This window comes from Colias croceus, chromosome 25 (genome assembly GCF_905220415.1).
Source record: "Colias croceus chromosome 25, ilColCroc2.1".
Classification (NCBI taxonomy): Eukaryota; Metazoa; Arthropoda; class Insecta; order Lepidoptera; family Pieridae; genus Colias; species Colias croceus.
In genome coordinates, this window is record NC_059561.1 from 4934394 (window position 1) to 5006482 (window position 72089).

The following is a 72089-nucleotide window of genomic DNA, read 5'->3' on the forward strand; positions in this document are numbered from 1 at the left end:
TTATTTCAAGTTCAAGGTACCTAAATAATTAAAAGACATTTTGTAATAAATCTTTAATCATTAAAATATATTTAACAAAATATTACTAACACATTACAAAAAAATCCATTTATCATTGGACAACTAGCAAAATGTATTTCTTATACATATTTTCATTGCACACAACGCTATTTTGAATACAAGATGGTACGTTAAAAAATTCTATATAAAATATTTAGGACAAAAAAGAAAACTTTTTTATTACAAAATTATTACCTAAATAATTATCACAACCACCATTTTACATAATATTATTACTACATTATTCTTAGGACTTTAAATTCTTGAATTATGTAGTTTCATAGTGATTGTTGTCTGTATATGGCAGTTCAATTTTATTTTATTCTCCCTCGAAGTGCCCTTTTTTATTACATAAATAAGTGTATTTTTTTATAACAAGCATTTTTGTTTTATATAAAATTTGCCGTTCCGTCAGGGCAGAAATACGAAAAATATATTATTATTTAGTTTAAACCCAGGAATAATTCACCTTTCAACTATTAATAAATGAAAGAATACTGAAATTTTTCCGACAAACAATGAAATAGTTCCTTTTTATAGCATAACTGTAAATAAATAAATCGCCATACTAGTGGCTTCATTTAAAATCTTCCTTGTAGATGACTCAGCGCGATATTATTCCGTTGGTCTTTGTCTGAAACTTTCTTTTTCGTTGCGTTTACAATGAGTGTGGGATTTCGAATACTCACAATTTTCCTGTATACTCGGCTTAATTACATTTACCATGTAAATACATAATATAAATAGCAAAGTTTATTTATATGAGCATATAAAACACTATAAATTACCTCATTGGGTGTAAACACACTTTATCCTATTAAATTATACCCCTTAATTATAATATTATCATATTACAGAATTAACTTCAATAATAAATGTCCTGCGAAGTACACAGTAAGTAAGTGAAATCTAATTTTTTTGTGAGAATGAAGTACTTTTAAAACATTTATTGTTTGTACAAATTTCCTATCATTCCCTCAATTTAGTATAACAAATATTATTGTTATATTTGCTCTCTTTAATACGATTTACATTGTAAAATCCTTATATTTTTTATCTCAATCAGAAAATCAAATTAAAATGTAGGCATCTAACAATAGACGCTGTTATTGTCAAGAAATAACTTGTGTAATGCGAGTCGTAATAAGAGGCCTTATAAAAACAGGTAAATAACAAGGAAATATAATATAAATATACTTCCAAAGTATTGTAACCTACCCTACGGAGCGACATTTTACAAAATGTTTAGTTGTTCTTTGTAGTAACTGAATAATTAATGATAAAACAATATTCGTAAGAAAAATATGTATAAAATATTCAATCTAACTATATAAAACACTAACCAATTATTTTTCGCAAACTTAGTACACAAAAATATAATATTTTTAATAAAAATAAATGTTCTTAATTAAATATGGGCTCAATTTACAATTTATATTTGCAATAACTTCTAAACTCTTCTAAGATCGGATTCATCGTAGTAAAGCCATATAACTTGACTCATATTAAATTACAATATTTAATGAATTTACAGAAACCTGACTACTTTGAACTAATTGATGTCTATTATTTTATGTATATTTATGCGATATCCATTCTTCTTTAATCATATCACAAGCCTTTTCAGCAATCATAATTGTCGGTGCATTGGTATTACCTCTAACTATTTTAGGCATAATAGAAGAATCTATAACTCTCAATTTCTTTATTCCATACACTCGTAATCTTGGATCAACAACAGCATCTCTATCCCACGCTGGACCCATCTTACAAGTTCCTACTGGATGATAAATTGTAGTCGTATAATGAGTCAATAAACACACAAAATATTCATACGTTCCCCACAAGTACTGAGAACAACCTTCTACTGGTATTTTTACGAACGAAGCGCCGCTTAGTTTAAATGCTTCTGTTTCTTCGAGACTAACAGCGAACTTCATTCCTTCAACTAAAGCGTCTACATCTTCTTGTACTTGAAAGAATCCTGGATAAATTAAAGGTGATCCAAATATAGGGTCAGTTTGATTAAGCAAAATAACTCCTCTGCTTTTTGGTGTTAGGAGTAAAGGTCTTGCTGCTATACCGTCATAGAATGATAAAGGAAATACATTTGATGCTAGGTATGAAGTTGGATCTGAATAAAACTGAGCAACATTACGCCCGTCAAAATGAAATTGAATGTCTGGTGCGTTCTCTCTAGAAACACTCGTTTTTATAAATCCGATGCTATTCAATATAGCAGTAGTAGCTAAAGGACCGCTTTTCTTTGGATGTTGATCATGATATTTATAAAGTTCATTCAACATTTTCTCACTATTAACTAAAGTAGATGTCTTATTTGTTAATGAGAGAATTAAAGCATCAGTTGTGACATGATCTTGTAGATTATATCCAACCTTTAAATCTGATAATACTGGGATGTGAAGACTTTCTAGTTCGTGTTTAGGACCTATACCTGATAGTTTAAGAATCTTTGGTGAGTTAATAGAACCAGCACTCATTATTACTTCTTTTTTAGCGAATACTTTGTAGAAATTACCGTCTTTATAATATTCGACTCCTTGAGCAGTTTTAGTTACTGGATCTATGATAACCTTAGTAGTAAATGCATGTGTGATTATATGTAAATTTGGTCTTTTTTGACGTATGGGTCGTATAAATGCTACATTGGTTGATTGTCTTTGTCCATCTTTGGAAGTTGAAACATTAATATCTGTTCCAAAATTGCTTTCTCTGTTGAGATCTGTGACAGGCAGGCCTTTTTCTTTGAAAGCTTCGAGGAGCATTAGTGTTGGAACGTCTACATATGGGAATCTTTCTACGTTCAGAGGTCCGCCAACACCGTGGTAGTATCTGTCGTGAGCTTCTATATCTCTGTTGTTTTCTGACTTCTTGAAATATGGGAGTACCTGTAAAGATTTACAATTATAACAATGTTGTATTCGATATAGTTCTGTGGTTGTATTCCACGATGGTCATATTTTCTTTATTTTTAATTTAAAAGAAATTTCTAAATGCAATAAATAGCACAGATCATTTTATAAAGACTGAAAAATAACTTCTTTCAACTTGCCCAAATAAGTAAAAAAAATAATTAAATAAAACTTGCCTCCTTCCCTATTAATTGCTATTTTTTAAAAAGATAATATTTTCATACAAAAGAAGCCATTTATACCTCAGGATAGCTCCATCCATGATTGCCATCTGCAGCCCATTCGTCATAATCCAATCGATTGCCCCTAATGTACACCATGTAGTTAGTTGCGCTTGAACCACCCATTGTTTTGCCTCTGAAAGAATAGTTAAGTATGTTAATATTGTACATTTTGAATGGAACTTTATTGAAATTATTAAAATTTATGACCATCGTGACCCATGCCATTAAAAATTCAAGTGAGACCTGACTAGTGACTGCCAATATATTATTATTTTTAAGTAGCCTATTATATTACTACCACAGTCATTCTTATGATTAGGGCACCTCATTAAACTATGGGTCTGTACAATTTATTCTGTTACATGATATTATAAATGTCATAAATAGGGCGTAACAAAGAAATAGACATACATACACTCGAAAAACATAACTTTCCTTTTTTGTAATAGAGTAAAAAATGTATTGATATTTTATTGTGATGTTATGATAAATGTAGTGATTTATACAAAATTTAATTTGAAAGTGTAAAATTTTCAATATGGCAGTATGTAAATGATTCTGAGATTTAAAATATCGTTCTTCATCCCAATCTATAAACTATAGTAACTAAAACTTTTCAATTAGAATTTTGCATAATAAATGTTACTTAATTTAATATGAAGACATTTAGCGGAAAACAGAAGTGAAAAATCAATGTTATTTCAACCAAAACTTCTGGAGTTAAAAATTATTTGCTATTTCATAATATTATGTGAGCGTAAAATTTTTATTTACGGTCATTAAAATATAAGTGAAAACTTAACTTCACGCCTGCGATTTATTACTCCACATTTAAGTGTTGACTTATATATTAAGAAAGCTATATAGTATATACATATATTATATATTTGAGTATATTTTTTCAATATGTTATGCAGTTAATAAATATTTTGTTGTCTTAATAAATAATTAAAAATTTGACGTGCGATATCTATTTCTAAACTTTTCTAAACATTTTGAAATCTATTTCAATAAAAGCACTGAATTAACTTAGAACATGAGTTTAATTTTAAAAAATAGAAAAAATCGATTACGAGGCTAGATTCCAACCGCGTCTTCCGCTACGATTGAATTGATTTCTCATATCACAGTCTGCGCTTCGCGGTCATAGCGTAATGATACTAGGTAGCCTTATAGCCTATAGCCTTTCTCGATAGATGGGCTATCTAACACCGAAAGAATTTGTCAAATCGGACCAGTAGTTGCTGAGATTAGCGCGTTCAAAAAAATAAACAAACTCTTCAGCTTTATAATATACAGCTGTTCTCCGCGATTTCAGCCGCATTACTCCGCTCCTGTTGGTCAGAGCGTAATTATATATTATAGCCTATAGTCTTCCTCGATAAATTTTGCAAATCAGAACAGTAGTTGCTGAGATTAGCGCGTTCCAACAAACTCTTCAGCTGTATAATTTTAGTACCTACCTATAGATTTAAATCCTGTAAAATTTAACATTACTAACACTAGAACCAACCTACTCGTAATATTAAACTATAACCACTGATTAAGTCCACAAGCAAATATTTTCATACGACTCTCTCATTCATTACCTCTTAAGGAGTTGAAACTAGTATCAAATAGTTTATGGCCTCAGATCCGCCCATAAGGCCCGTTGAAATGTATAAACGTTGGTGTAATTTATTTGGCCCTTTGCGTTAGCAGGGTCTTGTAGGGAATGTCAACAGTATTGTATTGTTTACAAAGTTTTGGCTAGTTGATTCTTGTTATATAGTGTTAGAGGAAATTATATTATGTGAGTGGTATCTAAATAAATTAAGATTAATAAGTATTATTAAAAATGAAAAAAAAAATTATATACTATGATAAAATTTATTCGGCATAGTATGTTATTTGATTGGCTTGTAGTTGAGATATGAGATGGGGCTATTACCGAGAATTATTTCTAATCCTCGTATCCTATATAATATTATACTAGCTGCTCCGCGTGGTTTCACCTCCGTGGCTCCACCCCTGTTGGTTGTAGCGTGATAATATATAGCCTATAACCTTCCTCGATAAATGGGCTATCTAACACCGAAATAATTTTTCAAATCGGACCAGTACTTTCCGAGATTAGCGCGTTCAAACAAACAAACATACAAACTCTTCAGCTTTATAATATTAGTATAGATTAACAGTTTATGTATACAGTTTCAAGTTTGCTTGATCATTATATTAATTAATGTTTGAATACTTACATCCATCCATGTAATTACGTGTACATCCATCGCTCTATATTTATTTTAAGTTTATACCTATCTAATTTCCTAAACTATTCCTGTATTATTAAGCTATTGCATAGCTTCTATCGCGGGCCTTGAGCGCGGGGACCGAATCTAGATATTCCGTAACGAAAAAAACCTCACGCTCCCCACTCCGACGGGCGGAGGTGTGGCTTGAAGGCATAACATGCAATAGCTTTACCGCGGCAGTCCCCGAGTGCCACACGTCGTTTTTACTCTATTCAATTCTTTCGGAAATACGTGGTATTAAAATCAAAATCCTCAACTTTCAGCACTTCTAGTGTTAAATATTAAATTCCCAAACACTACTTTCTCGTTCCACAATTCAAATGATGAAATACGTCATATTAAAATCACAATCCACACTCAAACCACAACACGAAACTAGCGCAAACCAAAACTTCCCTACCATTTATATCTTGGCAAACTTCAATACTGAAAACTCACTAAATTTATCCATTTTCAACTGACATGCACAAATATTTGAGAATTCGCCGCGATATATTCGGCTTATTACCTGAACCAGGAGCAAGTTTGGCCTCTCTGTGCGAGACAGGTCAATTTTTCTGGCTGGGTTCTATACATCCAATCTATGTTAGAATTGCCCAAGGTGGGTGCTAGGGACGGTACGCTGGTAACATCTGGTTCTTCTGGACCGGCTTCGAGGAGTAGAATCTGGAAGTAAAAGAGACTTTAGATTTTTTTGATTGGGTTTGACGACGTAATAATAGTGTATCGAAAAGTGGTGATCATTGTACTGTATTTTGAAGAATGACTAAATAAGTGGAACTAAAGAGTGTAGTTTTATTTAACAGTTTAATATCATTTTCTTTATATAATGTAGTTCCATCTAGAATTGACAAACATGCATACATAACATAAATTTTTAGATGGTGGTAATTATGAGAGTCTGTTAATAATAAATACAACAAAAAACCGCATAAACGACCATGTATATGAGATTGAGGTTTAGAGCACTTAAAATAATTATATTCGTATAAATATTTTAAACCACGTTCATTGTTAACATTGCCTGTTGTAATAATTTTATTTTTATCATTGAAAAATACGAAATTTAGGAAAGTAAATTTATATTTTTTCACGATCTGACTAAAATTGTATGATTATTTAACCCTGCATAAAACCCGATTCTATTATTTTGCAGAAACACAACATACAAAAGCAGTTATATCACCCAAAAGTTTATATACCGGCAAGTTTCAGGTGTAGCAAGTTTGTAAACTACGGCCAGAGCAATTAATATGAAAAATGATAGTCGACCTTCCCGCTCTCAAGTTTGATTGGGTTTTAACTGCCAAATGAATCACCGGTGACCCAGGCTCTTTATTGATTACTATGTGCTGCTCGTGACTTTGTCCGTGTCAGATATTATACGTGGATGTCTATACTAATATTATAAAGAGGAAAGGTTTGTATGTATGGAAATCCCATGGGAATAGGAACTATGCGGGTTTTACTTTGAAAATGCAGGCGAAGACGCGGGCGAAAAGCTAGTATGTACATATTATATTAGTAACATTTCACCCGCGACTTCGTGTGGTCAAAATAAATTGCCATATTTGATATTTCACAGTCTAGTAAACTATTTCTTGACAAACAATCATATAATAAAATTGCCCCTTTGCGACTTGAAAGAAAGACTAACAAACAAACATAGGTACCTTAGGATTAAAAAATAGTTTCACATGCAGCGAAATGTTCAATATGCGACTTAAAATAATTAAAACAAGACACGGCTTTAATTATATTTTTATCTAGATTACGATTTACCTACCATCGAATGTAGTAAAGTTGAAAAAAAAATACCAACTAAACTAAACATTTACTTTTAAAATAAAGATTAAAACAAAAGCAAACTTATTTACAGCCAGTCATAATTCCGATCATTTTTAAATTCTTTTTAACCTGTGCTCTATGAGAGGCGCGCGACCGGCGTCAATAAAAAATTCATGTTTTCGGCGACGCGCACAATATTTCAATTCATTCTTTTTTAAAAGTTCAAAGCGCCGCGGCCGGTGACAATGCCAGTGTGTAGTGGCCAGTTTGAATATTTAAGTTTCTTTTAGTTGCTGTCAAAAATTTTAAAAAAGTTTTTTTGAAAATAGAATAAGTAGATTTGAAAGTGACATTTAGCGAAAATAATACGTCAAAAGCGAGATACAAAATGCTTTTTGCAAGTTTTTATTCAGTTAAAGAGTATCGGTTGTTCCGATCGGTTGTTACTTTGTAGGTCATAGTTATATTTCAAATTGTTATTCTACTGACATTATATATATATATATATATATATATTACCTGTGTAATACAGTACATAATCGGTACTCTTTGATAATTTCACGCAACTCATATAATTACTCTTTTTCATAATCCAAACCCAATTGATGCGCAACCTTCTTTGTTTATTTCGAGTTGAATCAAACAATATTATCCAGTAAACATTTTCGTACAAAAAACTAAAAAACAAGAACAAATGAATACATTTCATCTGTTAGCTCGTTGCTGCCACGATTCCCAGCACTTTACGATAACGGGGTAAACAAGCGATATTCCATTTTTATACCATTTTACACATTTTTACATGCACTTGGGGCATAACGTTCAACATCGCGATATAAAATGGAAACAATGCTGAGCGAACTGAGTTGCGTTTTTGAGTAAGTACGAAAAGTTTGAAGAGGGTTTGTTTGGAATAATGTAATTTATCTTCTACTAATTGCGCTCCGCGGTTTCACCCGCGTGGCTCCGCTCCTGTTGGTCTTAGCATGATGATATAATATAGCCTATAGCCTTCCTCAATAAATGCGCTATCAGCTTACACCGGAAGAATTTTACAATCGGACCAGTATTTCCCGAGATTAGCGCGTTCAAACAAACAAATTCTTCAGCTTTATAATATTAAGTATAGAATTACTGAATTACAGAATACTTATCAGTACTAAGGTAACTAAAATTCTGTATTATTGCTTCATAATATACGACTTTTCCTATACTTAACAAATAACCTAAAATGAAACTCGGGTCGCTCTATTGTAGTTGCATACTACATAGTATAGAAACAATGTATAATGGGAAATGTACATGACATCGTAACGATTACATAATACTAATTGTAATTATCACGTGGGAACATCGGCTCATTACAATTATTACATGCCTTGTTTACATTACAATATCATGCCCTTTCATTTGATATGTCACTTGAGTATATTTGACAAAATTCATTTTTTTATTACCACTTTTATACCTATATCAAATAAATGGATGAACCGATTTTGATTAAATTTGACTTAATGTTACTGATAGGTCATTCACTTTCATTTCACTTTTACCCCTATATACCTAGATGTAATAAATGGATGAACCGATTTTGATACACTTTATCTAAGAATCAGCGTCGGAAAATATGCTGCCTAACATAAAAACCGCATCTAATTCGGATTACCTGTTAGCGAGCTACGGTGGCACAAACAGACACACACACACACACACAGACAAACATAGCGATCAAAAACTTATCACCCAACTTTTTGCGTCGGGAGTTAAAAATATAATACGACATAATTTAAAGGACATTTTATGTATACAATTTACCTAGAAAAAAACATAATTCTAATTTGACCCCTTCCCCCCTACTACTTCAGCTGACCCCACTCCCCTTCCCACCCTTGGGGACTTTCGATATGATCACCTGGACATTTATAGGAATAACTGTAACAGATAACTTAAATCGTACACTGTAGGTACAGTGTACAATAAATAGAATGCCTTAGCAAATGTTCGCCGTGAATACTTAAATGGTCATAACTTTTTTGTTTACGAACCGATTGACATGAAATAAACACTAAATGTTAAATGAAGATTACTCCAATATATTAGTGAAAACCGCATCTAAATCGGATAAGCCGTTTCTGAGATTAGCGTGCACGAACATACAGACAAACAGACAAACAGACAAAAATTTTTTTAACTACAGTTTTGGGTTTGGGATCGATTTAATAATAACACCTGCTAATTTTTTTTTTCATATTTCCATTGTACAGACACCGCTTTTCTAGAATTTTATTATATGTATTGATGATGTATTGATGATGTAACACTCATTCATCAATCAGGTATCATTTATATATAATAGATAGATATAACGCTTCTTGGATATAACGTATAGCGAATACACGTTACAAATACACTAAAATTTATTTTATTCTGCCAGAATTACTTTTTGTTTATGACCATTGTTTTGATAACGGGTACCTAGTAAATGTTATTTTCATATCATCATATGCATTCAATAAAATTTATATTGACATTACACTTTAATATATTTGTATTGTTAATTACTCTTATTTGTTAACACTGCATTACTATGATGATAAATAGAGGATGTATATAATTGTAACAAATTATGTTCAGTGGTGAATGAAATTTCAATTGGCTGTATTACATAAGTAGTAAATAAACAGCAATGTGTAACATTCTGCGTAAACATTGTTTTACAAACTATCATTATGTGCATTTTTATGAATTTAAATTAGGTTAGAATTTATAGCGATTTTAGCTGGTTTCCTAATAGATATTAATTAAGAATAAAGTATCAAATGCATTTTTTTCTAATCACATAAAGTACGTAGTATTATTTTGTTATGGCCGTGTGATAAGAATGTTGTATAAAAATTATTTGCGGATTTTTCTCAGTTCATTTATTTGTTACCCGACTTCAAAAAAAAGGAGGAGGTTATCAATTCGGCCGGTATGTTTTTTTTATGTATGTACACCGATTACTCCGAGGTTTCTGAACCGATTTACGTGATTCTTTGTTCGATGCGGAATGGTGTCGAATTGGTCCCATAAAAATTTTATTCGGATAGGCCCAGTAGTTTTTATTTTATGAGCATTTTTGTCTGTAGGTATTTGTAAATGTTGCAAGTGCAAGTTTGAAGTCGGTTATTATTAACGCAGTTATCACGTCTTGTTTTCAAAATGCTTATGTGTATATGTGTTACATAATTGCATTTATTTTATTTATTAAGTGAGTTTATTATATTATACTAGCTGAGCCCCGCGGTTTTACCTGTATTGCTTCGCTCCTGTTGGTCTTAGCGTGAGGATACATAGCCAATAATAGCGATCCTTGATAAATGGTCTATCTAACACCGAAATAATTTATCAGATCACGAACGAATTTATCAAACCATCAAAGAACCAATACGATAGGATAGTTCCTGAGATGAGCGCGTTCAAACAAACATTCAGATTTATAATATTAGTATAGATTTAAATTAATTATGAGAAAAATAATACCCTAAAATTGTTTCACATAAAGCCCTGTTCCAATTTAAAACTACTTATCCTCAAAATACAAAATAAAATACACAGAATTTGTGTCATTTTCTTACAATCCTAGATATAAAGTTAAATCAATGTCAAGTTTAATTTAGGTTTGGGACCTTGAACTTTCCCGCTCATTGCCTCCGATAGTTGCGTAAAGCAGTGCCAAAAATATTGATGTAAAAATATAAATTCACAAAGGTCATTGTCAAAGTAATTGGATTTGATTGGAGAGTTAGGTGACTAGGTATTAAAAAGTAGATAAATAGGACAAATATTTAGGAACTAATTTGCCCTGGATTACTCATTAAATCAACAGGCAAGTTACAAATACACATATTTAATGAACATACTAGCTTTCTTCCCGCGGCTTCACCCGAACAGTTACATTTCTTATGGGATTTCCGCTAAGGATTTCCGGGATAAAACCTTACTTCTTGTCTTAGGTATCAAATTGAAATTAATATTGTTTTACAGAAAGCTAGACAATACATTTATTCTATTTTCCACTAGCGGCTCGCCCCGGCTTCGCTCGTGATGTTTGCATTTTCTCTCCATAAGAACCATCCTCGCATTAATTAACGAAATCAGTTCAGCCGTTCTCGAGTTACGCACTTACCAACACATTTTGCGATTCAATTTTATATTAGAGATTACATAGAAAGCCAAGAAAAGAAACTCATTTAATTAAACTAGAGGCAGTCTTATCGCAACAAGCAATCTCTATCAGGCAACCGTTGAAATCATTTAGTTCAAACCGAAAATCGATCAAACATAACCTTCATTCAAGTTCTTTGAGGCGAATAATTATTTTCAAAATGGCCACCCATTGTATCGATACTATAAAATGTTGCAAGTTGCAATTATTAACTCGCTAGGTCGTGAGATTTATGCAATAAGAAAATGTCTGAGAAATCATGATTAGTGTTTTTTGTATAACATTGTAGTTAATGATTGTGGAAAACGCCCTTAATTTTATTGCTAACAATTGATTTTTTGGTAGTTAATGATTAGTTTGACCGTTTAATGAATGTTAATCTTTATTAAATTTGATATTAAAGGTAAGATCATAGGTCTACAATAACATATTATATTTAATTTTTTTTTTTTTTATTAATATTCCTAACTAATATTGTTGGAAATTACTTTTTTATTTCAATATTACGAATCAATATAGACTATAATCGGAACAGGTAAATTAAAATAATGTGTGTTTTTTTTAAATTTATGAGTTAAATTTTTCTGTATGTTTAAATCCAATACAATCCAATCCTAGATATTTGAAGTAAGGTCTGTAAAAAATAAACATAAGACAAACCTTTATTTTTCTGATAGTAATTGAAAATTAAAAAACTGTTCTAGTACGGTTTTTCACTTAACGAAAAAATATTTTCAATTAAAAATTAAACTTTTAACAGTTCCAATATCAAGGCAAAATAAGAAAAGACAAATGAACTTCACTTTTTCGCAAACATTTCAAAGACTAGTGACTGAGTAGTGAATCAAAAAATCATAGCATAAAAAGCCAGGCTCAATCATATAAATTAGGAATCATTTACAGTTACAATATAACAGATAAACAAAAGTATTAAGAAGACAAACTGAAGCCCTTGAAACATTTCAAGGACTTATTACATCAATATACAGACATCAACAAAGTTTAGGGATGTTTTGTAGTGTACAAATATTATCTAGAAATCTAAAATAGCATAAAAAGCTAGGCAACAACTAGTATAAAAATCTGTAATCAGATACCTACTCATAAAGAGGCTTAACCTGTCAGTAGTCAGTACCGTAACATTTTAAAAACGTTTATACGAAGGCATATTTATTTAGAGCGAATAAATTCATTGTTAAATTGAATATCATATCTGAGATAAACGTTACCGTCGACTCATGACGTCTGGACAGGCAACCGGCATACCTATATAATTTCATTTTTCACTTTTAAGGGTTCCGTTTTTAATACGACTTTTTTGCAGGAGGTAAATCAGCTGATAAATTAGATTGTTTCGTAAAGAATCTTACTTATTACTGTATTCTGCTATGCAGATGCTATGAATTCTTCTGCGAACCCTTGACATTTAACCGAATTAAAATCTTTAATCGTTATTGAAGAAGAATAAAATTGTTGTATTAGGTATATTCCAAAGAAATTCTTCCTTATCTCAATGATAGGAATCTTAGCGTGACTGCATTGTTTTGCAAACTCTAACATTGTAGCGCATAGTAATAATTGTTTTTTCCTTTCAAATATCAAGGTTCATGATTTCTAATATAATATAGGTGACGCGTGTGTAAAATATTTAAATTATTGGAAAGTTTTTTTTTATTTCAGGCAAAACATTACGGTCATTTCTTTAGTTAAATCTGGTTGAAGAATAACCTAAAATCTAGGAAAACACGCAAACAAGATTTTTATAAAATTAATAAGGTTATGAATCTCTCTCACAACAAAACAGCTAAAATAACCATTATATTTCTTTTAAATATGTATCTTAATTATAACTAAAAACTTAAAAGGTTTTGAATAAAAATGTTTAATAAAGAATCTACGTTCATTTCTCAAGAAAGATAAAAGAATCAATATTACGTTACTAACGCCGTAACTAATTGCCTGAGAATTTTATAGTAACATTATTTATCTTCTTCCTATCTTTATACTAATAATTTAACTTCCTGATCTTATATTATTCTAGTTATTAAAATAAATACTATTCCACGTAACATTTCAAAAGCATTAGTTAGTCCAAAATGAAAAATTAAAAGATTACTGTGGAAAACAAAAAAATATTTTAACTTTATATCTACTGAGGGAAAAGAGCATGAAATTTTAGTTGGAAATATGATATATCGAGTAATGAATCCCTTTGTAAAAGATTCATGGAATATACTAAAATATTATTACATATATATAGCTGTTCCTAGAATTTAGTAATACAGTATTACGTTTTAAATTCTTACTATAATAATAACTTATTTAAAATAATGGTATGGCAAAGGCACTTACATTCGATTGGAAAATACATTTATTAGTGATTTAATATTTATATTAATACAAATGTATTAAAATGTACGGTACCTTCCATTTCTTCACTTCAGATAATCTGTTCGCGATAACACAGCCAGCGGACCCCGCACCAACAATTATAAAATCATAATCGCCGATATCCCTTTTCCTTCTATTCTTTTTAATTTTCTCCTTTTTAATCTCCTTAACTTCAACTTTCTTAGAACCCGCCAAATCCGAATCATACGGCCTTTCAAAATTAAATTCGAAAATCGGCTCCTTATTCGAATACCGTCCGTTGTAAGAATTTTCAAAATCGAATTTCGGAAAATTTAAACTTGAATAGTGATTTCCCAATGTCGAACCTATATGCGGTGGGTGAAGGTCGAAATTCGATTGCCGCGTCGAGTACGGAATTCGAAATGTTTCGGAAACAGGCGGGTGCGATGGGAACCGTACATTCGAGTAATATGTATCATGCGAACTCGAATATGGGTTAACCTTTGAATATATATCGTCAATAGATTTTCCGAATAACTGCGTCACTAAAGCTAGGAACACGTATCCAGTGTGGGAGCATTGGGTTAAAGGAGCTTGCGCTGTAGCACAAACTGACGACACATCGGGAGGGATCCATGTTCCAGACATTTTAATTCACACACAGGCAAGCACTAGAACATTATAAGCGAATAATCGATTAATCGTTACGGTTCCTGGCTGTTAATAAATTTTTGAAAAAAAAAGAACACTAAAATAGAACGCAGCGCGGTCAATTCAAATTTCGTACAAAGGAGTTTATTGCAAAAGAGTTCTGTGTTTTTTTTTTAGTTTTAATTTTTTTTATTTTTATTAGTGACAGATCGGGTGAACGTTCTACAAGCGACTGATTGCTAGCATAATGCGCGGGTGGTAATAATTTCTTCTAAGCTTGATATGAACTGATTAACATTTTCAATGCGCCCTGGTTTATGTTTTTTTTAGATTCAATGACGCTCGATAGTTGCAGGCTAATTGCATAATGCAAGTTAGTAATTTGATCGAATTTGTTGCCGAAAATTGAATAATGGTCGTAATGCTTGCATAGTGTTGAAGATTGATTTTATTGTCTGATTAATGTAGTAGAAACGAAACAGCTTCAATGACATTCACCTAATTGGTTTTTAGTTGAGGTACAAGGTTACTATTGCATTTTTTGCAAAATAGTATGCAATTTGAGTATAACTTCGATTGATAGCTGAATAGGCTAATTAGGTACATAGTTCAGGATACATCGCCCATTTTTGCAAGTGACTACTATCAAGCTAATTTTCCGTTTGTAGCTTTATTTTGATAAGACGCCCAATAATTTCGTGTACGAAAGTCTCGATTGTGGTAGCTAACAGAGATAACAAGGATAAAAATTTTTGATTTGATGGTTCTCAAATATTTATTACTAACTGATTTTTTTTTTGTTCAATCTCAAGATAATTACCTAAATTATTCGAAAAAATATTTGTCCTACAAAATCTATGGTTTGTTCAAAGAGTCCCCCTTTCCAAAGTGTATCGATAACGAGGTCATCATAAATGATTACTAACAAGCTGATTTTTTTGATTTCACTTAGTTAATGTTTATATAATTCAACAGACATATTGTCCTACAAATTGCGTAATAAATATTTGAGAACCATCAAATCAAAAAATTTTATCCTTGTTATCTCTGTTAGCTACCACAATCGAGAGTTTCGTACACGAAATTATTCGGTGTCTCATCAAAATAAAGCTACAAACGGAAAATCAGCTTGATAGTAGTCACTTGCAAAAATGGGCGATGTATCCTGAACTAACAGTAGAATTTGGTGGAATTTCTGTGATAATTGAAATCCATTTTTTTTAATAATTATTATTAATAATAGGAGCTTATTTGTGGTTAGTTTCAAATTAATAACCGTTTGAATCACCATAGTACACAAAATAGAGCTTTGAATAAGATCGTTCAGTAGTCAACTCGTTAAAAGGATAAACCGCGTCAGACAAGGAAAACATTAGATGATAATGAAGCTAAAGAGCGAAATACTCGAATGGAAATTACTACTTTTCAACAAATTTTTGCTATTTTAGGATTTCATAAATTTCATTGATTAAACACATACACGAACAATTTATTTTATACTAGGTTTCCGCCCGCGGCTTCGCCCGCGCAGTCAAAGAAAAACCCGCATTTCACCCCCCACCCGTTCCCGTGGGATTTCCGGGTTTGCGTCATTTTCCCGGGAAAAAGTAGCCTATGTCCTCTCTCGGCTATCAAAATATCTCCATACCAAATTCCATGAAAATTGGTTCAGTAGTTTAGGCGTGATTGAGTAACAGACAGACAGACATAGTTACTTTCGCATTTATATTAGTATGGATGGATAATAGGGACGTGATGATCAATTTTATATTCATGTTATCTAGTGCGATTTATTCTGCAGTTCCACTAACACTAACAGATAAATTCTTTAACATTCCTAGTAAACTTACAAGCAGTTTTAATCAAGGATTTTACTAAAGACCTTTTCGCATACACAGATACTCAAATGATAGCATACTTTATTATATTCAAGTACATATTCAGGATAAAAGCGATCAAATGAACATTGATATCGCGAATTCACAGAGAATTAATTCTAGGAAGTTCCATAAGTTTTGCTCCAACTTTAACAGATCACTATGATTTTCGATACAGATGTAAGATCTAATATGAGCCTTAATACAGTAGCTATAGATTCATTTTTGTGTGATTCTAATCCTGGGTTGTGAATCTATTGTTTTGAAGTTTGTAGTGCGCCACAATTAAATTTCAGAATAACGCCTTTTGATTGCGCGTTAGGAAGTGGAATGCGAATTGCTATTGTGTATCTCACTTCCGCGGCTTGTTATAATCTGTAATTGTCTTGTTAATGTGTAATCACACCTTTAGATGAATAAATTCGTTCAATAGCTAAGATGCTCAGCAGCGCTCCATAAAATCCTTGATTATAAGAAGGAAAACAAAGGTCAAAATCTATAAAACCATTATTAGACCAATCCTAATGTATGGATGCGAATCGTGGACACTAAGCCAGAAAGAAGATTAAAAATTCTTCCTTTTTTTTTCACCCGATTTAATTTATACACACTTAATTATATTAATACACGCCCTTTAAAATTCTCTTTTTTTTTTAATTTTGTGTTATTTGAAATTAGAACACTACCATCAGATGTACTTTCTTCAGTTATTTGCAAAGATGACTTCGAAAGCAAACTCAATCAAAAGCAAGTATTCCTCAATCTGTATAAATGCAAAAATAAAAAGGAAATTTCAAACAAAAAGGAAGTTATCAAAGTATTTCACGAGCGTCGAAATTAGCAAAAATACTCTCTGCTTGCATATACAAAACAACGAGTAAAAGTTATTATTTTTATTACATTGCTCTGTAGCTATATGACTATTTGAATAAACTTCTTTATGAAGCAGTAATGCATTGCGTATTAGTCTACATATATAATTCGTCATTGTATTAATCAAAGGATTTCTTGCCTACGGCTGAAAGCTATAATTTATTTCTTGTCAACTTCGAACAACCCTGCCTCACTTATTAAATCGGAATATTTCCTTAGACGCCTGTGTTTAAAACAAATTTCTTATGACATAGCACTTAGAAAGGATTCACTTTATTTGCTGCCGAAATTTTTCTAGAGATTAAGGTTCAAAGTTTGCGAAATGACTGGGCAAAAAAGGGTGTCTTTTATTTTGACAAAAACTTCTTAAAACAATATAAAAAATAGCAATTATTTGCTTAGATGTAACAAAATTAAGTTTCATTATTTAAAAAGATAGGAAAGGCGAGAAAATTGTGATATTTTATAAGCTTGCATACAAATTATAATGTGTTCATTATATATTATAAAGTTGAGTATGAACTTAATTGTCTCATTTTTATTAACAACATAACATTTATTACATGGCATACAACTTTTACAGAAAGTATCTATTTTCCTTTCCTGTAAAAAAGTCTTGTTAATTTATTGTTCACTAGCTTCCGCCCGCGACTCCGTCCGCGCGGATGTCGGTCTTCGCGTGGATGGTTTATTTATCCATTTTGAGTACCTCTGACAATAACATCTTATAAATATCTATTGCACCCAATTCCCAAATACGGCTAGGCCTATAATAATACGCAACGTGTGTTCGCGGTTCTACGGAACAACGTCTATGGATAAAACTGAAAAATTAAGATTATTTTTTTTCTACGTATTTTTCCAGGATAAAAAGTATCCTATTTTACGCCCAGGATAATAAGGTATAATTATACCAAGTTTCATCGAAATCGAACCGCTAGTTTTCACGTGATGCCTTCACATACAGACAGACAGACAGACAGACAGACAGACAGACAGACAGACAGACAAAAAATTTTTTAATCACATATTTGGGTTTGGTATCGATCCAGTAACACCCCCTGCTATTTATTTTTTCAATATTTTCAATGTACAGAATTGACCCTTCTACAGATTTATTATATGTATAGATAAATATAGTTTATCACAAGTGCTTCAAAAAACTTAATTATTTCGTAGCTAATTAATAGAAGCCTTTGTTTATACTAATTGAACGTTAGTTAGCATCTCCATTATTGATGATATTATGTAATCAAATATTGAATCTTGTACCAGGGACGGAATCGAACTCGTTAAGGCTCCATTTTAATAAATCGCTCGCTTTATTCAATACTAACTTTCCAGCCGCAGCTTCGCCTACTTTTTCTAAATTCTAAAACTTAACAAATTATAAACTAAAATATTAAAAATAAAGCCATTCTCAAGAACAACTCTATCTATAAAACAAAATGCATCACATTTGTTTTATACTGTGTAGTGATTTTTCTCTCTAGTTACATAAGTAATATTATATGTAATACTTGTATACGTAGTATATTATTATTAGTCTGTGGTAATACCTATTTCTTATTCAGAACTTCCAGTAGGTAATCATAATTTTACTTTACATAACACAAATTGACTGATTAGGCAATACCTGTGCTGGGGCAAAAGAGGAAATTTAATATAAAGTAAATGCTTTTTTGAGGCCCCAGCTACCGAGGCAACACTACGCAGGACTTGATATATTATTAAAAAGAGGAAATTTAATATTCGCTCATTTATTCAATATTAATTCAACTTCACCTCATTAAAATGTGCAATCATTATTCGTTAATTACATAACAGTATTATTTTAAAATTTTAAATTAATGAACGTTTGATTCAGCGTTTCATTATGTATAATATTTTACATCGATTTTAAAAAAATGGTAGTATAACTTAGTTATATTGACGTCACATGTCCCCTATTCGATTTTCTTTAGGTACAAGTAGGTGATCAGCGTTCTGTGACCTGCCAGATTGAGACATTTTTTTTCTTCGTCCCCACCGGGAATCGAATGTAGAACCCCTCGGTTCTGTTTTATAGGTACCTATAGTAGGTAGATTATAAATAGATGTATTATTTTTTTTTTGAATAAAATATGTCAATAAATATTTTCTCTTACAGTAATAGATTATACCGTAGTCGTGGTGCGCGCTTAGCCTTAACGTTCAGTAATCGAGAGCAATTTTACTACAAACGATAAATTATCTACTCAAGTTAGCTTTAATTCTACCTTTTCAGTTGGAATCTTCTAATGATATCTTGAAGGTTAGGTAATTGAGGAAAAAAGTAAAATAGCACTTAAACCAATTATTGACATTTTATTCAACATGAGATAATTTGAGCTCATTTTCCTTATTTTTTTCACAATAATTGTCAAGTTAATTGATCACTGTTTTTTAATGAGGTGCTATGTAATATTCTAACTTTATTAGTTCCTGAGATTAGCGCGTTCAAACAAACCAAGAAACTCTTCAGCTTTATAATAATAGTATAGATACATATTTTTTATTAATATTTTAGTTTATTAGAACAAGATCAACAGCTGTTTTTGGTAGAGCAGCAAACAATTAATCCATCCTTACAAAATGCATATAATAATGCTAGCTTTCCGCCCGTGACTTCAATATAAAAATCAATCTAAATCAATTTCATCAAGTACTATTGGTCCGTCCCAGCTTCACCCGTGGTACATATTTACGTTTTTCTCGTACTACAAGGAATATTATAAAAAAAAGAATTAAGTAAATCTGTTCAGCCGTTCTCGAGTTTTGCGCTCACCAATACATTTAGCGATTCATTTTTATTATCTAGCCTTTCCTAGTCAAGATTGTATCTCATCAAAAACGGTTTCCTCGATTCGATTTAAAAAAGATGCCGTACAGATGCCTTACAAAATCAAATGGCAATATTTTTGTACGGCATCTGTGTCATACTATTTCAATACTGCTTTTAATCCATTATTCCGCAACGCCGTACGAAAATCATGGAGACAAGGGGAAAAAATCTCTACCTGTACTTTCGAATTCTCATCTGCACTCAGATGGACAGCTTACAAGTGACAGCATAGTGTTGAATCTTATTATTTTATGCTCTTATATCGTTTTAGATAGGTCACCTGGTGGTTCAAATGACCCTGGATACATTTTTCAACATGGGCCTGTAGTCTATACGTTTGTTAAGAAAATATTAGTACAATTTGCTAACAGCCTATGACGTATGCAACATATATTTATGAATACGATCGTGCTATACGTGAAATCCTGGACTCTACTGAATATTCATCCAAACGTGTCGGATATTGTGCTCTGCGTGGATTGACTCGGATAAATTAGATGAGTGTTCTATGTATGTATGTATCATTAGCATTTGCATCAACAATTGGTGTGAATATCGTGGTAATAAATCATGGATGGGTGAAGTAAATTAAGCACATTCTTGTGGATTTGTTCTGTAGAAACTGTTTTAGAAAATGGTAATAAATCATACATAGGTAAAGTAAATTAAGTACAGCGTATCTTGTCGGTTCGTTTTAAGCTCAAACATTTATTTATTCAACTAGCTTCCGCCCGCGACTCCGTCCGCGCGGAAAAATTAAGAAAAATTAAGATTTTTTTTTTTTCTTCGTATTTTTCCGGGATAAAAAGTATTTATGCCCAGGATAATAAGGTATAATTATACCAAGTTTCATCGAAATCGAACCGTTAGTTTTCACGTGATGCCTGAACAGACAGACAGACAGACAGACAGACAGACAAAATTTTTTTTAATCACATATTTGGGCTTGGTATCGATCCAGTAACACCCCCTGCTATTTATTTTTTCAATATTTTCAATGTACAGAATTGACCCTTCTACAGATTTATTATATGTATAGATTAGATTTCTTCTAGGCACTTATTTTCTGTCGAAATGGTTAGTATGAATCTATGTATCTACATATGACAATTCAAAAGAAACAGGCCTCAGAATAACACTTCCGGGCATGTATTAGGTAAGTACGTATAAAAACTCAACTTATTTATTTTAATCACCGCCAAGTTTATATTAGTTTAGGTGTATTGTAGTATAACATTAAATAAGTACCTAAATCCAGAATTTAATATAATCTTATACAAATTGATCAATTTATAGCAAACCATGCGAAAATGCATTGTACTTATACTTACTATAAATAAAATCGAACAATACAATCAAAATCATTAAATTTATTTTAGTAAAAAAGTATTTCATGTCATTTTGAGAGACATTTTCAATAATAGGATGAAACCTAAGTTCATAAAGACCATTCATAAAAAAATATAACAGAGATTAAATTCAGTAAGGTTAAACTAATATCCTTAAGTACAGGCCATAAAAATGATAATATATACAGCTGAATTACACTATATTTGCTTTCACATTAATGGTGATTTGAAGGAAGTTACTTTCGCGTTTCTTCAGCCTTCAGGCCAAAATACGAATACTAAATTGTTTCTTAGAGGTTAAGAAAGCAGGTATTAATAAAATTGGAACAGATTCCTATTGTTTTGTGGAATATTTAAAAAAAAATTAAGAAAATCTTTCACTTTTCTACACTAATATTATAAAGAGGAAAACTTTGTTTGTTTGATTGTAATGAATAGGCTCATAAACTACTAGACCGATTTTAAAAATTCTTTCACCATTCAAAAGCTACATTATCCACGAGTAATATAGGATAGGTTTTATCCCGGAAATTCCACGGGAACGGGAACTATGCGAGTTTTTCTTTGAAACCGCGGGCGGAGCCGCCGGCGGAAAGCTAGTCTTTTATAAAATAAAAAGTTGTTTGTCATCAAGCAAAACAATACCTTCTGTAAGCTACCAGAAGGTATTTCTTTTATTTTTCTGAAAATTGAACAAAATAATGCCAGATGAGTTAGCTCTTTTTGATACCACTGTACCTTAGAATAGATAATGAGTTTTTTTAATTGAAAATCTAAAATTACGACATTCTAAAATATTAACAACACACCACCAATGTACTTGTTGTAGAAAATGCTACTAAAATAAATAAAACAAAAATTTGCAACAGGTATAATATTTTTACATGTAAGTGAGTCGGGGTAAGACCGGACGGATTTTAGACGTATTGAAATAATCTAGCAAAAGCCCGATTTTCTTAGCACTAGTTCAAGATTTACTACTTAAAACTGATTAAAAATGACAATTCATTTAGCATCGCTTTGCTCTACAATAAGTTTATTCTTATAAACTCAACAGTTTCTGATTTTAAGGCATTTAAAAACAACACTTACTTTTTTTATGACTACGGTAAAAAAGTACTCTTCAGGGTAAGTTTGGACATGCTTTTAAATGCACTTCTATTGAATATAGCATAAGGTCGATAAAAAAAATATATCCGATCTTTTACGCTCTAAAATGATTTTTTGACGTTTTTTCTTGAAATCCACTTTACAGGCGCGCGGCTCGCCGGAGCCACGCCCAGAACCTGAAGGTCTATGCAAAACAAAATGAAGTCGTACAGAATTTTGCCCCCGTAAATAAATATGCTCATATTCGCCGAATTTTTTATGTTTACGTTCTTACCCCATGTCCGGACTTACCCGTACTCACTATATTCTTCCCATTCCATCAGCAGCAGTAATTAATATTATTTAAAGTGGAAATAAACTCTTACCTACTTCATAAACGACTAAATATCCTCTATAAAACATTTCCTATATATTCAGAAAATTTTATCAAATTCAAATTATTATCCACACGTGTGTAAATATGTAAATATAATGGCCCTTTATTAAAATCCCTTGTTAATATTTGCTTCGAGTTGTAGAGTTCCAACCTTTATGTTTTATATCGTGCCATCAGTATTAGAAATTATTATTCTGATTTAATGTAGGTAACTTTTATAGATTTTTAATTTTATACACAAAATACGTTTAGTAGAATGATAAAAATGTCCTTTCAAAAACCTACCAAAGCAGTTTTCGCTTTTCTCCTACTATCAACCAAAATCATCCATCCCTCTTATTTACGTATAATCCGAGTGAGATAAACAATATCTTGGTAAATAACAGCATCCTTGAAACTCATGTGAACAAGCTCTACCAGTCTCGATAAACTTTAAGTGTAGCGAGTGACGAAAGAAAACTTACACCAGCAAGTTTTAAGTGCATTCAACTTAGGAGGTCTTAGAACTTCCCGGACTGTACTTTTTGTAAATCATACGTTTTGACAAAATATGTTACGGAAGTTTGTAAGAAAACTGGGTGTTGAAGGCGGCTAAATTGTAATTAAGTTGTAACGTAGTAGGATAAAAGGTTAACTGCTACACTAAATTGATTAAAGAAATCCGTTACTTACAATGTTTCGTTTTTTAAGATATTTATTATGAACTACCTGATGCCCGACGCTTCGCCTGTGTGGAAAAGTTAAATTTTTATCCCCTTGAGATTAGAATCCTTTCTTAGCAGATGCCTACATCCTAACATCTACTTGCATGCTGTGCGTTGATCACTATGTCAGTCAGTCAGTCACCTTGGAGTTTTTTTTTTTGTTTTTTTATAATATCGCTACTGTAATACTTACACCTACAATGAATTAATATATATAATATTCTGTTCCTTTATTTAACCATTAATTTTTTATACTTTGATTCTAGATACCTACATATCTTTAAACTAAAATCGCGAACATTTCCCACGCGTCATACATCACCAATCCAGTAACTAAATTCATAAAGAAAATAACACGAACACGACTTCACTATTAGAATCGTATCAAATATACTTTTAATTTTATTTTACACTATGAAAACTCTATTTTCACACGTATGAATTCAAAATCAAGAGAGCGTACTTCTTTCCCGCACAACAGATGTGACGTTTAATTTAAGTTTTTGTTAGCAACAGAAATGGAGAAAGAATTACAATGAAATGACTTTGAACTAGATAGCTGAAGACACATTCAAATTTAAATTAACATTGTTTTATATTATTAATATTGTTGTAGCAGGAAGCGCAGAAATCAATACGAAATTGAATATTTTGTAACATATTTATTCTGTCCACAATATTGCGTAGAAAAATTACTTCTTTATAGCGCTTTTTTTTTTATTTTTTTTTTATTGTACAATAGGGGAGCGCTTGGCCACAATCTCGCCTGATGGTAAGCTGAGATGTGGCCTAAGATGGAGCGCGCTTCCCTAAAATGTATACATAGATATTCTTTTTTTAATGTATGTAATGGAAGGTCCAAACTACTGGACCGATTTCAAGAATTCTTTCACCAGCGTATTTTATTCCTGAGTGACATGGGTTAAACCTGCGTAACTAGGACGAACAGATAGAATATGAATATAGTACGATGAATAGATATTATTTTGATGCATAAGAAAAATTAAATAGAACGATACGAAGATTAAACGTGGCAGTAAACGTACGGCATGTAAACGATGCCTAGTAGAGATGGCTTAGAGCTATAAGGTCGACATTTGTACATTTAACTTGAATACTTTATAAAATAAGATAAGACCCATTGTATCATAATACTAGCTGCGCTCCGCGGTTTCACCCACGTTGCTCCGCTTCTGTTGGTCTTAGCGTGATGATATAGCCTTATAGCCTTCATCGATAAATTGACTATCGAAATAATTTTTCAAATTGGACCAGTAGTTCCCAAGATTAGCGCGTTCAAACAAACTCTTCAGCTTTATAATATAAGTATAGATATATATAAATGGATAAAATAAAACTACAAAATAATTATCAAGATTGTCGCAACAAAATTCTTAGAATTGTCTCAGGTTTGATTATGGCGTAGACAGCATTGTAATATAAATTTTTATTACTTAAATGTTTTTAATTTTGGGGTATAAAGATTAAAAACAAACTGAATCCCTAGATAATTTTCATTCAAAAAATCTTAGGTACAGCTTACAATATTTAAAGATCGTAATTAATTAATCTTAGCCTTAAAAAGGTCTTACCAGGTATTTGGTTTCTAAAATTAACTTCTTTCTACGTTTTACATTCCCTGAAGTAAAGAACTACGTCACTAAGCAAATTAACATTCTTTACAATTTTCTTTTATTTTGCTACAGTCTATGAATTAGAACTTTCTAGATACTTCAGCTTCCTAAACTCCCTCCTCACCAATTTAATTTTTGTCACTGGTCATGTATTTTATTCATTGACGAAAAATTAAAAAAAAGAACATCTAGAATATTCTATACAACATTAAATACTCATTACAAGCACTATCCATCAAATAAAAAAACTTATCTACCATTTAACACTGGCCACATAGACAATCAACACATTCTTACACAGATAAAAAAATAAAAAACTTCTAGAAGCTTTCATCGGCAACCCTACCATCCCAGCTTATAACGCTCACTTGTTCATTGTTCCTGCCCTCATTAGAGTCAGACACATTGTGTACTAGTATTATGCGTTCGTGTCCACTCCACCCGGTTTTTCATTTAAGAGATAAGCATGAACAATAGTGCGGAAAAGTCCACAATAAGTGTGGAAATGCTAATTTGGATTTTGTGAATCGGACCACTGTTTTTAAAGAATACAGTGTAAAACCAATGCTCGTAATGTAGGATTTTTTTAAATTATTGTTAAGATTTTTTCTTAAAAAAGTATTTAACTACGTTTGTAATTCGAATAAAATAATATTAAAGTAGATGTTATATTCATTGTAATTATAGTTACTTTTTTCAGATACTTGGGGAATGTCTTTCATAAGCAGTAGTACAAAAATTACATTGTTTTTAATACTTTTATTTTGTCAGCATTATTGGTTCAGCTACCACCTCTACATTCCTTGTCAAATACTTTTGTTTGCATTTTAATTATGTAATTCCTTTCTGGCTTTCTACATCAAACCTTTGCAGGATGCTTACACTATTTGATGCACAAGCGATATTTACAAAGTCAGATTATGAACGTCATCTGAATGCGTTCATATTTCATAGCCATCTGCGTCCAGCTCCATTTGTGGATTGTCTAACCATTGTTGCTTGTCCAGTTAACTGGAAAAATGGCAATTCATCTGCCACAATACTACGTAATCCGGTACATGATTCATGCGCTTTGTAGAATAGGAACGTGCCAATTACCATGAGGATAGAAATGAGGTTGGAATGTGCTGATTTGTAGTGGAAAATGCTTGCAAGGATTGTTGGTAGGATAAGATGGTTTTTAATTATAGAAACGTTGTACACGCTTCAGAAAGGCAATATCAGACAAGTAATTGCCTCACTGATGTAAGAGTGCGAGATGAAATCTGTTTTATATGGGAATCTGAATTAACAAGCAGTTGGTCGCTGTTTTTAAATACAATATAATATAACATGTCTATCCTTTTGATACGTCATTTCTTAAACTATAAACGAAAGAATTGTCGGTTTGCAACATTATATTATTCAAATCCAATTTTGAAGTATAGGTAGCATACGAAAGGAAAGACCTTTTCTAATACTGATTGCCCTATTTTTCAGTTTTTCTGAATTCCCAAAGCATATAAAGACATATATCACTTTCTCACCCAGTATGCACAAACATGTTTATTTCACAAGTAACGTTCGCGTGACTTGGCCAATCAATTAATCACATTATGCGGTCAACGCTTTTCACCTGACCTTGCGGTTTGCTATTGTGAACCGTATTATGTTGAAATACGGTTCTAATTGGTATTGAGACATTTTACGCGTCATTGAAACTGAGTATTTTGGTAGTGTTTGATATATTTATTAGTAATTGATCTAGTAAATGTTGTTTCGGTGTTAAATAGCCCATTTATCGAGGATGGCTATGGGCTATATATCATCACACTAAGACCAATAGGAGCGGAGCAATGCGGGTAAAACCGCGGGGCACTGCTAGTGAATTGATATAATATAATATCACCAAATCGATCGAAAAAATAATAATACAGAGAAAAATACAAAGTAACAAAAGACACATAAATCATTGTATTATGGCGTTATAATTATTCGTTTTCACACTTAATTTTCTCAAGTGACTTGTATCGCAATGCATTGTTAGGCAAGCTATTGTATCACGACAATCGACTGCAAACAATATAGATTTCTATACTAAATTGGTTCCTAGTGTTGGCTAATTTTACATTAACACTTTTTAATATAAATTCTGCACCCAAGACCACAATACTCTTTTTGTGTTGAAATGGTGAATTCATACTAAATTTGTTAGATAGAATTTAGTTGTAATAATAATATATTATAATTGAAATAGATTATGTATTGGTTTGTTTTTATTGCGTTTGGATAAGAAATTTTATGTTGTAAAGGTTATAACGTTGAAATGCCTCCCTTTCGGATGGTGTAAAAATAAACATATTAATTTTTCCCAGAAAATTGAGAATTTGAGATTTAAAATTAGAGCATTGAATCTTTGAAATAAAATAAAGGACAAAATTTTATTTTTCCTTTTGCTACATTATTTTACTTTTCAATTAGTTTCCTGTTATAAATTAGTTGCTTATTTTTAAAAGCTTAGTCTAAGCCGTCTAAGGGATATCCGTATTATTTATATTATATCCGAATATATTATTCATACTCATATAATAGAATAACAAACTAGTGACTAAGCTTCCGGCTTGTGTTAAGCCACAATCGGTTTGTGGGTAACTATCCTACGTAGTATTATGAACATTATTTGGGTAAAGTTTAGCCAACATATCAAAATATAATAATATACATTTATGTCATAGAAAATTAAATATAAATAAATAAATATTTCAGGACATTTTTCACACACGCCACAATCTGATCCCATACTAAGCTTTTCGCTTGTATTATAAAGGCTAATAAAAGTACATATATATCCTTATAAATAATATTTGCTTATACACCTAGACACAGAGCAAAAGTGGGAATCGAACCCACGACCTCTGGCTTCGAAGGCAGGGTCGCTTCCAACTAAGCCAGTCGGTCAATTTATTTTTTATGGCAAATCAAAATTTATGATTGTGTCACTATTCATGTTAACACTCGAATAATATTGCGATAATAATGGCCAGTATTTGTAATAATTAGGGCTGATTTTTCAATCGTTGGTTATAACTTATTCATCGAATAACGTATTAAACTACCATTTCAAAAATGTATTCTAATTGTCCGTATTTGACAGTAAGAGGTGACAATTTAATATGTTCGTGTAATACTTTATTAGATGGATAAATTTTAACGAAGGATTGAAAAATCGGCCCTAAATTGGATTAAGAATTGATTTGATTAAAGTTTGAGAAAACTTATGTCACTATAACAAAAAAATATTAAAGCAGCATTTATGCAATTGTGATTTAAGTATCACTTGAGACATTCGTAACTTCTAAAACTTAATTTAGAAACCAGCCGTATAATATGTTTAATTGTTTAAGCAAACTGCTGATTTAAATGAACTTTGATGCAGACGTACATTGTAATCGGAATTATTATAAACTTTATTTTCAATCTTCACTTTCTGAACATTAAGGGTACTTTTCCACCAATAATGTGCGAGGATGTGTAGCGAGGAATGTGTTTGAATGAACCAATCATATCGCTTCATTTAGTTCTAAGTTTGAAGTGTTTAGCGTTTGAAATGATACTATGTATTGCTATGACCTAATAATTATACTAGTAAACGCGGCATTTTTTTTTTTTTTTTTTTTTTACGTGAGGAAATTCTTCATGAATACCGGCTGCTTCGGGGGCAGCAGCACGGTTATGTCAGACTTCTACTGACTAAAACCTCACGGTGGCCTACTTTCGCGCAGGTAAAGAGGGGATCCCGGGATCTCCGGTAGGAACGCTCACGGTACCCCTCGCGCGCCTGCCATTGGCAATCCACTCGCATGTAGTCGCGGACTACCCTACGCGCATGCCTAACACTACGACAGACTGCAGCCACAACAGTCTGTCGCCCTCCTCACGTTGCCTATTGAATGTGCGCAGCCCCCGCCGCACACACTCTGCAACGATAAAGGCAAGAGCTCGTCGGGTCTACTAAGTGACCCGACGTCCCCTGCGGCGTGCTCTGCGACGCACGGGATTCCTACGCTCCCGGTCGCGCTCAGCACTTTCTTTCTGTGACATCACTGCATCACAGAAAGACAGCACTGCCATCCACACGTCCTCTCTTTCACACATGGCACCAACTACGATCGGAAGTGAAAGGTCTGATCCAACCATAGCACGTAGTGCATCGCTTTCCGCTGTCCACGCTGGACACGACTCTAAGGTGTGCTGAGCCGTGTCCTCCTCACAGTCACAATGGTGACAAGCAGCATTTGGCTGTTTTCCTATTCGACACAGATACTTACCGAAGCAACCATGCCCCGTCAGAATCTGTGTCGTGCGGAATGAGAGCGAGCCGTGGCGCCTAGTCATCCATTCCTGAAATACAGGCAAAATGGCATGGATAGACATCATGCCATATTGCGCGTTCGCTAGCCGTCTGGCCCATGCCTCCGTTGCCTGTCTTCGGAGACATAATACATGTCTCACTCATGTACTTCGTAATAACAACTGCCGATTAAAATATAAAAAGAACGTCCAGCCACGACGCTGAATGGTGCGTGACTAAGTGAAACTCGGGCACTTAGCTGAGTTTTTTCTTGCCAAAATAGAGAGCGGGTAACGTATCTAGCTTTTTTATATATCATAGATGTATTGGTTATTTACAAACACATAACACATTCCTCGCTACACATCCTCACACATTATTGGAGTAAAAGCACTAACTATAATCAAGAAACACTATTTGTTACAAAAAGCTAGAATGAGTAACATCACACACGAGTAAAACCATCGAAACTAGCCTAATAAAAGGAGGCGTGCGAAAAAATACATTAACACTATGTAACTTTGGCCTCAGCAAATATTTCCCCAGCAAAGTTTACATCCGTTACGCAATTTATACAATCATTAGCTGTAACAAAGAGAAATAAATCCTCGTCATTCGCTTGGCTTATTGATTCAGCCTTATCTATGTTTCTGCAATTACCCAGCTATTTAGCGTGTAAGCCTTTCATTTGTATTGACGTTTATTTGTGACTATTGTTAGCAAATGGTCCGGAATCTGGAGTGTTTTAGGGAAATTTCATTGTTGTATGTAGGAATTGTGTGATTGTATGAAATGAATTCCGTGTATTTACCACTTAAATATTGATTATTGCAATTGACGAGATTAAAATCTATGTTTTTTTGTTAACAGACCATACGTAGTGTTATAAAACATACAGGATTTCATTCTAACGTTTCTACGTTTGAGTAGAACTTTATTTTGATGGAAATGCTGATACTACATTTTTTTTTCAGGCTGGTTAGTTTTTGAAGTATATTTTGAACACTAGAAGCCCTCAACTCTTACTGGCCATCACTTCTAAACCATATTCTGAAGTATTAAATGAAAGAGCAAGTAACACAATTAACAACATTTACTCCTAGCTCGGTTTCATATCATTCAGCTTACTTCACTATAACTGCAAAGATACATTTTTAAACAGCCAATCTAAATGCATGCACCAAACTCCAGTTATAAACTAATGGTTAACTGTCTCGCCACTAATAAAATATGATACAGAAGTTTAATCATAATACAGTACGAAATTCATAACGTATTTATAACCGCGAAAGGCGGGATTAATATTAAGCGTACGAATCTCTTGGCGTCGTAAAATATTAAGGGCTAGCGCATACAAACAACTTTTAGTTGAACAACTATTTTGTTGTGTCTCATAAGTATACAGCAATATATGAACGCGCGCATACTGTCAACTCAATAGTTGATCCTACTAATACCACAGAATACATAATAGTAGCTAAATAATACTATAAATGCGAAAGTTTGTGTGGATGTGTATGTGTGTTTTTGTTACTCTTTCACGCAAATACTACTGAACCGATTATAATTAATTAAACAAACATATAGTGGGTAACTTGAATTAACACATTAAATAGGTTTTATCCCGGAAATCTCACGGGAACGGGAATTATGCGGATTTTTCATAGAAAACGCAGGTGATGCCGTTTGCGGAAAGCTAGTCGATTATAAAGTCATAAAGCTGTATCGGTTCGCTTTTGATTAAAAAGTTGGACAACTATTTAGCTCATTGTGTATGGCAACGTATTGAAGTGTGCATATAATCGACTAAACAGTTGAACTTAATTGTTAAATGACATGGTCCTTATCACCTTGATTCGAGAATTGCCGACAGAAGACTGTTAGATTTGTTCGGGATATAAATATGCTGAAATCGATTGTATGCGCACAATCGACTAAACAGTTTAGTCGTGTGGATACGAAAATTGTATGTATGCGCGATTCCTTAGTCGCGCGTAAAGTTTTTATAGCCTCTGTTGCACTTAGCTTGTATTTGCTTAGTGTTAGAGGCCATTTGAAATTTTGAGGACATTGTTGAGCTTAATCACCATAAACGTAATGGTTCTTAGAAACTCGATACAGACTGATTAAAATTACTTCGTTGTATGACTTTCGGAATAATTAAATGCTGAGTTTGACAATAAGTTTCGATTTTATAAGTAAATGAATATAAAAAGAAGCTTTGGCAAAGCACAGAATGTATAGTAATATTTTATCTGTGGTTGTAGTATTTAGTGTGATGTATTAATAAGCAGGTAATATTAATTATAATTAATGAAAGTGATCATAATTTTACGTACTTTAATAATTTTAATCGTATCTATTTTCCAAAATTATCCATTCACTAAATAATTATGAACACTTAAAATAACTAATAATACATTTAAAAATAACACTGCGTCACGTTAAATTTTTGGGTTCGATTTCGCAAAACTTTACAAAGCATATAAGTTCTATGAAAATTAAAAAATCTACTGCACAATTAAATAAAAAGGACGTAAAGGCACAGATTAAAGACCTCAGTTCAAATATCTTTGTGCTTTTTATTTTCTGTCTGCAAGTTGTTTCAATAATTATTAATTTTATGGGATTTTAAAACGAGCAGAACCTTTTGATGGGAAGATTGATTAAAAACAATTAAAATCTATTGATATAAACATTCTCATTCTCATAGTGTTTGTAATCAGACACATCTAATTGTAATGGAATACTTTTATATACCTAAGTGGTAATCCACCCCAATATTTTATATGTATGGTAGTTTAGTGAATTATTTTTTAAGCCAAATTGATAAAGGTAGCTCAACATTTTTTTAATTATTTGGTAAACAACGTTTCGTCGGATGAGCTATTTTAATTTGAAATAAGAAAGCAAGAAAATATACTATTTTTTATAATTTTTTGTTTCTATGACGCATCTACGGAGCGATTTTGTGATAGGTATAATTTTTGTGTGTTTTTACCGCGGTGAAACATCTTCATACGAATTTCCTTTATATAGGGTCATTGCGCTGGTTTTCGTCCAATTATAGGAGTTGCCAACTTTGTGATACGAAATAAATATTTTGGAGCACCCTTCCTTAAACATATAATTTTTTTTTTAAGTCCTTATATAGTCTTCTTTAAGATAATATTAAGGGAAAATAAATCATTTTGATGTATCTTTTTATTTAAATTATTTTCTGCAAAAGTAGGGTAAATGCTAGTTTTCGTCCAAAAAAACTGGTTTTCGTCCTAGTGTAAGCTAGTTTTCGACCACCGTGTAGAAAAAGGAGGGTAGGTCAACTATTAAGTTTAAAATCAATTACAGGTAAATATATACGTTTATTTAATTAACATTACAATTTCTCACTACCCAGGTTTAGTTTTACTTGTGGTTTTACTAATAATAATCAATATAACTAGTCAACACTGAGATCTATGTAGCACTTGGCAGTCCTTATAGGCGTTAGTGATGACTGTATAATCATTCGTAATAAAGAAAGGAATGCGTTCCTTACAATGTAAATGAAACAAGTAATAATTACAGGACTAAGAAATAACATCAAAAAACAGAAATATTCATTCTAACAACAAAAATTTTCATTCTAATACTTTGTTTATCAAATGAAACGTACTATAAACACACAGCCATAATAATAAGTTTTAGCTACAGAATCTTCAGTGTACGCAGCGTCTATTTTTTCTAGATTTCTTAGACTCCTTCGAGGCCATCTAAAAACAATAAGATCTTTCTGAGGATACGTTGAGTAAGTATAATAAAAAAATACTGCATTGGCAAAACAGACCTAGAATAAAAGATGATACTCAAGTGAATAATAATCAAGAAAAATACAGTGTATTATGTCTGACCTACCCCCATTTATGCTACGAATAATTGACTCTACTTCACATAAGGAGAATGATACATGACTGAATGAATGACAATATTAGGTACCTACAACACTCTGGCCCTCACCAATTATTTATAAGGAAGATACCTACTGAATAGAAAACTTTTCAATACGTAAAAATAGACGAAAAGTAATGCAAAAGAATGGCTATATTTAATTTTTGGATACTCCAATACTCATTCATGGACGAAAACTAAAACATTTAAAGCTAAATTTAGTTTTCGTCCACTTCTTTAAATATTTTTTTATTTTGGCAGCACTGACATAGCAGTGGACGGAAACCAAAAAAACTAAACTAATAGCAATAAAGATCACTTCGGGAGAAACTATTCAGTATTTTAAAGGTCCGATAAAGTAAAATGACCCTAACAAATATTCACGTAGCTGTTTGAGTTTCCGTCCACTTGGACGAAAACCAAATATTTTGAGAATTTGGTAACCTAGTATCCGTCCACTTAATTTTTCGAAGAGTATTATAAAAATGTATGATAAACACTTATAATTGCGTTTATTATGCTTATAAATAAACATACGTACCAAAAACATTACGTAAACTAGCTAAAACAGTGATTTACCTTACCATGAACTTTTCTCGCCGGCAAATTTTTCTCTCGCGCGATGACATCTGCAAGGCACGTATGCGAAGCGGCCACTTTTACGTTAATTTTTTGAACTCTCTTCTTGTCAAATCAAATTTTAATGTTGATAGTACTGTTGCTTAAACATTATGGACCGTAAAAAGTGCAAACTTGCGCGGGAAGGTAGGTTTGTATTCAAGTTTTATGCACGTGATTGTAGCAGGTCAGTCAAATGGACGAAAACAGAAGCTGGACGGCAAACCAGCGCAATTACCCTATGCAGGCAAAGCTGCGGGCAACATCTACTTATATAGTCGAATGCTATAAATCTGTTAAGCAATCGAACAAAAACGTACACAACATGTTTAATCGAATAATTTTCGAGTCAATCAAACAACAAGCAACACATTATTGAACACGATTAAAGCGATTCGATAAAATTTATCGAAATATTGACGAACATCTGCATATTAATCGGGTTATTGCTCAGTTTAATGTGCTTTATTATCGATAATTATCAAGAATAATGTATTATGTTTGTTGCAACGTTGAATTGAATTGTTATCAACAATTAAATACTTGGTTTTGACTCTTAAACGAACAACTAACATAAATAAAATGAACAGCCTACAACCTACCTCGATAAATGGGCTATCTAACACCGAAAGATTTTTTCAAATCGGACCAGTATTTCCTGAGATTAGCGCGTTCAAACAAACAAACTCTTCAGCTTTATAATATTAGTATAGATTATATTTCATTAGTAGAGCTACTTCTTTGGATAACACAAGATATTTATTTTATAACGGACAAAACCCGGTGAAGCTGGTAAAAGATCTCATTAATATTAATATTCAAATCTTTCAGATTTAAATTGATTAATGACTAGCCGCTCTTTCCGGCTCCGTCCGGGTTGATCCGGGATAAAAGTAAAAAATAGCTTATGGCAAGCAGGAATCTTCTTGCTGGTGAAATACTTTTCAAAATGGGTTCAGTAGCTTTGAAGTAATAAGTAAAACAAACAAAAATGGTTCCTGCATTATACTATTGAGTATATAATAAGGTCGAGATATCATATCTGCAAACCCAAATTTGACCAGCGTATTGGATTATAGCCTGTACTCTCATAGGAAGCCCGTGTCCCAGCAGTGGGAACGTATAATAATTATGATGATGACGATCGTTAAAGTGTATTTCTATAAGATTAAGCCTGTAATGATGATTATTAATTAATACTTTAGAAGCTAAGCCTCTATAACATTTAGCTTCCAAGAGTACTACAAAGTGCAATCTCTTATTAAAGTATCCTACTAATATTATAAATGTGAAAATTTGTGAGGATGTGTTTGTTACTCTTCCACGCAAATACTACTGAACCGATTACAATGAAATTTAGCACACATATAGAGGGTAACTTGGATTAACACATAGGATAGGTTTCATCCCGGAAGTCCCACGGGAACGGGAACTATGCGGTCTTTTCTTTCTGAACGCGGGCGAAGCTGCGGGCAGAAAGCTAAATAAAACAAGAAGACGAAATCTTAATCTGAACTAACCTTTCACATTTGCGGTTGAACATCAGACATTCAAATTACATATAGTAATTTAATTAATTATTGTGGTTCATGAAACATCGACGACCCTAACAATTAATAGATAAATTGAATTTCATTTATTCAATGCACATTACGTTTTGTGGAGAATAATTGATCAAATTTTAATATAAATAATAAAAAAAACCTTATAAACAAGTTATCTAGTTAAAACTTTGTGTTATTTTCGAGTAATGAAATTTGAAGTCTAAGTAATACCATTTTATAGCGATTATTATATATAGGGGTCATTTAAAGAAGAAACTTGTTTGTACGGAACCTTTGATGTTGTGAGTCCGACTCGCACTTAACCGATTTTTTAGTCTGTGGAATTTTTTTTTGATTGGATTGAAGGAGATTTCATACAGGGTTAGTTTTCAATGACCAGCCAAAATTTAAAATTAAGATCTAGATATTAAACCAAAGGTACATTTGAAATATTATTGTCGAATAAAAAAAATAAAATAATAGTATTCATTTGAAAATGTCTTAAAAATTTCCCAAATCGTAAACACGCGATAATCAATGCACTTGTGTGCGTGCGCGCATCGCCAAATTTATGTGTGTGTTAACTTCTACCTATCTGGGTTGTTGATCTGAATTGTGCTTTTGTAATGTCCACACGACGTTCGCTTTTTAGTGGCGGGCGGGAATGAAATCTAATTAAAAAAAAAGTTTTTTTTTTTCATTAGATCGAAAATGTTATCGATTCTGAACCATTTCTGAAAATTTGGCCGGTCATTGAAAACTAACCCTGTATATTTTCATTTCATCGTACAAATTTTGTCATCTGTATCCTTATTCGAGTTTCTATAATATTATGAGAGTAATTAATCAACAACTCTGCATTAATTTCTAATTTAAATACTTTAATGTGTTCTACTTTTTAATTTGTATATTTTAATGTACCTTTAATAAATAATGTTTATGATACCTACCGTTGATTCTCTAATAATGTTAAGAATTATAAATAAATACTTATAAAATACAGTACATAATTTCATCATAGTGGATGAATTATTGAAGAAAATATTTGTACGTCTGCATGTGTATGACGTTGTTAAAATTATTTTCATCTCATTTGGCTCAACTTATTCGTTTGACAAAATATCTGAGATTCCTTTAAGCAAGTACATTTTAAACAAAGAATGAATCATGCAAGAATTTCATTTTGTGACTCTTTTCTGAGGAATACCTGAATTATTTTTAAATTAAAATTTCCTTTGTAACTGGTAAAATTTATATTAAATTCTATATAATATAACATATTATACGCTATCCGTTTCTCGTCTACTTCATACACACAAAACAGGCATTTCATTTACACCAACTAAATCATAGCCGCGGCAAGTAGCTTGCCTAAAATAAAAGAAATAGTAATGACTAATGACCGTCTGATGTCCTATCCTACATCCTTTCTCTGGTCTCGAGATCTTTGTGCGACATTTCATCCAAATCGGTTCAGTGGTTTTAGCGTGAAGACAGGCAGGCAGAAAATCTTTCGCATCTTTAATATTAAATACTTTGAATTTACATAAGATTAAAAAACTGAGTATACTAATACAAAACGTAATCATGCGTTTAATGCATTCGTTTAGCAGCTTACATTAACTTTAAGAGATTTCCAAGTAAAAGCAGGTTAAAGTTGAAATAAACTGTTGCGAAGTTAAACTCGGAAGCAACATGCGATCTAAGTATATTTCTTAGAAGTAAACTTGTTTCATTCGATTTTACAACTGCCTTTGAACGTTCTTAAAGTTTTCGTAAGAATTTTATAACTTCGCCTTTTTAAACGTGTAGGAAGTCTGTTCTTGGTATTATATTTTATGGAGTTTTAATCTTGTCCAATTTCTCTGAAGAATTAAATAACAATGATAATTCTATAAAGCATCATTTAACTTCCTAAACTTCTATCTTCTATTTCAACACTTTACTGAATGTTAATTGAATAAAACAAATATTATGTTTCAAGTCTTCTTTAAAAACGGTTCTAAATTTCATTAAACTCAATGACGTGGGTAGGTATACACTATACAGGGTGTCCCACTGTTGAGTGTTGTTATACTAAGCTCAAAGGAGGTTATAGTAATTTTTCATTCACTGAGTACGTAAAAAATACTTATAAAATTCCAGACGCAGTTTTTTTCAAAATTTTGATGTAAATTTCTGTTTAAGTATTTTGCACGTGATTTGTGTAAGCAAAACTACAAATCCCTTCGCGCTTAGTATACTGATAGTGGGACACCTGTATATTGGTATTGGGCACAGATCACAGAAACTAAAGGGAGATATGGTTAGGGGGCGGGGCCGGTGTCGCAGCAATATGCCCAAAAAGAGAACACATGCTGTTTGTTGCATTCAGTTGACGTTCGACCGTCGGCCGGGTATTATTTGACAATGCCGTGTTGTTCCGTTAAAGTTTGTAAAAACCGAAGTGAAACCAGCAACTTTAAGTCAAATGGAATCACATACCATCGGTAAGTACTGGAAATTATACGATTTTCTTACTAAAATTTCAAAAACAATATTACGTAGAGTGATTCTTGTTTTTATTATGTGACAGAACGACAGTAACAATAATTTATGTAAATAGTTTACAATGCTTCTTCTGTACGTGACTCTATTCAAACGCGGAGTTCGAATACCGCAATGTATAATGAACATACTAAAGCTTACAAAAACGTTCGATCGTGTAGTACGGCCGTGTAGTAAATTTTTATGAGACACCAGGTTTCGTACTCAGCGCAAGCGATTGGCATCTCTCTAGATCTCTATGGTATTGGGTACTGGATATTAAACTATATCCATTTTATTTTATTAAAAGATTTAGTTCTTAATATAACTTAGTATTCACATAAAATCAACCTTAATTTTCTGTTACGATGTACAGGAAATAATATTCTTACTGTGGATTCGTTGTAAATTAAACACTAATAATTAAGAATAGAATTGATTTTCGAATGAACATATTGTATAATATATAATAAACCTTTTGTAGTTATCACACAGATTTCCTTCAGACCCCTAGAGTACGATACGTATTACTTAGACCGCGATCAAGACTGCGATCACAGAAGCGCGGAGCGACATTCATCAATTATATTTCCTTAGTTTCAGGAACATAATTTAAGATTCTATAGTATATAGTATATGTTTTTTCATATAAATTACACGTTTTTGTCGATACATTTTAAAAAGTTATTGTCATTTCATTACTTGATTTTGTCATTTGCCTTTACTTTTATGTCTTTTACATGTATGGTTTTGTTAAATTATTTCTTAATTGTATTTTTATATGTATGTAATAGTTTTAGTGCTCCTTTTTTTATCTATCTATCGCACTACAATATACAGTCCATTTAATTTTTATTCACCAATGTATTTTGATGTCAATGAACTCAACAACCCGCTCCGCTTATCGCCCTGTGTCCACAGGCTAACACGATAAATCAATTGACAACGCTTTCAAAGAACGCTGCAGGTCTGGGACCATCAGTTACTTAGCTCTAAACCGTCAGGTGGTTACACGCCTTAATTTTGTTGAAGGTTCCATCGAGTTTGTTAGTGACTAGACATCGATTATTATACTATTACCTAAGAGGTATAACATTTATAGGATGTTTCTACGATTATTTATTATAATTACGATTTATTTGCTATCATATCTTCTAGTTTGAAATAGATTTAATTGTTACACTAGTATTGTCAGAATTTATTTGTTGTAGGATTGTTGCAAGATAGGTGGACGTGCCGAGATTGCTTTTGAATTTAAGTATATTTCCAGCGGATTTTACATTTATTAGCTGTTTGATTAATTATATTAACGACAGAGTATTGATAATGCCCATTTCCTTCATTTGATTTCTAAAAATAAAACCAATTTATAAAAAAAATACGTCGTTTATGTCTCATTTTCTCTATGCAGTTATACTTATATTCAAAATACCTTTTTTTCTTAATGTAAAGAAAGAATTTACATTATGTATAGGTAGAGACGAAAAACTTGTTTTCTTTTTAAAATTTACAGTCATAATCGCTTCTCGTAAATATTTGCTTCAAAAGCGTTCTTACGAAAACAAAACATAATATAGCGGTTCACTGAAATCAGATTCTTTGCCATAAATAACAATATTTTCCACCGTTATTGTTCATATTTTCAATAAATACTACACAAAATATCGGTGCTTATAATTTATTACGTTGAAGTTATTTATTGGAAAAATAAACGTGAAATATTTGAAGATATTCGTCAAAACACTTACTTAGATAAGGGTGTTTATTGCAAGTAATGGAAGTTGTAGTCATAATTAATATTGTAACACATTAAATATTTAAAAGCTCTACTAATCACTTACTAGAATTATGAAGGGGTAAAGAAAACAAAACCTTATTAATATTAAAATTTAACACTAAAAACAAAATGCAAAGCAAGTCCCGCCTCGTGATCGAATTTTTTCTATTCTTTATTTTAAATGCAAAGCATTCAAATGTTTTGCATTAACTGTATTCTATTCCTTACAAAAATCGAATTAAAACATATCTATGACGTTTGTTAAATTCTTGTTGTCATGGTAACGGAAAATTAATTAACATTCCCTATACGAACTTTGGCCGGTCACCTTATATTATAAAACATGGAGATAATTTCAAAATTTGTCCAACAATAAATCTCAATTGCGTTCACCTCTGAAAAACCCTTACCTTTTATATGCGTTAAATTTATATGCTTATTAATGCTTCCACTTTTCTTTGCAGACATTTTAATGATAAAATTTTATGTGAAAAATTGAGTGTTGTTATAAAACTATATTGTTAACTTAATATGGACATGTCCCGTCTGGATCTATTGTATTTAATACTGCTTTTTAGTTTATGTTTCAATTTTTATAAGAGCACTTAATCTTTTCTTTAGAATATTAAGTTTTATGGACGAAGGCACCCAGCATATTTTTGTATCAACAAAAATATAACTATAATAAATAAACTACACAGTTACTAAATAATTGTTGTTGAAAAGCAATTATGCTAGGCAAAAATAATATATACGAATGAAATTGTGTAAAATATCAATAAAAAAACAACTAGGTAATTATTTCAAATACTCGAGTATTCGTTTGAAAAATAAATATCTATGTAAGGAATTCGAGTTTTCTTTACATTATCCCTTAACCAGATCTTGTTATATTATAATTAAATTTAATCTCCATGATACAGCGTAAGAGCGACAACACGGTTGATGCGAACCGTCAAAGGAATAGTTTAGGAGCCGCTGAAGAAAATACCATCCAATTTTGATACATTTTTGACGGTATTATATGCAACGTAATAAGAATAATCAAGTATAAAATAACTCAAATCAACCATATTTTTAAAAAAATATTTCTTCATAATTATATTGATTCATCATCTTATATTAAAACTTGTTTTTATACAAATAAATAGGCTAATCAGTATTTATGTAAATCAGGAGCGATATAATCGACTTCCAACTAAGTTCATTTAATAAATAAAAAAAACGTAAAGAAACATAATGTTCAAAGTATCTACAAACTATTGTCAGTACAAGCATATTACAATATGTATCATAGAACACATAGATTATTGTTACAAAGCTTACTTATCAACCCATTTCTATTCCCACTTATGAGGGCTTAGGACATAATCCACAATGCTCACAAGTATGTTGGCAGATGACACGTGTCGTCAAATCTTTGGCTTTTAGGATATGACTAGCGAAGGAGGCGATTGGACTAACAGTGCTGTATAAAAAATAAATCTAAAAATTATTGTATTCTTTCTCACTCAGGAACGGCTTACGGAATTGTTTTCTAAAATATTAGCCACTTGAACAAAGTTAAAGACACCTAGTTGCGATGTGAGACAGACAAATAAAGGAACAAACAAGCACACATTCTCATTAAAAATAGTCAAGTTTGCGTGTTACTCGATCAAGATTAGGCAGTGGGCATATTGTGTGAGTGTAGTTTTTGGCTCTATTATGTACAACGAATACAACTCTTTTCTTTTAAAAGCATAGTAAAAAAATAATAAAAAAAATATCTTCCCCATATCCTAAGCTACACTAAGGAAGCTCGTTAAGCAGTATTGCGGGGCTTTACGAGATTAACACGTGGCACTAGCTCACGGGCAATAACTCAAACCGAAACGTTTGATCGTTTACGACCAGTCTACGGTTCAGTGATGATTGCAATGTATTCGTAGAATTTGATAATATATTAGTAGGCTTTAATTTTTGTACTAGGAGCATCAAAAGAGAAGTCTTTTCCAGAAATAATGTTCTACTAGATTTCATACATTCGCGTTTGCAAAGGAAAACCCGCATAGTTCCCGTTCCCGTGGGATTTCCGGGATAAAAACTATCCTATGTGTTAATCCAAGTTACCCTCTACATGTGTGCTAAATTTCATTGTAATCGGTTCAGTAGTTTTTACGTGAAAGAGTAACAAACATCCATACATCCATACATCCATACAAACTTTCGCATTTATAATATTATTATAGTAGGATGATATGTTAAGTAGTGCCTATTCTTAAGTAGCGGGTTCTGAGGTCTTTTCCTAGTATCACAACGTAGTTACATTGTATATTGTAAATCTGTGTTAGTACCATTAATAACTCAGGCCCCGGAACCACAGACACAATAGAAAATCTATTGTTTCTGGGACCGATCGGGCCGCTTGTGGCTCAATGGGTCAAGAACTTTCGGTTAGGTTTAAACTACTACCTACCTATAATTCAAAAAATATCATAGCTTTCTTAGATTAGACTACGCAAAATAAGTGAAATGTTTTTTTAACAAAATAATCTACATACCTAGACTATTTACCAAAGAGATGGACATATAACGTAATTTACGTATATATCGTATTAGTTATAATGAAGTGAGCGTAGTTCTGCCAGCGTCTGACGGAAATGTGGCATAATTCGGTTAACATTAACAAGGCGAAGCAAGGAATAGATGTATAACGTTTTCAATAGTGAATGAAATTCCAGTAAGGAAAATTTTAAGTAAAATCTAAATGAACTGTTTGTTATATGCATTTTTTCACTATCAGTTTAGCATACTTCAACCTCATGAGATAAGCATAATAGCTTAAATATTATATTATAGCTTCCTGATAAAGCTTGACTAGCTAGTAATTTTTATCTCGAATATTAATAAATCTAAGTTTGTATGGTATATAAAACCTAACATTGTTAATCCATATAGAAAATTTCATGACAATCAGTAAATCTCGATTAGTTTAAACTTCAAACACCGAGACACGACAATTTTATTTAAGAAATTCATTATTTTTTAAACCCTTCATACATAGTAGATTATTTTATTTATTTTTCTATGTACGTTTTAATCTATACTAATATTATAAAGCCGAAGAGTTTGTTTGTTTGAACGCGCTAATCTCAGGAAACTGGTCCGATTTGAAAAATTCTTTCGGTGTTATATAGCCCATTTATTGAGGAAGGCTATTATAGGCTATATATCATCACGCTAAGACCAATAGGAGCGGAGCAATGCGGGAAAAAACAGCGAAGCATAGCTAGTGTTAAATACATCTACGTATTCATATTATAAAGTAATATGAGCTACAATTAATTAAGCACAGAGTTAGACCGAAAATAATGTAGCGGTCGGACAATCAAGGAAAGTTTTTACGCTAGTTCTGATTTATTCGACACGGAAGGCCTTGTTAGAAAGTTGCCAACTTTATAGAGAATATGTTGTTTTTCCCTGATTGGATGTTTTCGAGTTTCCCCATTAATTATATGGTTATTTTGATAGTTCTGAAACTTGTGGAGATTAGTTTTCAGCATTGTTTTCATTTAAATACATTTTATCGTCTCATAGGATAAAAAACCGGCCAAGTTCGAGTCGGACTCGCGCACGAAGGAAATCTCTATAAAAGAAAATCATTTATTATATTCGTCGTTTTAGTTTGGGTACAGAACCCTAAAAATTAAGAATATCAAAATATATATCAGTAAGATATTTGTATGATGTAGGTATGTTGTACTTTTACAACCTTTAGTATAAAAACATATGTTTTACTTATACTTCTCGTTGTTACTCTTTATTAAACTGCATCTCAGAATACTTAATTATTACATCACATTCATTTTAATAGTTCTATACGATTCATATATTAGCAAATAAATCACTAAAATACAATATTTAACCTGAAAGCGCTATGAGAAAGTTCTGATACTTTTCAAATTTCTAACTAACTTCTACTTCAATATTCGCTTAATAATCATAAGTAATTTAGCAATCATGTTCTCATAAAATAACCCTCCGAAATTGGGTCATGAAAGCCAGTTTGAGATTAGTCAAATACGCATTTGATTTATTAGATACTAGTAACATACCCGGCTTCGCACGGATGCAGTTATGTATTTTATATACAGAGTGTCCCACTGTTGGTATATTAAGCTCAAAGGATGATATAGTTTGCATACGCTGAGTATGTAAAAATACTTATAAAATTCCAGACGCATTTTTTTTCAAACATGTAGATGAATTCTTAAAACTCTATGTGGTACACCCATAACAAGCAACCCGCCAACTTTGCCACCAGCACGCGAGCTATCGTTTAAGATTGTGTTTTCATAGAAAAAATGCTCACATCAGAGAAGCGGTACCTATATGCCGGCTGCGCGAAGATAGAGAAGAAAACATAGATTTTCAGGAAAAAGTTAGCAAAAAATTTTTGACGTAATTTTTTTGTTTAAGTAGTTTTTACGTGATCAGTGTATGCAAAACTACAAGGCACTTTGTGCTTAGTATACCAATAGTGGGACATCCTGTATATCTATTAGCTGTGCCCCGAGATTTCACCCGCATTGCTCCGCTCCTGTTGATCTTAGGGTGATGTATAACCTTCCACGATAAATGGGCTATCTAACACTGAAAGAATTTTTCAATTCGGACCAGTAGTGCCTGAGTCTAACGCGTTCAAAGAAACAAACAGACTCTTCAACTATAAAATATTAGTGATAGATAAGCCTTCCTCTTCAATCACTCTATGTATATACTTCAAAACCGCAACAAAATACGATGCATAGTTTTAAATATGTACACATAGAGACAACGGGAAGTAACTTTGTTTATGTAATACTAGCGGTCTGCCCCGGCTTCGCCCGTGGTACATATTTCGCAATAAAAAGTGGCCTATGTAAGGACATATTATATATATTTTGATACCCGAGGAAGGTCTCGGGTATCAAAATATCTCCATACCAAATTTCATGCTAATTGGTTCAGTAGTTTAGGCGTGATTGAGTAACAGACAGACAGACAGAGTTACTTTCGCATTTATAATATTATAGTATGGATATACTAGTGATAGTACACTAGTTTATACAAACATAAGTGCACTACCTCTTCCATCACAATAACAGTCTAATTGGACGGAAGACACGACAGGAGAGAGATCAAGTACAAGAATAACAACTAAACAGGCTCTCCGAGACACTGTTCTGACATCAATAACTTGCCTCTATTGCAGTTTTATAAATTCCAATTACACTTTTTTTTCCACCCAAGAGTCCAAACTCTTAAACCAACAGTTGAACATTATACCACTGGAAACAATATACAAATAGGTACACAATAGTATCTCAAATATAAACATAAAGATTGAATTTATTAATTTAAATAACCATATTTCGTCCATTAAAACGTCTCATCAAACTTCGATCGAACACCTAAAACTATTTTAAATGAACGCTAGTCCATCATTCGAAATGTCCAGAAAAAAATATCGAAATATAAACATTTGATTTATAGGAACAATCGCGAATATATTTCGACTTTTAACCCGTCAATTTATACTGGTTCGTATTGCGCCATTAACTCGTTTATACCGGATAAAACCGGTTATTTTAAAGCTTTTATAGACAATCGTCATGTTTCCGAGCTTTATGAGTACATTACGTAGTCAAATGTCATAAAAAGAGATATTTTAATTTTGGTACTAAAATGAACACGTTTAAATTAACGGGTTAATTGTTGGTGATTAACAAACGCGATTGTATCGTTATTCCGTATGTTTGTATGTGTTTTTGTGTTCGAAATTATGTAGTTAATAGTTAGGTTTGTTCATAAATTGTATGAAACAATTCATGTTGTATTGAGGTACTTAAATAACAAATATACAACCTTTTTCCATATAATATTCTCTACCTCAACGTAATTTCAAGATAGCCTTCAGTTGCAGAACTGTGGTACAATATCTACACGAATAGTATAACGTTAGGAAATCTATTTTCATAAGGTTTATTGTAAATATTTTTATTATAACTGGAATTTATTGCATAAATAAATTGGCTTCAAATTTTAATCTATATTAATATTATTATAAAGGTGAAGTGTTTGTTTGTTTGAACGCGCTAATCTCGGAAACTACTGGTCCGATTTGAAAAATTTTTTCGTTGTTAGATAGCTCATTTATCGAGAAAGGCTATAGACTATATTATATCATCACGCTACGACCAACATTAGTGGAGCCACGGGGGTAAAACCGCGCGGAGCAGCTAGTTCATTATAATTCTAAAGTATTAAAACGGATTCTCTTTCTTATTGTACTGTACTAGCTGTCCCGCGGTTTTACCCACATTGCTCCGCTCCTTTTAATCTTCGTGATGATAAAAAGCTTTTCTCGATAAATGGGCTATATTTTAACACTGATATAAATATTCAAATCCGACCCGTAGTTATCGAGATTATCATTGGATAAAAAAAAAACTTATTGTAAGACCCGTTGCAACGTGTCAAAAAGACAAACAATCACACTTTGGCATTTGTAGATAATATTACTAGCTTACCGCCCGCGGCTTCGCCCGCTTTGTCTAAAACCTGATAAATTATATACTAAAACCTTCCTCTTGAATCACTCTATCTATTAAAAAAACCGCATCAAAATCCTTTGCGTAGTTTTAAAGATTTAAGCATACAAAGGGACATAGGGACAGAGAAAGCGACTTTGTTTTATACTACGTAGTGACTAATAAATAAGTAAGGATAAGGGTTACATTATACCCTACACTTTTTATGTTCGATTAAATTTAACCATATTCCACGTTCAATACAAAATAAACTTCCAAGAATTGTAACTACGGTCAAAGGATTCCGTCCCTTTGTGCGAGTGGCTTGTAGTATATTCCACGAGTTAGTAGAATAATTTCTAGAAGCTTCTGCAGTTGGACACACGTTTGCAGGCGAATCACGAATACAACTTGTTTCTGAACTGTAGCATTTTACGTTGGATATTTTATTTTTATTTCTGTGTCGGGAAATAGGTTAATGATTTGTGTTTTATTGAAGGGTAATTATATTTCGGTAATAACCCTTAAATAACCATTAAAGGAAAACTAAAATAACATTTCAATATCTCTATAATATAAAAATAAATAGACAAATGTGTTGGTAAACGCATAAATCGTGAACGGCTGAAACGATTTCGTTAATTCTATTTTATAACATTCCTTGAAGTATTAGGATGAAAGAAAACGTAAATATGTACCACGGACGAAGCCGGGGCGGACCGCTAGTTAACGAATGAAAATATATAAATATTGAAGAATCTGTTACAAAAAAAAATTAATAATAAATTTTGCCGCGCCGATTAATTATTATGCTTTATGTAATTTTTGGCTTTACGATTTTTAAAAGAAAATTTTTACACAGAGAACATTTTTTTAAGAAATCCATTTAATATGTTACTGTGACAGAAGCTAAACCGTTACAATAATAACAGCCACTTATTAAAAAGATTATGAATTTATTCTACAAGCAAATGATTAAATTCTAGGAAAAACACAAAACACTATCAAAGCTCCATTCTAATCCCTTGGGAACTTTAATCATGGCTAAGAAATCATTGAAGAAAGCAAAGCTGCTGAATATTTATATCTAGCGACCATCTAATTTGCAAGTTATTAATTCTGAATACATTTACAATACAATTGCCACAACGATTCGCACTTTTCTTATTTAACTTGAAAAAGTTAAACATCCTGTTAAATGGAATTCATTATCATAACTCAATTTAATACGCAATAAATGCTTTATGGGGAACGTGAAAATTCGGCGCTTTAATGGCAACATTGTGCTAACGTCACTGTCATTATACAGGGTTACTTGTAAAACACCAGCAACCTCGCAGGACAAGATAGCTAACATTACTTAGACTACTAGACTTTTGATAATTTGTTCCATTTTATTTTCATACAAAAATACGTGTTTTTGAATTTTCCGTTTGAATATTATAAACTCTACGCGCATCCCAAAAATTACGTAAACAAGAAGCGAACGAGAGGGGGAAGAAGCGTGCGCGGGCGTCGCGTCGTCCTTTCGATAATGAATAGAACATAGACTTACAAATGTGAGGAGAGTACAATAAAAGCTTAAAAAATCATTTAAAAACTGTGCGTTGTGCCAAAAGTCGTAGAACAAATGTTGTTACTTAAAATATGATGTTAGCTATCTTGTCCTGCGAGGCTGCTGGTATTTTACAAGTAACCCTGTATATTTTACCGGCCAAACCTGATTTCAGGACAAACTAGTTTTGCCTAGGCTAAACTAGTTCGTCCTATGCTCGATCGGATGAACTGATATAGCCTAGGCCAAACTACGTATAGTTCATCCTAAGACCAATAGGATAAATCAGTTAGCACACACCCAGGATAAATTAGTTTTATAATCAAGCTTTAGTTTTATTAGAGTGTATTTTCTTGATTTTTCCAATAATAATTAAAATTTAATAAAATACCCATTTATTTTGCCTTTCCAGTTTTTCTAAAATGTTAAATGTTTCTAGAATGTAACATATATATTTTATGCAGTGATAAGTAATGCTACAGCTTTGAGACTCATGTGATATAGGTAGATATTATACATCACCAATGAACAAAACGCGTGGTTAACATTTATTTATTTATTACTTGGAGCACCAACAGCTTATACAAACAAGATATCTGTAGCAGTTCGGATAAATACATAAAGCCAATTAAAGATTCTCGCATATAATATTAAGGAGGAGTAAAATTAATATAATATTAAGGCCATTGCAGTCAAGCTTACATCTCTCTCTTTTACTTTTATTTCATTCTTTTCTTTTTATAATAACAATAACATAGTCCATTATAGAAATAAAGTTCCCTATGTTTAGAACGTACCTGTAACGTAATGTTTAGAACGTACTTTTAATGTAAGTGTGAAAATACTTGTCACTATTGCACACAAAACTATGAAATGTATTTGTTTTAAAATATTTAAGGCATTTAATAATAAACATAAAACCAATATATTACTTTTATTCAAATAAAACGAATTGAAACCAGTTATTAAATAGTTTTCAATAAAATCAAAATCCAATAGAAATATTTGCGGTCTAATCGACGCAAATTAATTGTGTTCGAACTTAATAACCATAAACTGTTTATTCATAATCTTTATAACAAAATTATAAATTCAGAACTTGATCGTGAATTTGATAAATTCCCTGACTGCGTGGACCTTAACTAAATCGCTTGTTTCAACAATGAGAAAATCTTAGGCTTAAGGATTAATTTTGCAAATGAGACTTTGGTCTTATGAATATTCAGCAATTTTTGCTACCTTCTTAAGACCCTATAGATCTACCTTATCTTTATTATTGTACTTAATCTTTTAATTTACTGTTTCTGGAAGTTTTTTAGGATGTGAAACCTTGAAGAGATCCTAAATCTTTTATAACTTGAGTATTTTTTATGATCGAGGAAACCCGATGTTTGAAAATAGTTTTATTCATTTTAACTTTCTATTGCCTCTCACTTTGATGCCAGCACACGTATTACGATGAAACATACAAACACTAAATTTCCTTTATAATATATTCAACTAAATATGTAACTATACAATAGTTAAAAACTTCTTAAAAAGCTAATAAGGTGCTTTAGTGTGGTAGAACCCCGGCTTTTTTGATAGAACAAGTATTGTGTGACTTGATTGTTATAAGTGCTACGCCGTAGCATCACGTAGAACTTATTCAAAAGATGAACATTTTATGCACAGATCAAACGAGGAATAGATAGTGACAAAGCATTTTATATTAATATATTCAGCACTATTAAGTCACAGAGTGATATACCTATAGCCTTCCTCGATAAATGGGCTATCTAACACCGAAAAATTTTTTCAAGTCGGACCAGTAGTTCCTGAGATTAGCGCGTTCAAACAAACTCTTCAGCTTTGTAATATTATAATAGATTAACCATCTGCTACTTTAAAATTTTTCTCATCCTTGACCTATTTTTTCGTCATTTTTCTACATAACTGCTGTGACATTAAGTACATCGTGCACTTGAAGTTCCCAACTTAAACCATAATCACCGAAGTTTCCATGTTATGGCTCTGTTAAGTAAATACAAGAAAATAGCTTCAAAGCGGGATAAAATGTGGTTGAAGTATAAAATGGACTGAGACTATTAAGGTGTCGTCTAGCCTCGTGAGAGGTAATAGTGATGTGCGAAATGTTATCGATAAATATAACAAATATTATTTTGTGATTATTAAATTTGGCTAGATAAATTTTACACATCCCGTGTAAAAAGCAAAAAAAAAGCTATATGAAAACTAATTATACAATATCTATTTATTGCTATATTATATACAAATAGATATTAATTTTATAATAAGTGAGTATATGTTTAAAAAGTGTTTGTAAATCGCGCTATTCAAATAAAAATAAAGCCGTCACATTGTAATTACCTAACCGAATAAATTAAACGTGGCGACAAAGTAAATAGACCATTATTGAGTATTAATTTGTTTGTATTGACATAATTGTATACAATGTTGACACGTCTCGAATAAATGTATTTTCCTTTCATTATCAAATAACTATTCTAAAGTACTTGAAAAGCGATTAAATGAATAATAAAACTGTTTGTTTGATAGAATTTATCCAAAAGCATAAATAAATACATGAGCTGTTCACTATTCATGCTATTTACGGTAAATATAGGCAACTTGAAAACTTATGAAGAAAGAATTTAATTAAGAGTCATTATTTCGACTATTTCCAGAGTTAGACGTACTCTTAGTGTTGGATAGTATGAGAATAAGATTCCCAATGCAACTTTTGTAGTATCATGTTTACTACGGACTAGAACCATGCTGGCTAAAGCCATTGCTAAGGCTGTCCGGTAAACATTCTGACTTTTCCAAAAATAGTTTCCAGATAATTTTAAAAGATATTTTTCCTACCGATACTTAGTATCTCTACATAGGTATACTTACTAAGTATCGATTAGTTTTAAAGTATCGATACATAGCGCATCACTAGACAAAGTTCAGTAAGAGCGAACAATACTCGTGCTCACGCAAATTGATGGCAGAAGACAGAGGGCGACATTATGCCATTCATTTTGTAGCGTTTGCTATGTTCCGTTAATTATTGAGACAAGTATTAAGTTCTATATAGCAATAATTGTTTACGGTGTGTGGAGTTAAATGTTCTGTATTATTAAAATGATACTTTTATGTTGGTATAATTATTATCGTATACTTAAAACTTTAAATTTTAAACCTTGTAGTTTATAAAAGTAAGCATCGTCCTCACAAAATCGAGCCAATCTATTAATATAGTTAGTTATAAGTTTGAATTTAGTTATGATGAAGAAAGAAAAAACGTCGATTGAATGAGGAAAATTAAAAAGATAAATCGTAAACACCACAAATAAACATCACAAAGATGGTTTTTTTTTAATCTCTCAAAGGCTCTCTATTCCATTATCCACGTTCCACAACTAAATAACAACAGAGTTTTTATTCAAATTTGATATATGTACAATCATAGTATATAATTTTTTTACTTACCTTGTACTTACACCACATTACAAACATTTTTTAAGACCATGTCTGGTCTACTTTTACGAAAAATGATTTAACAAACCCTCTGTTAAAATACGATCTATACATTTTCTTTAATCAATCCACAAGTATCGAAACTATGGATGAACATGCCTAAAAACACACAAACTCCTCTTCTTACAAGTCGGTTAAAATCTCACAACAGTATCGCTACACTTCGCAGCAGTTAATAAGTTCCAATGTTCGTGCAAGCGCAAGTGACAATTCGTTTCGAACTTTCAGTGTTTGTTAGTGCATGTCTTGCAGTTTGATTGTAACAGATTTCTATATGAGATATTGTTTTGTTTTCCTGTTATTTAAAAAAAAATATAATGATCAATAGACCTTTTAATAAACAAAATCTTAAATATCACTACTGTATTGTACATAATATAGCTTAAAGAAGAAAGGAAGTCAAAGGGAAGATAATCTAACGATGTATAAAAAAAACAGCAACAACGGAATCTGGGTTGATTAAAATAAAAATAGAAAATATATTTTTATTTACCCAAAACTTTGAATAAATAACTTATTATATTTTAAGACGAGTAAAGAACTGCGAAAATCGAGAAAGATTTGTATAAACGGCCTCTATTTCTCTAAATAAAGGAATCATAAACAGAACGAAATATCAACACAACAAGAACTACATCGTTAGATTAACAACTGTTGGCACAGTACAGAACTCACAAAGGACTACTTAAATGACCTGAAGTCATTTAGATTTCATATTTGACTTACAATATTACAATTCTAACTTCGCTTTGTACAAACTCCAAGTTTTTCATTAAACTTGGGTGGCAATGAAATATGATAATGTCGTTTCGAAGTAATACTGAGAATATGTAAATTTAACGAGTTTTAAATAGATTTAAAGCTAAGTAATGGAAGATTAGTGGACGCTCTGGATTACGCAAATCATGGGAAGTAGGTTGAATGTTAAATGTGTACTTGGAAATATATTTTAGTGCTTGAATTTTCATTAAACTCTTTCACATTTAATAGTGTGCTATTATATTTTTTTTATACTAGTAATACTAGCTTACCACCCGCGGCTTCGCCCGCTTTGTCTAAAACCTAATAAATTATATACCTTCCTCTTGAATCACTCTATCTATTAAAAAAAACCGTATAAAAATCCGTTGCGTAGTTTTAAAGATTTAAGCATACAAATGGGCTGTCCCTAGTCGCTTTCTCTGTAGAAAGCGACTTTGTTTTATACTATGTAGTGACAAAAAGGCCGAGAGGTTAGGCGTCACCCCAGCAAGGCAAAAACGCGGGTTCGAATCCCACCTCGAGACAGAATATATTTTCTCTTTAAAAAAATTCTCATGTTCGTATTCATCTTTAAATATATCACAGACTGTGTAAATAAATCAATCCGGTTTCATAAAATATATCAAATAATTATTTACACGATTATTGTTATTATCTACCTTAAAGCAAGCAGAATCACTATAGAATAAATTTTAAATGCCGAATAATCTTTAAGCATTTAACTCATGACTCCAATATTTGGTAAGATATTTGGCTCAACAGTAGAAATAGTAGTAGATATATTAGTTAGTTAGTTGTAGTAGTATTTGTAGTAGTAGTAGTTAATCAAATCACCTATTTTCCATACTGTTGCAGCTCTACCTTCCTCCACAATTGACTCAGTTATTCAAATTGCATTATTCAGTCTTAAAGAGATTTTGTTAAGCAAAATAACTTTGTCCGTATTACATTGAAATTCATGAACAATCATGCATTTCAGTCGCTGCAGCGTTTGAAAACAAATTGGACGTCTAACGGAATGACACGGTGGGTTAGAAGAAAAGCGCTTTATGTTAATAGTAAGCTTATAAGAGATGTTTTAAAATGGCAAAACTGGACGCTATTTAAGGCTTCCGTAGTTTGTTTTAGCGGATATCAGAATGAGTGCAGTTTTGGAGGGATTACGGTTTGAGTAATGATGAAGTTTATTTAATACTTTCTTACTTATTTAGTAAGAATTACTTAAAGAACAGGATATTTATGTAGATAGTATAATTCCTATCTCTATATTGTAGCTTTAATTCTTTCCCCAGTAGATTTGGTACATACATAGACACGTAGAGTACAAAGACTCTGATATAATATAAAATACGTCTAAAATTGGGGCGCCTATTATGATTATAGTTGGCTGACAATCGCCACACACACAAAAAAGGACATTCATGCAATTATAATAAAAGATAGCCACTATGCAACTATTATAATTATTATAGATATCTGGCTTATAACCAGGGGTCTATTTTACAGTTAAAAATTTCAAGCTTTCTTTCTGAATACGCCCATACATATTATGCGGTAAACAAACGTTCGGTCGTCGGTCAATTATGTCATGTAATTATTAGTAGACCATAGACCATGTATCAGTTAATAACAAGTTAAATATTATAAAAAATAAAAACAATGGGGAAACCAAACATAACTCCAAAAGATCTCCGTGTAACACAAGGTAAATCAAACGGCACATCAAAGCAAATCCAAAATACAAACGCAACTGTGAACTCAAAGCGTCTTGCGGCTTGCTTACTTGCAACCATTTTGCACGTATTTGTCTATTTTCAAATTCAGATGCTAAAATTGTTTGAAAAAATCGTAATATGACTTTATTTTTGTTTTGTTGTTACTCAATAAAGTAGAAAAGTGTCGTTACATTATATTAGGTATATATACTAGCTGCGCTCCGCGGTTTCACCCGCGTGGCTCCGCTCCTATTTGTTAAGTGAAGTCCCGTGTCCCCGTAGTGGGGTAAGGGGCAGATGCATTATGCATACATCTGTTTCACTGATCGATTTTCTTTAGGGACAAGTAGGTGATCAGCCTTCTGTGTCCTACCAGACCGAGACATTTTTTTTATCTTCGTCTCCACCGGGAATCGAACCCTGGACCCCTCGGTTCTACGCTCACGCGTCAACCACTGTACCAAGGAGGCGGTCGTCGCTCCTATTGGTTAGCGTGATGATATTTTATAGCTTATACTCTATAGCATTCCTCGATGAATAGCACTGAAAGAATTTTTCAAATCGGACCAGTTGTTCCTGAGATTAGCACGTTCAAACAAACAAACTCTTCAGTTTTATAATATTATTAGTAATTAGTACCTATTTATATATTATAGATATTATAGATAACATTAATGTTATAAAGTCCTCCGCATCTATCCGTTTGTTAACGCATAAACTACCTACTGCACCGATTTGAACTCACTTCTGAATAGTGTCGTTCTTGGAGAAGGTTTATATTTTGTAAAAATTTTGATAACTCAAGCAAAGCCGCGGTGGCAAAGCAATTTTTACGTATTCTACGCATTGCTAACTACTTACTACTTGTCTACTTGTTAATATTTCATAATATTCTCTGAATTTATTGCTTGATACATGAATCCTTTTTATCGTATTACAATGCAAATCTGTCGAATCTACGTTTCATCGAGATACGTGCATTGGCTCGCAATTGGGAATTACTAGCATAAGAAAGTGGAATCGACGATATTATATTTTATATGGTACTTCACAGACAAACTATGTATTTTGAATTATTGGCCATGTGTTCATACATACTCGTTAAAATTCATACAAATACCTACTTATCAAATTTCATGTAGGTATTATACTATACTAGCTTCGCCCGCGTAGACAACAGTTCCCGTTCCTGTGGGATTTTCGGGACAAAAACTACTTATCTTATTTGTTTATCCAAGTTAGGGGCTGTCCATTAATCACGTGAGGCTCGAAAGGGGGGGGGGGAGGGGTCCATCAAAACATCACGAAATATCACAAAGGGGAGGGGGGGTAAAGTATTATATCACGTGTATTTATTTTTCGACAAGCGCGCGATACTCTACGCATATCTTTCATTATTTTTATGTCATTCAAAAACAAACTGCAATCTTTCTGTCTACCTCTGAACGTTTATTATAGTAGTCTTTAATTTACTATAATAAAATTAGATGATACTTATACCACTATTTTTTTATAAATAAAAAATTGATTCATTGCAGGTACGAAAAAATACACGTGATATAGGGGGGAGGGGTAGTCTTAAACCTCACCACGTATCACCAAGGGGGAGGGGGGGTCAAAAAATACCAAAAAAAACATCACGTGATTAATGGATGGCCCCCTTAGTTGAATTTCATGAAAATCGGTTAAGTAGTTTTGTTAAGTGATAAACACGACTTTCTTTAATATGTTGTTACGTAATCTTTAATACAACATAGCTTATAACTACAAGACATACAAAGCTAAATATTAGCATTTCTATTATACAATCCCAACTGCATACGGCTGTATTTGCCAGGCTGTGCTCAGGTATGCTAACGAACATTGTGTTTACTAGTACAATATAATAACATAACATAACTAACTAAAAACTTTGCGCTAGTTTAGTTCAAATTATACTGCTTAAATGTAGAAAAGTATTAACAACTAGCGGTCCGCCCCGGCTTCGCCCGTGGTACGTGTTTACGTTTTCTCTACATAAGAACTATCCTCATAGTTCAAGGAATATAATAAAAAAAGAATTATCGAAATCGGTTCAGCCGTTCTCGAGTTATGCGCTTACCGACACGTTTTGCGATTCATTTTTATATATAAGAAGATTATAGAAGGTGACAGAAGTAAGATGGTATATGTACACCCTAGGACCTAGGTTACCTATACATTCGATCTTCAAAAACGGAACACTAACACACACTATAAGACGTTAAAGCACAGATTAAATAAATAAATATTTCAGATGGCTGGATAAACATACATATCGCGGGTCTCAAACCATAGGGGCGTATATGCAATTTGCGATTTTTCGTTTTTAATGCCATTGGATTCTACTTTCAGCAATACATAACCTCAATTTTTCTTATAATTTAATACCGATTACTTTTTGTATAAAATGCAAAATATTATTTGCCGTAAGCTAGACAGTCTACAATTATTGTTAGGCCATATAGCCGTTTAATAGGCGTAAGAGCAATATTATTGCTTATTGAGGCAGTTTTGACATGCCTCATAGACGTATGCACATACGACTGTTTGTTTTATTTTAACCTGAAATCATTGTGTCGAGCTATATAGACGTATGCACATACGACCATCAATGTCAACATGATCCTGGGGATATTTAGTCATCACTGCGGACGTATGCACATACGTCTACATATTTTAGTATTGCTGTCTCAAGATTTCGTCACTAGGAGGACGTCACAGAGCAAGTTGGTGGACGTATCGTCATGTGAACAACACGGAAACACGGTCATTCTGCAGTGAGATGCCAAAGCGAGTGTATGTAATTCTAATGCGTGGAATAACTTTAGTAAATTTACTATATATATATCTTAATATATATAAATCTCGTGTCACAATGTTTGTCTTCAATGGACTCCTAAACCACATAACCGATTATAATAAAATTCGCACACCATGTGCAGTTCGATCCAACTTGAGAGATAGGATTAAGTTTAAATTTCAAATCGTTTTAGAGAAAGCAGGCGAAGCCGCGGGCGGTAAGCTAGTTATTTTATAAAGAACATTAATTTATGGAGAATAATAAGGTTCCTATCTGCAAGATTTCATACAAAGAATTAATTCTGGAAAATAATATAGATTTTCACAAGCCGAGGATAGACCAATGTTGGTGTCATAAGTTTGAACAGTTACCCGAAGAAGAACAGAAAGAAAAACAGGAGGAGTATGAAAAACATGTTAATAGGAAAGAATATGCCAAAGAAGAAAAGAAGAAGATAAATTAAAGGCAATGGTTGACTCTACTCTTCTTGTCTGTACCTTTGATTTCGAAGCAGTATTATACTGTCCCTAATGGATATTTTGGGTAAACCTATCTTTTATAAAAGGAAATTGGGCTTTATGAATTTCACAATACATAATGCAGTGAGCAAACTGGGCTACTGTTACTTTTGGCCAGAGTACGAGAGAAATAGAGGGGCGAATGAAGTCTCAACATGTTTGTATACTTATATCACCAAGCTTACCAATGTGGAACACCTGATTCTTTATTCTGATTGCTGCCCAGGACAAAATCGAAATTCAGTGGTGGCTTCAATGCTAAGATATGTAATGATGTCTCCAGCAAATCATGTAAAAATTGGGTTATCAATTTGGCCGGTATATTTTTTTTATTTATGTACACCGATTACTCCGAGGTTTCTGGACCGATCTATGTGATTCTTTTTTTGTTTGATGTGTAATGGTGTCGAATTGGTCTCATAAAAAAATTATTCGGATAGGCCTAGCAGTTTTTATTTTATGAGCATTTTTGTCTGATCTCGATGACTTTGATTGAAATCTAGCAAGTAACTTTGATACACTTCCCGGTAACCGATTAAGCTGAAATTTTGTATACGTATGTAAATTGGATAACGATGAAACATTATCATGACATAGAGCTGATTTGATGATGGAATCGGAAGGTGGCCATAGGAACTCAGTAATAATATATTAACTCAACATTATCGAGTTTGGGCTCGTTTGATTCGTGTTGATAAATACACTATAAAGTATTAAAAATAACAACGTTAAAAACAACCGACTTCAATAACGGAAAAGTAAAAAATAAAAAAAAAGATCTGATATTATTAAATATTTCCTACATATTATTTAGATGTGCTATTTATTAAATAGCTTTGAAGTCGGTGCCAAGCACTAAGCACTTAGTATCAAACCTATTTAGTAAATAGCACATCTAAATAATATGTAATAATTAATAACATCAAATATTTTTTTTATTTTTTACTTTTCCGTTACATATTGAAGTCGGTTGTTTTTAACGTTGTAGTTCTCATTCCTAAATTACAATATTTTGAGTCACCGACTAGGTAAAAATAAATATAAGTATAAATATTAATAATTTAAGGAGAAGGGTTTTACGTCCATAAATTCCATACATTTATGGGGGAAATTTGACGGAGTTTTGCCGTCTATTCGTCATGGCAAATAGACGTATCAGCTAAAAACTAATGTTACAGAGGGAATATCTTAAAACCAAGCATTCCATATTAACTGCAGTGTAGCTACATGCAAAAACACAACAACGTGGTTCAATCACAAAAAAAGTTATTAAGTTTTTTGTCTCTCCTGAAAAGTAGGGGTTTTGTGGATACGCCCCTATGGTTTGAGACCCGCGATATATATAATATTAAATAAATACTTATATATATAATTAATACCCAGACCTAGAGCAAACATCTATAATCTATATTCATCACAAAAATAATTGCCCCGGGTGGGAATCGAACCCGCGACCTCTGGCTTGGAAGTCAGGGCCACTACCAACCAAGCCAACCGGTCAGTCAAATTACTAACACCTATCCTATGTGTTAATCCAAATTGCCCTCTATATGTGTGCTAAATTTCATTGTAATCGGTTCAGTAGTATTTGCGTGAAAGAGTAACATCCATATAGTACACACACACATCCTCATAAACTTTCGCATTTATAATATTAGTAGGATAGGATCATTGTTTGTGCTTATAATATCATTAAATATAGACAATTTTGAGCCTGAAAATAATTGAATTTTACGAAAGTAATAAACAAAATTATTTATCAATAAACTATTTTCTCTACTTTCGAAATAAAACGAAAATGTAATAGTCATTAAACATTAGTGTGAACTTTAGGTCTTAATTCACAAGAGAATAGTCTTAAAACTTATATAGAGACCTGGCAAAGTTATGACCTAAATCTTCTAGAATGGATTGGGTGTTTTATTTTAAAAATGTACGAGGACATAACTCTACACTTTATATCTAGACGAATATTTCCAACTTTATAATTTATTTGTTTTATATAGTTTGAATATATACTAATACTAGCTTACCGCCCGCGGCTTCGCCCGCTTTGTTTAAAACCTAATAAATTATATACTAAAACCTTCCTCTTGAATCACTCTATCTATTAAAAAAAACCGCATCAAATTCGTATATAAGTAAAAACACGTGCGAAAGAACAAAAAAAAGTTATACTAATAAGAAATCGAGCGGTGTCGGGCAACGTAAAACAATGTCAATTTATTTTTCGATTGACAAATATCGTTTTTCTTATTGAAATTCATCTTAGATTATAACTTAATTATCTAAGGAATTCATAGTAAGTAGTGGCTTGTTCTATTCTGTTAAATTATAATGTAATAGCTATGTATGTAAGCTCGATTTTCAATTATTAATAACTTCATTTCCAGTAAATATAGATCTTCATGTGACTAATAGGACACAATTAAAGCGCACCTACATTGTTTCAGTTCAGGTCGTTATCCGTACAATGTATGCTAGACGTATTAAAATATTTATTTTATTATGCAGTAAGTGTTGCACGTGTTTCAGGTGAAAATCGGCCTTTGAGTTATTTCAGAATTTTTTTAATACAATATCATTTAACCCTTTAAAAGTGTTAAATGAATGTTTCTGCCCATGATAGTTAGTAGTTTAACCATTTAATACTTTCTAATAATAAATAAGAAAAAATGTGTTTTATGGGTATGCAATATGCATGTTATACAATATGAAAACTACTGGACCGATTTCAAAAATTATTTCACCAGCAGAAAGCTATATTTTTCCTGACCATTTCGGACAGCCCGGACAGAAAAAAAAACTTTTTTTTATTGAAATCGATACTGAATTTTATAATGCAAAAAAATGACATCAATTAAAAGTCATCGGACAAATACGTCAAGAGACGAGAATATTGAATAATTTGAACCATTCACGATCAATTCAGAGGGTCGAAACCAGAATTAAATTCCTGCACAATGGGAAGTTTTTTAATAAAACCTCAGACAGGTGGTACTGATTTATTGAGATTGAAATTCACCTTGGAAGAGTCTAATGTCGCGTACGATGGTATTAATAAAAAGTTTGCTAAGAATTAATGTTAGGCGCTAAGAATTATGAACGGGTCCTTACGCTGTTTTGAATACATTTAAAAATAATTGAATTTTTTATGTAGTTGTTTAGTTAAAATATTAATATTACAAGCTCTTGCACCAATCAGTATACCCTATAATACCACTACCACTACCTAACAATATGTATAACGATAAAGGTAGGTAAGTAGTACGATAAAATCTTTTTTTATTGTCATTTGTATAATTTTACATTTGAACTACAAATAGTATAATAATGATAATGTTGCCTTCATATTAATAAAGACGAGTTCATACTAATTATTATTTTTAATTATCTTATAATATAAAAATGAATCGCAAAATGTGTTGGTGAGCGCATAACTCGAGAACGGCTGAACCGATTTGTTGATTATCTATTTATAATATGCCTTGAAGTACGAGGATGGTTGTTATGTAGAGAAAACGTAACCATGCACGGGCAAAACCGGGGCGTACCGCTAGAATATAATATATTAAAAAACTGTTCCTTTCCTATCTACATGTACAACAAAATATAAAACGAAAATAATAATAGTACTGTAAAATAAATCATACAACCAACTAAAACACAAGCTAATAAAATCCATGGGATAATTGAAATTTAATTTACTAGAGCATAATCCGGAGTTCACACAATTAGCGTCGCTAACCAGTAATTAACCGTCTAATTCCCTATTAATATAGAGAATATTAATTTCACTATTGTTCCATATCGATATTATTAGTGTTGTATGTATTTTCGTTGTAAAATGATAGATAGGTTCGATAGCTAAATAAATAAATAAATAAAAATAATAAAATATTATGGGACATTATCTTACACTAAATCGGACCAGTAGTTCCTGAGACAACACGTTCAAGCTAACAAACTCTTCACAGCTTTGGAAAATTATTAAATATTCACCAAAAGTTTTCTTAAACCAATATAAAAATATTCAGATTAAGACACAGTATAGATTTATCAGTACCCACACAAGTTCACATGCACACAGAGTATTAGCATATAGCGATACCAAACTATTATCCAGGAAATCAATCTTGGTAGTAATTAAGTGACTTTGCTAGGCCTTTGTTACCGTGCCTTGATAAGGGTAAACCTTCATGTGCTATTGACGTAGAGTTTGAGAGCATGTGACGTTAATTAAATTTCTAACATTTTTTTTCTACAAAAGTGACATTAATATTTCCATACATCGTCTCTTACAGTAGGCAAATCTTGTATCATGTGATGAAGTTTTCATGTGGAAGTGACTATTTGACACTTTTTTTTACTAGAAGAAGGCATAGAACATCGCTGAGTTCTATTTTGTCTGTGTTTTTAATTTAACCAAAAAAATATGAGATATTCTTAATTTAATCTGAAAGATTAAATTAAGAATGAATATTTAATACACTTTTTTCATTTAACTTACACTATCATGAAATTGTTTTGAATAAGATATCAAATAAGATAAGAGAAAAATGAACTATGCATAAAATATCGCGTATCCTTGTCACATAGCATGAAGTTACCGCATATATCATATTATATTCCCTGAGGAAATAATTATAAAAATTGTAAACAGTATTAAAAATATGATTGTGTAACTCCATACTCTATTGCGTAATTTCTTCAGTTTTAATTATAATTTACCGTTATAGTATTATTATTTTTTTATAAATTTTTAATAATTTAATCCCCATGGATGATATTATTTTTTTATAAATTTTTAATAATTTAATCCCCATGGATGTTTAATATATACCATATTAAACTGTAAAAGATAAAGCCCCAGAACAATCTGTTTTAGAAAAGTTTACGAGATTTTTTTTGTTCAATGTTGCTTATTTATAATATAAAATATTGAACTAAAATACACAATCAGCTCTCAGACTATACAGTGGACTCATTTAATAATAGCTATCTGATTCAACAGTTCTAAAACATATTACATAGGCCAGATCAAACCGTTTACGACACTGGATAAGGAAATTATATAAGTAGGCATTTAATCCTTGCTTTACCTGCGTTATAATATTATGAAATCAATACGTAAATAGAAAATAATTTTCATAAAGAAGGATATAAAACTTCATTCGATGTATCTGCTTATCAAATAATGTTTAAATAATATTATAAAACAGCTCTTACAACATTTGACCAACAAAGTAAAACTTAGTTTGATAATTAATTTGCAATCCGTAGATCAGATAACTCAATGTACATGCAATCTTTGAGGGTAGGCATATTTATAAAAATAAATATCTCGTTTTATAAAAACAAATATCTCATTTTATTGACTCGTCAATTTATGATGAGTCAATAAAATAATATAACATGGATATTGCCTGCATCATAGAAGAAAACAAACTGAAATATAGTTTATTTTCGCAAAAACTTCAAGTTCATCATTTCTACAAAGAGCGGAGTATCTCAAATAGGAAATGGGTTCAAATTATGTGCACACGCTCTCAACCATATATCAGAGAAGTTCAATAATCTTGTAGAAAGTACATCAATTCTTAAGAAAGTTATGAGTGTTTTCGCTCTAACTCGAGGATATTTTCGCATTGACTGGACTGTTATTTAGTTAGATCAAATCACGGCCATATTAAGTCATTACTTCACTTCATACTAATGAAACAAAGTCGCTTAGTCTGTCCCTATGTCCTTTTGTATGCTTAAATCTTAAAACTACGCAACCGATTTTTATGCAGTTTTTTTTTATTAGATAGAGTAATTCAAGAGGACGGTTTTAGTATTTAATTTATTAGATTTGACACAAAGCGGGCGAGCCGCGGGCAAAATCTAGTATTTTATAAAGGTGAAAATTTGTGGGGATGGATTAATGTATGCACTGTGTGTTACTCTTTCACGGGAAAACCACTTCGTCATCATCATCAGCCCATATACGTTCCCACTGCTGGGACACGGGCCTCCTATGTGGGTAAAGGCTGGCCATGCTGGCCAAGTGCGGGTTTGCAGATGTCCCATGTCATCGAACGGCTAGTGTTTTATAGACAATATTGTTGTAGATTATTACTGTTTTGTATGTTATGTTGATTTGTAGTAATGAGTCGTAATAATTTCGTTAATTAAATATGTAAATTTGTTGACACTGATTTGTCGCATACAGTGTGCGATTTATTTAGCTGGTTGTGAAATATAGTTAAAATTGTTTTAATACTCAAAATTTAAATTTATTTTAATTGAAATGAATTCAGAATTTGTTATTCTTTAACTACTTCATAATAAAGCCTTAAAGGTTTTGTTATAATAATTAATTATTTCTTTTTATTAATTCATGGTATAAAAAATTTATTCTTTCCTTGTGGTATTAGTGTTGATAGTTGATAGTTGATAAACATAGTATAAGAAAAAATTATTACACATTAGTATGAAAAGTTATCCTAATTTCATAATATGAGTCGTTTAGACACTGTTGATAAAAAGTAAATAGGGGGCTACTTAAAAAATGGCCTTGAATTTTTAAACATATTCCCTTGTATATGAATATACCACAAGTATGGTTTGTTACTGCGTTCTTAGAGCAATTTATAGCGGTATAGGTTATTTAATGGGCCCTGCCAGTTTATTTTATACACTCTTGAGTTATGTCGATCACTAAATTCCGAAAGCGTACATCTCAACTTAACGTTTTATGGGATAAAAGGAGAAATATTATTTACTAGCTGCGCTCCGCGGTTTCACCCGCGTGGCTTCACTCCTGTTGGTCTTAGCGTGATGATATATAGCCTATAGCTTTCCTCAATTCCTTCATGAAATTAAATAAGCCAGTCGCACATATTTTGGCTTTTATAGATATTAATTACAGACTTAATTACAGATGAATGGGCTATCTAACACCGAAATAATTTTTCAAATCGGACCAGTAGTTCCTGAGATTAGGGCGTTCAAACAAACAAACTCTTCAGCTTTATAATATTAGTATAGATTTATAACACATATCTCTATAAAGAAAGTTGACTTAATCGTAATCTCAGAGAAAATTTAAGTGTCCCTTGGATTGCGCAGGAATCGTTTATTTAATACTAGGTTTCCGCCCGCGGCTTCGCCCGCGCGGTCAAAGAAAAACCCGCATAGTTCCCGTTCCCATGGGATTTCCGGAATTGCGTCATTTTCCCGGGATAATCAAAATCAAACTACTTCTTGCGTTATTGAATATTTTATGCAATATTATATTGATGTGGGTAAGTTAAACTGTATCCCGGGATAAAAAGTAGCCTATGTCCTTTCTCGAGTATCAAAATATCTCCATACCAAATTTCATGAAAATTGGTTCAGTAGTTTTATACAATAACACTGCTTTATATGCACCAGATAAATACTTTAAAATACCATGTCTATATTTTCGTTTAATAATCTGTAATTAATTAATTAATTAATAATCTGTAACTGTTAAGAATTTATAACAAATATACAAACCGAAGTGTCGCTACATTAAAGCTAAATCAACAAGAAAGCTGAAGAAAAAACAAAATCTCTCGAATAAAATGTTCTTTGCATTTATTTATAAATTAGATTTCTTATTTATGAGCGTTTTGTTGTTTGAATAAAAATGTCTTCCACAATTTGTTTAAACTCGCTTAAATTCAGTGCAAATTTAAACGCGTAATTTACAACATTTACTTGCGATTCTGTGCAATTTAAGGTCAATAATGTTTAGATAAAGATTTTAACGTCTTGCCCTTGCAACGGTTTGCACTTTGGGATAATAATATAATTTATTCATTATAATATTATCCCAACGTGCAAGACTAGTCTCCCCGTGACCACGCTCGCTGCAAAGTGTGCGGAACTTCGGGATAATAAAATAATGAATAAATCGCGTTAAAAATTCGTTAAAATATTGAATCCTAAATATAATACTGGCGTAAATCAAATACTGGAAAGTACTAGGTCAATAATATAATATTTGCAATAGATAGCAAATGCTGAAAGTTTCTAGAATGCCAGTAACATAACTAAGAAATAAAACTGAAAGTCGTATAGTATATATAAACTTGGCTCTCTAGAAGAAATAGTTATTGATATTGGAAACCTAGATAGATAAAAATAAAATATAAATATTAGATGCTGTATATTTGCAATATATGCAATTATCAAGACGGTATATTTCTTAATCGTTTATGGAGTGACTTTTGGCTATATATTATGTTCTATCTTATGCGTTAAATAATCATTCTTCTTCTATCTGTTTTTTTGTGTCGCAATGATTGCTTAATTACCGTATATGAATCCATCCAAATACACGGCATACGTCTCTTAGCACCCTGTTTAAAATAATTCAAAATTTCATGTAAATTACACCCTAAGCGCTTGCAAAAAGGACAATGAGACAGTACACAAAAATCAACCCAGATCGAGGAGAATAAGTAATAGTTGGCTGTAAGTGCAGTCACATTTGCAGCGCTTTACTTAATTACAGCGCTGTAAACAGTATGGAGTTACAAAGAGTGTAGTCCAGGAGCTAGATAACGGAATACGTTTGTTACTGACTGAGAACAAAGAAAAGAGAAGAAATTTTTGGCATTTTAACAAGTTGGTGACAAATGCAAATCCTGAAAAATGTATGTTTATAATAGGTGTTTTCTTATTTACAATAAAAATATTATAACAATTTGATATATTTATTCAAGCCATACTTAATATTATAAATGCGAAAGTAACTCTGTCTGTCTATCTATTACTCCATTGCGCCTAAACTACTGAACCAATTTTCATGAAATTTGGTATGGAGATTATTTTGATACCCGAGAAAGGACATAGGCTACTTTTTATCCCGGGAAACAGTTTAACTTACCTACATCAATATCATTATTGCATAAAATATTCAATAACGCAAGAAGTAATTAAATCCGCTACCAACGCTCGAACTACGCCCTGCGGCGGTGTGCACATGATCACAGCGCTTTAGATTTTAACCCCGTCTAGTACATCGCTTGTAAACCGCTTCAGATGAATACGTATAATCGATACTTCATTGTGGGGCTTTAAGTGCTGTACTTTGCTATTTCGTGGAAGCGCTGGAGCGCTGAAAGCGTCTAGGATTCGGTTAGGCAATATACGTTAAAGGCATACACCAGGATTCTGGGTAATTGGCATGTATTACTTCGGTAAGATATTGCAGAAATAAAAAAGTGTAACCTAAAGTTTTATATAGCATATCAAAACCATAAAAATGTATAAGAAGAATTGATATTGATATTCTTGAACACATATTTCATATTTAAATCTAATCTAGTACGTACATACATGCTTAGATTATAGATTAATAAACGAACTGATATTGTTGTGTAGACTATTAAAACGTGTCATAAAAATTATAATAGGTATATTGCCAGAAAACGTGAAGAATCCTGATACCTACCTTTCGGAAGAGATCACTCTTAAGTGATAAGGCTGCCTCCTGTGTTAAACAAGTTATAAATTCTAATTTTCAGAAACCATTTGTATGCCAGTACACTAAAGCGTAAATAAATAAATAAATAAAACCTATTTGCTCAATAATAACTCAATATAGCCTTGATGTCTAATCTAGGTTAGTAAAAGCAAACTGCAATCTTCCCGAAAGGTCATCAAGACTGCAAATTTTGACTATTAAGTTACATAATATGAGAAGTTAGGCAAAATACCGCAAGCTGACTACCACAACAGTTATAGACTTAGGAACTTGAAAGTGCTTTACTAGTAGTTGCCTAATCGTTTAAGACCTTTGTGTACATTTTTTGCGTTGCTATAAATTTTTGAAGTAAAACTTCTTTAGGCACGTTGAGAGTAAAATTTCAAGGTATGGCATGGCAATATACCATCACGTCATGGAGTAAGGCGAAGATTTTGGTATCTTTAAATCTTGACAAAGAAGTTTCACTTCTGACACTTGTGCTCGGCACAATAATTACTGTTCTTAAAGCTATTTTAATATACTAGGTACTTTAAAAACATTTTAAAATCTTCAGACAACCATACTTCGAAATTGTATATTTAATTAAAATTTCCAACGGCAAAGAATAACAAACAAATACTGCAAACTGCAAAATTTACATTGGACTCAGAACTTTTAACAATTTTAAAACAACCGACTAAAGAGTTCTTTTCCCATCAACAGCTGATCTTAAAGAATTTTATGCGTCCACTTAACTTGTTTGTTACGATGTTTTATGTGTGTTTAAAGAGTTTATGGTTGTTTCAAATGGTTGTTGATAACTTTAGGGTGAGGGAATATGTTATATGACGGGGATAATTGCAACCAATTTAAACTTTTCAGTATTAATTACATGTAATGTATTGGATCGGTGTTTGTTGTGATGTTTAACTTTGACAGATCCATGAGGAAATTAGCTTTCTTGTTCGTTCGTTCGTTTCAGCCGTGGGACGTCCACTGCTGGATAAAGGCTCAAGGATTTCCAGTACGACCGGTCACCGGCGGGCGGCGGCCTGCATCCAGGGGCTCCCTGCCAATCGGACCAGGTCGTCCGTCCATCTTGTGGGAGGTCGTCCCACGCTTCGTCGTCCAGTTCGTGGCCTCCATTCCAGAACCTTTTTGCTCCAACGTCAACAACGACTTTTTAACCGACTTCAAAAAAAGGAGGAGGTTATCAATTCGGCCGTTTTTTTATGTATGTACACCGATTACTCCGAGGTTTCTGAACCGATTTACGTGATTCTTTTTTTGTGCGATGCGGGATGGTGTCGAATTGGTCCCATAAAATTTTATTTGGATAGGCCCAGTAGTTTTTATTTTATGGGCATTTTTGCAAGTGCAAGTTTGAAGTCGGTTGTTTTTAACGCAGTTATCACTTGTTTCCCAAAGCTTTCTTGTGAAATGTATATCATTTCATATTCAAATCATAAGCAGTTTCTTTAAAAGTCCTAGTATGTTAATTAACGTAGGTAGAAGTTTAACAATATAAGTCAAAAATAATAAATAGAAAAAAACTTGTAAGATAAAACTTGTTTGTTAGAAAACAAAATTCTGATAGGTACATTATGTGTAGTATATATTATTATTTTTATATAGTTGTTACTATAATTTACCACATCCCATTTTTTCATCTTATCTTTTAACAGAAAAAAACCTAAACATGCATAAAAAGAAGTCAAAGTTTATTTTACATTCAGTGCATTCACTTTCATCGTACATGATGTAGGACGAAGTTATAATGAGGAATCATACATAAAGCTGTACATATTTAAGCTGGCGACTTTTCATCCTGACTTTACTTCCAGTACTTAGATAGTAAAACAAAAGAGAGATTAAATAGTCCTCCCTCGCTAGTGCTAATTGGCAGGTCAACGAAATTTCCCAGTTGAGAAATACTGAGGAACTTATTATATTATAAGCTAGGATAGTATTTGCTGAATTCAGTGATTCATCTATTTGGTTATACTCGTAATTCGTATTCGTCGTTGTGATTTTATGTAAACTAATATAAAGATAATAGAGCATAATATGTTATTTCTAGTTAAAAATTGAAAAGGGTGAATATTCATAAGTGTCAATGATTATTATATGAAACTCAATGTAAAATAAATCTACTTTCACATTACGACAAAATTTCTTAGCAGAATTTACAGCTGGAAATACGAGATAAGCATATTAACAAGAATAACTGCGTTAAAAACAACCGACTTCAAAATTGCACTTGCAACAGTTGCAACATTTACAAATACAGACAAAAATGCTCATAAAATAAAAACTACTGGGCCTATCCGAATACAATTTTTATTGGACCAATTCGACACTATCCCGCATCGAACAAAAAAAGAATCACGTAAATCGGTTCAGAAACCTCGGAGTAATCGATGTACATACATAAAAAAAAACATACCGGCCGAATTGATAACCTCCTCCTTTTTTTGAAGTCGGTTAAAAATTCTAAATCTATACGTGTGTGTGTTTGAACATGTCTTACTTCTTTAGTGAATCACTATTAAAGCTTTTATATTTAGGAGCTGAAAATAATTTAAAAAATTCACTAATAATCCTTATCCCACATCATTTCTACCAAATCTAATAGCAAATACAGCAATTATTGACAATGCTGTTCAAAATGCCTCCAAGTAATGAAGAGGTATTATCATAGAAGAGAATTTGTAACCACATTCATGTTGGTTCCTTCAATCAACATCAATCATCGGATGTTCGCTGAAGGTATTAATTTGTGAACTTTTGATTTCAGTGGAAATTTCCGATTCATTTGTGTTTGGGTGTGAAATTATGAGCTACAAAGGTATTGTATAGGCAATGTTACGTGTTTTAATTATTGTCAAATATATAGGTTATTTCTTAACTAAAATGTGTATATTGATACTTAGGATTGTATAATAATTGTAGTAAAATAAATTAGAAATTGTTTTAAGGATAGATAAAAAAATAATCATTAAATGTAGATAATTTTAATGGGTCAATATTGAGCAAAAAATGGCTTTTAGATAGAATAATTGTCATGAAATATAGATTTACCTATCCAAAGTTTTGAAATAATCAGTTAATGGAAAATCTCTCTTAAAACCAAGGCAATTTGATTAACAATTTTAAAAGCTTTGGGTGTGGTTCGGACATGAAACAAGCAGACAAATGCTTGATTTGCAACATTATTATAGAATACATGTAATTCCACATATAGGCTCAATATTGTCCACATTAAGATAATAAATACAAACAAGGAACTTCCATAACTAGTTTACCAGAAAATTGACTATATGACATATAGCGTAAATAAGTATGTGTTTCCTGTAACAATCATGTGTAGCTTATGTTTGTTCCGGAGTGGCGTAATGGGTCTTCTACACAATGGGCAGCGTTGGGCGAGTAGAGGCAATCAGGATAGTGTAGAGGGCCTAGTCTATGATTGGTCGTCATGGTAGATAAAATAAAATAAAAATAAAAAAGAGTTTATTTTCTCACACCAGTTACATAAATAAGTTTATACATTTTCAGTACATATAAATAAGTGTGAGACTGGTGCCTAAACTAGGTAATAAAAATTACCTGTATTTTAGGTCACCAGGCCCCCACTCCTCACTTCGTTGGAACACATTTTCAATATAACTATAATTTGTTGAGAGAAAACAAAAAAATAATAATACTAGAAATAAGAAAAGAAAATTACAAAGAATATACCACTATTATACCACAGTTGTAACCACCAGGCTAGAAAGCAAATGTTTTGTTTATTTTAAGAATGAAAGATACAATTATTATTATGTTTTTAACTAAAATAACTTTCCCATCACACTCACACTTAGCCCTACGACCAACGACGAGTCTTGGGATCGAATGACTGGATACATAAAGCCAGTCATTCACTAAGTCTAATGCAAATAAATAAGATATACCTACCTTCTTAATTTAATTTATTTTACTACCACTTTATTACCTCCTAACAGTTAGCAAAACCTCTGTATCCTCATAATTCAAAGTAAGAAGCCATTCCTTCAAAACTATTTTAAGTTTATTTTTTGTAAGTGGATAAATGGATATTATATCGGAAATTTTGTTGTACAACCTTGGACCCATTACATAATAGAGCCTCCCCGCGATTATATTCAAGATATAAAGTCTCCGTACCGACAAGACTTTACAGTCAGCGTATAGTTTTGTAGTTGGGTATCTAAAATGTTTCTTAGTCATAATCTTCAGAATCATTCTCTGGGCTCTTTCAAGCTGTAAAATAGTTGATTTAGGAGCTCCACCCCACACTGCAATACCGTAAGATAAGATCGATTGAGCTAAAGCATTATAAACAATAGTTAGGATAGATTATCAGCAGAATTTCTTAATAACTTTTAAGTATACTATGTCTTTAGACATAGATTAACTTACGGACACGAACAGTCTTATATTGAATATGGACATGCCAAGAGAGGTTTACGTCAATATGAATTCCTAAATATTTTATAGTTCTCGCCCTTTCGAGATGAGGACAATTACAAGTACTACTATCACAGTATGATCCGTTACAAGTATGAATTTTAATTGTGAATGAGGGATCAAGGTGCCGAAAGCCAGCTGACGAGGCCGAGAAGAGCATGAAATGAGTCTTGGTAATATTTAGTGTAAGGAGATTATTGACCAGCCAGGCCGTAACAACAGATAGAGCTTTTTCCGCATGAGAACGAGAGAGATCTCGTTTCATCCCAAGTATTTCCTTCAATTATGAGAGCAGTGTCATCTGCATAAGTAAAAATTTTGCAATGAGGTATATTAAGCATACACAATTGATTTATATAAACCAAGAACAAGGTAGGTCCAAGCACACTGCCCTGAGGAACTCCGTAAGACAAATTGATCTCGTCACTTATATAATCGCCAATCTTAACTCGCTGACTTCTTTCTATCAAGTAATTGCTAAAAATATCAAGCCCTACTCCTCTAATACCAATTTCTTCGAGCTTGTTCACAAGCTTGGGTACAGAGACAGTATCAAAAGCTTTTTATAGATCTAAAAATATACCAATACACTTATCTTTTCTATCTAATGTTCTTGAAATTTCTTCAGTTAATCTCAAAACAGCATC

General features: G+C 32.1%; 2 protein-coding genes across 2 annotated transcripts; both read right to left on the reverse strand.

Moving 5' to 3' along the window:
• Positions 1 to 959: 959 nt before the first annotated feature.
• On the reverse strand, positions 960 to 14751 carry LOC123703283 (glucose dehydrogenase [FAD, quinone]-like). Its single transcript, XM_045651234.1, has 4 exons — positions 13928 to 14751; positions 6017 to 6174; positions 3236 to 3350; positions 960 to 2969 (listed from the first exon to the last, which is right to left on the reverse strand). Exons 1-4 carry the CDS (start codon positions 14501 to 14503, stop codon positions 1632 to 1634), a joined length of 2187 nt encoding a protein of 728 aa, XP_045507190.1. The 5' UTR covers positions 14504 to 14751; the 3' UTR covers positions 960 to 1631.
• A 14531-nt stretch (positions 14752 to 29282) lies between these two features.
• Positions 29283 to 29705, reverse strand: LOC123703050. The gene has a single exon (XM_045650923.1). The coding sequence runs from the start codon at positions 29703 to 29705 to the stop codon at positions 29283 to 29285; it is 423 nt and encodes a 140-aa protein (XP_045506879.1).
• Positions 29706 to 72089: the final 42384 nt, after the last annotated feature.

Bases quoted from the DNA above. Each gene is read 5' to 3' on its own strand.
- LOC123703283 (XM_045651234.1), bottom strand. From the start codon at position 14,503: ATGTCTGGAACATGGATCCCTCCCGATGTGTCGTCAGTTTGTGCTACA. The intron at 6,175-13,927 runs GTACCGTACATT...TTTTACTTCCAG, and splicing joins CTGAAGTGAAGAAATGGAAG to ATTCTACTCCTCGAAGCCGG. The intron at 2,970-3,235 runs GTATAAATGGCT...AAATCTTTACAG, and splicing joins ATGGATGGAGCTATCCTGAG to GTACTCCCATATTTCAAGAA.
- LOC123703050 (XM_045650923.1), bottom strand. From the start codon at position 29,705: ATGTCTATCCATGCCATTTTGCCTGTATTTCAGGAATGGATGACTAGG.